Source organism: Tinamus guttatus, unplaced genomic scaffold (genome assembly GCF_059628265.1).
Source record: "Tinamus guttatus ecotype Peru unplaced genomic scaffold, ASM5962826v1 Tinamus_guttatus_pri_ptg000080l, whole genome shotgun sequence".
In the NCBI taxonomy this organism is placed as follows: Eukaryota; Metazoa; Chordata; class Aves; order Tinamiformes; family Tinamidae; genus Tinamus; species Tinamus guttatus.
Genome location: NW_028288614.1, coordinates 887,125 through 958,988, shown reverse-complemented (window position 1 = coordinate 958,988; position 71,864 = coordinate 887,125). Strand labels below are relative to the sequence as shown.

At 42.1% G+C, this 71,864-nt stretch overlaps 2 protein-coding genes across 2 annotated transcripts; one reads left to right on the top strand and one right to left on the bottom strand.

The window, feature by feature from the left end:
• Positions 1-28,853: 28,853 nt before the first annotated feature.
• On the top strand, positions 28,854-54,168 carry ADGRF5 (adhesion G protein-coupled receptor F5). The gene is made up of 20 exons (XM_088520126.1): positions 28,854-28,976; positions 31,403-31,463; positions 32,087-32,257; positions 33,632-33,811; positions 34,807-34,934; positions 35,454-35,512; positions 36,168-36,310; positions 36,938-37,150; positions 37,947-38,180; positions 39,599-39,763; positions 39,894-40,112; positions 40,369-40,587; positions 42,174-42,335; positions 43,929-44,116; positions 44,728-44,904; positions 45,735-47,087; positions 48,043-48,084; positions 48,182-48,241; positions 52,067-52,151; positions 53,160-54,168. Exons 1-20 carry the CDS (start codon positions 28,872-28,874, stop codon positions 53,237-53,239), a joined length of 4,044 nt encoding a protein of 1,347 aa, XP_088376252.1. The 5' UTR covers positions 28,854-28,871; the 3' UTR covers positions 53,240-54,168.
• A 5,213-nt stretch (positions 54,169-59,381) lies between these two features.
• MEP1A (meprin A subunit alpha) lies at positions 59,382-71,554 on the bottom strand. Its single transcript, XM_088520105.1, has 14 exons — positions 71,492-71,554; positions 71,384-71,408; positions 71,233-71,286; positions 70,371-70,411; positions 70,179-70,257; positions 69,787-69,904; positions 69,327-69,502; positions 66,965-67,186; positions 65,893-66,042; positions 63,255-63,470; positions 61,892-62,350; positions 60,757-60,930; positions 59,933-60,140; positions 59,382-59,601 (listed from the first exon to the last, which is right to left on the bottom strand). Exons 1-14 carry the CDS (start codon positions 71,552-71,554, stop codon positions 59,454-59,456), a joined length of 2,133 nt encoding a protein of 710 aa, XP_088376231.1. The 3' UTR covers positions 59,382-59,453.
• Between the last annotated feature and the right edge of the window lie 310 nt (positions 71,555-71,864).

Genomic DNA, 71,864 nt, shown 5'->3' with positions numbered 1-71,864 from the left:
CCACTGTTGATATTTCTTCTCTATTTTTGTGCTAATTATTAAGAAAAAATATTTTTGTGTTGAACTAATAAAAGGGCCAAATGTACTGGTGAATAAACAGTCCAAATGATTTCACCCATAAATGGCATTTTCATGACATGTCAATCTGATAGTTAGGAATTACCCAGTCCTCTGTTTCTCTTCTCTCACACCTCTTTCTTTTTTTTTTTCCTTTTTTTTTTTTCTTTTCCTTGGAGTGGTATCGGGATCTGAAACAAGAACTTTTCTCTAGATCTGTTCTACAGGCATTATTTCTGCAATGGGCCAGAATCCCACAGGCTTTCCCACGGGCTTTCATTTCTAGAGGCAAGATCTGAATGTCTGCTGTGAAAACAGGATTGGGAGGAATTACAAAAGGCACACACTGAGTCTTCTTCAGCTTGCTCACTAGCAGCCTGTAATGCTCAAGGGCACCTTTGGCAGACCCTTCACTGGGTAAAGTTCCACAGTGCAATAGAAAATGCACTATACACCAATGGTGCCAACTCTAGAGATGCTTCTGCTTGACCTTCATGTTTTTTCCAATGACAAATCCATACAATCCCAATGCAAATATGCCTGTGCCTAAAAATAAGCATATGCTTCAGTAATTTTGTTCCACTTAAATAAAGGAGAAAGGACATGGCCCAGATGCGTTTTTCCAACCACTGACATTACCCAGCCTCGCTGGCTCTTGAAGGTTTGAAATGTCTGAATAGTTCTTTTTTGTCTGTTTATATTCTCCTTTTGTACTTCAGCTGAAGCCTGGACCAGGAGTGTCAGTTCACCCTGAGCAGGAGATCCTGAGCACCCCTCTTTCACACACGGGTGCTTTGTACACTGCCAAATTCAGTGGCACGAAGAAAAACCTATCTACCATCTCACTTGCGGCTGTTTGGTGTATCCAACAAGCAGAGCTGCATCACACCATGAGAGCCTCCAAAACATGGTGCTCCAAACCTGCTGCTGCTATCAATGCCAGTGAAGTGGTGAGGGCCCGAAGGAGAAACATTGATCCTTGACTCACTTCTCCTTTTGTGGAACATTTGTCTCTTTGTCCACTATGTAAAAGACTCCAGCACCCACAGTAGCTGCAGGTATTTACCCACTATCAGGAATCACTATGCACATAGCAGTCATGGGTACCTGCAGGATTAGGGAACTGCTGATCAAGTGTTTTCAGGTATTTAATGATAAAGGGCACAGATAAAGGGCACATTCCTTTGGGTGACTAGTTGGCTACCGAGTTTTCTAATTTCAGAAGCAAGGGGACTCCCCAGCAAGGACAGCCAGTCATTAGACTGACACACATGCCATTTTTAAATTTCACAGATACCAAAACAATCCTGAGGCACTGCTGGGAATTGTGAATCACTTGCATGAGGCTGAACCCCAGGGTTTGCCTCACCCAAACCTTTTCAGGTTCAATTTGCGGTTGTTCAACAACATCTAAATCAGCTCTGCATGAATGGCAAAGCTGGCAAGCACAGCCCAAAGGATCAGGCTAGTAGCACTGCATACCTCTGGAGCATTTTTGGTGTTGGCAGACGACAGCACTCAAGAAGCCAAGCTGGGGAACTGACTGTGCTATGTCTTTCTCTATTAGTCTATTAGTCTGTCTCTCTCTCTCAATCTATTTTTTTTTCCTGGTGTAGAAAGCACAGCAAACTTAAGCCATTGATGCAACTTAAGTTCCCAGCTTTGGCACAAAGTGAGGAATGAGTATCTGGAGAGAAGGGACCTTGTATCTATCAAGGCACAAGAGATTTGGCACCCAAATATCACTGTTTTCTCCTGCATTTCACTCTTGGTTCAGCTGCATAGGAGCATCAAGGGGACTGATCCTTACCGCATTCCATGCTGAGTTTGGATGGTGAGCTAAGGGCAGAATATTTCAGTAGGAGCAGATGTTTAGAAGTGAAGTGCTGCCTTTTGCTTCATGTTGGTCTAAGCATCTTCGAGTTCTACTGATACAGCTTCATCTCTAGGCATCTTGATACTCTCAAAATCATCCTGCAGGGATTTTAGATGCCTCTCTCCAAGGTCAGCTCTGAAAGGATGCAACCGTGTAACCTAGGATCAGACTGCTGGGAAAACAGCTAAGCTGTGCCTGTCTATGATCCCCTTAGCTCAGAAGCCACATTTAAGCTCAGGCCTCTGCTCTTGGTCCTTTGTCAAGTTGCGCTTGCAGGTCTGCTTGTGTCCAGCCTTGTATGTTGCTGAGACCAATCTTGACTCACTGACATGAATTTGTCAATCCTTGGGAGATCTTGTAGACTTAAGGAAGCTGTGCTAGATACCTCCATGCCACTTCAAGGTTTGAGGTAAGATGTTCGCAAGCATTTGGGACTCTTCCTTGACAGTTTCCACTTGCAAGACAATTCAGTTCATTTTCCAGGTTGCCTAACCTGGTAAGCCAACCTTTAAACTAGGAACAATGTGGAAGGAGAGAATTACAGGGAACACAATTAACAAAACGAATTAAATGGGGGCACCATAAGCATTTGAATGCAGTCAAGGAAGTGTCTACAGGGCAGCAGTGTGGGCAAGCCCGTCACACCCTTTCGGGGAAATCAGCACGCTCTGGTGCTTCTCTGAAGTGCTTGTATACTAATGCGTGTGACATGGGGAATGAACAGGAAGAATTAGGTTTATAGGTGCAGCTGCTAGCCTGAGATCTCACTGGGATCATGGAAAGGTGGTGGGATCGCTTTTATGACTGCAAAAGTGCAATGGATGGAGGTAAGTTCTTTAGGAAGGTGTCATGGAACGAGTGGTGGTGGTGGGTAAGTGATGCATTACACTTCACTCATAAGACAGAAAAAGTAATATGTATGTTTTATTGATATGGATAGTAGTTTTAACTAGATTCAATGGTAAGGTTTTTTACTTCATGGAGGGCAAGCTTATGCAGAATTACCAGCAAGATTCTCCCACTGAGCCACAGAGTTCAGCCTGGATGCCCTTGCTTTCCAAACTCCTGGATGAGTTGGAGCTGGATCCAACTTTAGTCTCAGACTTGACCAAGAGTTTATTCCTAAGAGATCATGTGCACAGTCAATCCTGGATACAATTTACTAAAGCTTACAAAGTTTAGAAGTTTCAGTATGCCATATTCACTTATCATGGATCTATTGCTGATAAGGTATGCAGCCTGCTGCCTTGCAAGGAGACCTCGATGGCCTCTCAGGCCGTATCCCTGCTTATGGGATAAGTTGATTGACTAAGGGTCATTTTTGCATGTCAGCTAAATTTTGGCTGCACATGCTCAATTAGCCCTTGTCTTCCCAGAATTCATCAGAATGTTCCTCAGCAGAGCGCAGCCATCCTGACTGTTATCGATGGTTATTGTCACAGTGGGGGAAGAGATCAGGGAGGCAGCCACCACAATCAGATAACACACTGGTGGTTACCACCCTGAACAGGGCTACGTGTGAAAGATCAGGTCGGGCTGGGGAAGGAGCATCTGTCACAGAAGAACAGGCTAGGAAAGCAAGGAGGGTGAGTCACACTTTCTTTGAGGGAGCAGTGGGAATACACTGAGCTTTGCCTAAAGGGTGGTGCTGTACCTACTGCCTCAGAGTTTACGGGTACAAATTAAGAGGCAGACCAATACGAGGGTATTTTCTATAGGCCATCTGATCGGGAAGAAGCAGATGAGGTTTTCTATAGATAGCCGGAAATAACTTTACCATCATAGGCTCTGGTCCTCATAGGGGACCATGCCCCAATATATGCTGTACAAACAACACAGCAGGGAACAAGCCATCCAAAAAGTTCCTGGAGGGCATCAGTGACAAATTCATGATCACACTTGACAGTTGATCAAGGAGCCAACAAGGAGAGGCACCTCTGCTGTACCACGTGCTTACGAAGAAGGATGGACTGCTTGAGAAGGTGAAGATCACCCTTGGTTGTAGTGACCATGAGATGGTGGAGTCCAGGATTCAGGGAGGAAACATCAGCACAAAAGTAGGACTTCAGGAGACCAGCAGACTTTGGTTTCTTCAGGGATCTGCTTGGAGGATTCCCCTTAGGGTAGGCTAGATGTGTTCCTGGGCAGCCTGCACCCACTGACTTTGCTTTGAGCAAGGCAGTTGACCTACATCATATCAAAAAGGTCCTTTCCAATCGTCTCAGCCATTCTGTGATTCTATGACTATGTCCCTATATTACTCGAATGGGAAGAACCTAATGCTCCGATGAATATTACCAATCGGACACAAAGCAAAGACACTTGCTGGGAGCTACCAACTATCACAAGACCATGCTAGTTTAAACATTCTACCTGGTGATGGATAAGAAAAATCATAAGCGATGAGAAAGCTCTTGGGACATGGTGGTATTCATCAGCACCCCCGCTGCAGATTTCTTTCGTTCCACCCAGAAAACAAACAACACCCTTTCTGAATGTTATTAACAGACAGAGTTTCTCTATTTCACCGGTATTCAAGCTCAATGAACAAACAGAGGAGTCTATGTTAGGAGGTGGGAATTCCAGTCATAGCTTGAAGACACATAGCAACATCTTGTATAGGCAATTCAGGTGAAAATCCCACCTGCTTAGCACTGGTATATAAAAAGATCAAGTTATTTTGCAAGCAATAAAAGTAATCAAGTTTGTCTTCCTTCTTTCTACTCAACATCTGCTACTGCAATATCTGTCATTCTCATCATAGTCCTTAAAATACATACCATAACTACACTCGAGCCACCAAACCTTACTGCTGTACTAGTTTCCTCTGTGTCCTCTCTATGACTCACTCAGTTCCCAGCACTTTTCTCTATTTCCAACAGTCCTATCCCATACTTCACTGCTGTGCCTCCCAGTTCCTTTCTGTATAATTTTCAGACCATTTCTCTTCCCCTTCCTAACAACATCAAATCTCCTACCTGGCTTAGCTTAGCTGTTGGTTGGATGGAATGTGTCAGCAGCAGTAGAGAGAGCGTTCCTTGGCCCAAAGCCACAGGACTTACACAAAGAAGAGTCCAGTTTAGTAAGAAAATAAGACTGGGAATTGAATCTGTATCAGATACATCAGATCTGTATATGATGTCAAAGAGTCATGTCTGTAAAGGAAGATAATTAGATTTGATTCACACAGCAAAAGTACCTTTCACAGGGAGTTATACCAAAACACAAAGGTTTCTTTATGGTCAGGCGCTTTTGTTTTGCCTAGTTGTTTACTATGCAAAAGAGGAAATGACTTGCTGAATGAATAAAGCATATAATGCTCTCTGCAGGCTAGAATTCAAAAATCTTTGTTCATGTTTTAATTTGGGCTTGTTGATTTCTAATCATCCATGTGATGACTCCACGGTTCCCATGGAGGGATCCATTTTTTGCTGACTGTAGCCCACTTGAATTTTGCAGTGAGAAGACTCTCATTTGGGGCATAAGTTTGATTAAGAGGTAGCTGTATGACCAGAATACTCTTTATTAGTAATCTGCATGATGCATAAACATGTTCTGACCAGGTCATGAGATCACTTTCCACTAGAAAGGCTATGCAAATCCACAAGCTAAATACACATGTAACCTACTAATATATATAATAGCCATAACATTTCAAAGGTGATTCAGCAATGAAGCAGTTTGTATAGCCTACACTTTCTCCCTTTGGAGCATCTCACAGTCCTGAACGTGTTGTTCTCACAGCGTTGAAGGAGAGCACTCATCTCAGCAGAGCTACTGAGGTTCACAGGTAGCAGAGCCCTGCCTTTGCCCTTCCATAGGAAGTTCAGCATCAAAAACACTCTTGAGGAGCCAGGCCAAGATATTGTGCCCTAAGATCATTAATCACGTGTTGTCAGAGAAGAATTTTAAAGCCATGTCTTCCTAGACGAGTTTATTATTCTAACATCTGCATAAGTCTTCCTCTCTCTTGTAAATAAATACAGCACTTAATAATTAATTTAAAATAAAAAGGGCACGAGAACATAAGAAAGGCAGTATGTGGTCTCTCTCTTCAATACTGTGCCTATCATGGATACTAGCAGAGATGAAATGCTCCCAGAGCTCTTTCCTTACTCTCTTCCCTCTGCCCCAGGAGGAGGGCTCACCATTGTTTTGATCATAATCAAATATGTCAAAATTTCCTACAAGAGTGAATCATGTGTCACTGAGATCAGACTTGAAAATGAAACCTTTGATCCTTAAAGCACTCCTGGATGGAGTCTTCATTTGGGTCAAATTATTCCCCCATGAAAAACTGAGCACATTTGATCTTTAACTCTTCAAGTACTCCCCATTGGGGCCTGCCTAAATCCTTCAGGTTCTGCTTGCTACCATATATCCTCTGACCCGCTTGCTAATAGCAACGCTGTCATGATCATGATGGCATCATTCCCTTGCACCACTTTTGCCCACCTTATGTCTAGCCTGAACATTTTCTTATAGTTTTCTGTTTAACTTGTCTGGTTCCTCATTTCCTTACCCTTCCTCGTCTATCCCCAGTTACCTGTTGTCCTACTCATCGAGGCAGGAACTCCATGTCTGTTCACCATCAGTGCAAACGTATCCTCCTGAGTCCTGGGCCTCTGTGTTATGATACTGCATTATGTGTTATGATACTATGATGTTCTCTGTATTATGATAATACTTATATTACTAGCTCGCATAGGCAAATAATAGCAACAATAAGAGGGATTCCCACGGTGCAGTACATTGTATAGAGCCCTCTAGCTTTGAGTTACACAGGATGCAGCTTTGCAGAGATCTGTATAGCCATATATGATCATTTCTGTTTGGTATTGCACTCCCTTCATGGGTCATTATCAGGAGAAAGGACTAGAAAATAGGCTACTACCTGCAACCATCCATTTTAAACAAGGGTTTGCTAACCCAGAGGAAGCTGCTTAAAGTTTCAGAAAGGGATGGGTGGGTTGTGCTTTGTGGGTAGGGACTGAATCAAAAATCCCTTAAGGAATGACTGCCTGTTTTCTGTTTGGGGAAATCCAACAATTGCATGAATACAAAGGCTATCCAGTAACAGGCGTTTTCTACTTCCTCTATTGGTTTTCAGAAGTGCTCAATGAGTTCTCCAGGATCCTGCAAAAGTTCCCACTTTGGTCTGTGTCTCTGCAGCAGGATTTCCTATCAGCTATGAAAGCCTTTGCTTGTCTATTGTCAATACCACTTTTGGCACGTAAAGCTTTGTATAACTCTAACAAAGTACTTTATTTAAGCCACAGTCCTCTCAAGAATCCATGTCCCTAACTTAATAGTGAAAGAGCTCCAGCAAGCCTAAAGGTTAAAATGGTGGATTCTGCAGTAAGCATGCTATAAGCATCAGTAGATATACCTCTATACTGAGCCCAATAATTAAGAGAAAAGAAGGACTTCATGTAGGAAGGTGCCCAGCTGTCCTCTGATTGCATCAGTGAATCCCCTTTCAGTTTGCATGGTATTGCATTGATTGGTGGTATTATTAAAAGTGTGCACATTCCTTCTAAATTTGACCAGCCTTAGTTTCCCATATTTGCTCTTTCTATGCTTTTCTCTAGAAGATTAAAGAACCATTTAGTATTTTTTGCCTCAGTGGCCTTTTGAATAAATAAATCAATTTGGAGCTATCGCAGTCTCTCACCCTGAAGTGTATTCTCCAGCCTTCACGTGTTCTATCATGATCTTTTCTGTAGACTTTTTTTTCAAAACATGGATAGCAGAACTACACATTATTCTAGTTGCCACTCCCCTGTGATGAAACAAATCATACGAACATGGTAATTAACCTAGAAAACTGAAGTAATTTAAATTTAAAAGAAAGCCATGTAACTGGAAGGTGGCAGTGTGCACCTGAAGTCTTGCAGATATCTAAATTAATTGTTTTATCACTGCAACAAGTTCCTGGTGCTTCAGAAAAAAAAGAATATTATTCATCCAGTCTAGTTTCAGATGATCACTGGTCATAGTAAGAAAGTCTAGAAAATATCTCTCCTTTTACTGTGAAACTGTGCAGCCTTCAGCACAAATACTAGTTCTAAATATATTTGTCAAGACCAACGTATAATGAGACATTTCATTACTTCCTTCCTTCTTAGCAGATTAGAACAAGATGAATTGGGATTTGCCGTCCCAATATGAGTAAAGGTTAAATTTTTGCCATCTGCCAGGGTCACCAGGACAACTGAAATAGCCTTTTGCTGCCAAATGTATGTTGGAGCGTTGCAGCTCACTTGATGGTCATGACACTCCTTGGTGACAGAATAGACTTGTGAGATACCATCTGTGTTATCCTTCTATTGACCCATGAAAGTTCTGAGTTCTAGTGGATATAGTCATACAGAGATGTCCCAGCCAACTTCAGTCTCATAATCTTTGATGCTATACAAACTGATTAAACTTTGTCATGCAAAGACAGAACAGAGGTAGAGGAACTGGAACAGGCTGCCCAGAGAGGTTGTGGAGTCTCCTTCTCTGGAGATCTTCAAAACCCGTTTGGACGCAGTCCTGTGCCACGTGCTTTAGGTGTTCCTGCGTATGCAGGGGGGTTGGACTAGATGATCTCTAGAGGTCCCTTCCAACCCTAAGCATTCTATGATTCTATGATAAAGGAGGAAAGCACTTCAGCTGAGGTTCTGCAAGACTTTCTTTGTCTCCAACAAAAATTAATCCAAATTTAGGCATATCTAGCATTTATCCAGCTCAACAATTACCCTGCTCAACTATTCAGGCTTTTTTTTTTTTTTTTTTTGTTGCACTTACATATTTGCACGAAGTAGTTGCATACTAAGTCGTATACTTAAAATGAGTTGCATACTAATAATTGCATGCTAACGCGGCAGGGTCTTTTGTCAAAGGGTAGGATTCATCTTACTTCACTGGAAATGCCAGCAGCGTGCATACGTACTCCTAAGACAGTTTTCAAGACTCCCATTAGTCTATAAAGTGCTTAAACACCTCTAGTCTGAACACATTTAAGTACTTCAGTAGGTCTTCTAAGCCAAATACCTAGGTTGCCCATTTCTCTTCAGTTCCCATACATGACTGATAAGTCTATCACAGGTTTCCTTGAAGGCTTTAAAATGATCGTGATGTTGAATGGGAACAATTGAAATGAAACTCTGGAAACTACCGTGGGGATAGAAATCATCTTCCCACCTGCTACAGCTATATCCTAAATCAGGATAGAGCTGTAAAAAAAATTCAGGAAAACAAGAATAAAAAATAAACACACCAGAGGGTTTTATAAACACTTTCAGAACAATCACTAAACAGAACAATCACAAGAAAATAAAAACACTCTGTCACTAATCAAAGTAGACCAGGCTAATCCTCTTTTCCACCTGTTCCAACCATCATATTTTACTCATGTCAGTAAGAGGGAGGAGATGTATAGAAGAAGAAAATCCCGCTCTAGCTTGACAAAAAGAAATGAAATCATAAATCCCACTGAAATGAATCTAGAGGGAATCTGGATCAAAGCTTTAATCAAAAACACATAGTCCATGGCTCTCTCTATTTCTTTCTCTCTCCTTCTTTCCGGAAAAAAAAAAAAAAAAAGTTGTATGTGATTGAGCATGTGTGTGAAATGCCTTCACTAGAGAAAGCTCCACATGTTTATTCTTGCCCTTACAATATGATCTGAATCATGATAAAGTAATTAAAAGAAAATCCTGAGCAGAAATACCAAGATGCTAAGATAAATACTCATTGTGTCCAGAAATAAGGTTGCCATTAGCTGCAGAGAATGGAGTTCTACAGACAAGGTCTTCAGCACAGCTTTTCCCACCATGCTTTCAATAAACCTAACTTTCTACTCTGGGACATTCTCAGAAAAATGTTCCAGCTTCATCGCACACAGATGAAATAAATAAATATGAAGCATAGCTGTCCTTGTCTACTTCTACTGTCAAGGAGGAGAAGTGGACACCACCAGAAAGCAAGTTCTGCCATAGCTGAATGGCTCATGCTTCCCTCCACTGGCTGCAGAAGACAATTATGCTCCTATGGATTGACACTGAGTCACAGTGCTAGAATGTTTTGCCTTGCAAGAGCATCAGAGCACCACAGCATCCTGGTGCAAAACTAGGAGAGACAAAAGCAAGGGGGCCACCAAGTGTCCTTGATTTTCTCAGTGCATCACTGCACCAGGACTAACAGAGTTGCAACATGAGGCTGGTCTGCATTTCCCCAAGCTGCTCTGGCATTGGGCATCCCTCCCCACCTTCTCCCACCCCTTGCAGAGGCACAGCTGTTTGGTTAGTGTAACCAAATACCCCTCTGTGAACCCTGGTGTGAGGCACTAGGACTTTTACACGGGAATTGGGGCTTATCTGATGGCAATAGCCATCCTTCCCAACTGCTGAGCTGCCCAGATTTCTTATGCACCCTGACAAAGGGCCCTTTTGTTACAGATGAGTCATTGGGGTGTTGCTGAATGCCAGCTCCACGAGGTAAGACTTTCCTATATTAATCTGTAAAGCATCTCAGTGCCTCTCACATGAAAGGCATCCTACTGAATGTCTACAAAGCACCTGCAGGAGTTAGGCTCCAGATCAGCCTGGAGAGTGATGACTGAGGCTCTCAGTTAATTGGACAGTTTGTAAAAATTGCTACTATAAAAAATGATTTTTTTTTTTTTTTACTTCCATACCACTGATGGCCCCTTCAAAAGTGTTTTCTCACCTCAGAATTACACTCTCCAGCAGTTCCGTGCCTGTTCTCACTCAAGTGTCCCTTCCATCCACCTCCACCCCCCTGCACTGGCAGGAAAATGCTTGCAAAATTATAGTTCCCAGGTTCCTTCCTGGCCCGGGGTCACCTCCGTGCTTTGGAGCAGCAGGGATTACCGTGTTCTCTCACACAACAAACGGAGAAGGAAGATCTGCCCTGCCCATTTAGCAGAGTGTTTTCAGGCTCGTGTTTTTCAGCCGCAGCTCCACCCGGCACTGGTGGAGAGGGGACCCGTTCCCATTGATCACAGGAAAGGGAGGTTGCAGGGTTTGTTTGATTAAACCACTGCAAGCCAAAAGTTTCGCTCTCTCACTTTCTGAGAGCTGCTCTCAGGCTGCTTTAGCTTGTTTGAAAAAGAAAAGCAAAGAAAAACCCCAAACCCAACAACCAACAACACAGGCGAAGAAGCAGGTGTGTCCTCTTGGGAAAGCAAAGGGCAGAGGCTGAGGCAGCAGTTGGCACTGAGAGCCAGCACAGGAGGAGCAGTTTGGAAAAGGCTCAGGCTACACCAGCACTTATCCTGCAGGTAAGAACGATGCACGTGAAACGGATCACGGGTCTCCATGTACGGTTTCATGTTTTGGGATAGGCGAAGGTGGCATCAAGGAATTTTTGGGTGCAGACCAGGACGTTGCAGTGAAAGGGTTGCATGCCTAGTAAACGTGCTGCAGATTTCCACGTGGAGAATTGCAATCACACTGGGTTTTCATTTTGTGATTAGATGAATGGTCTCTGTAGGATGCTTTTGGCTTCATGAGTTAAGGATTGAAGTAGTCAAACCTCTGTCAAAGTGATAACCTCTGCTAGCCTGTCTAATGAATTCTAACTGAGGCTATGACCAATTTAGGTTAAACTTGGGGCTGCAGAGGGAGGGGAGGGAAGTGCAAGGAAATATTCTATGATTCTGCCTGCATAAGGCATGCTACATACAGTTTCAGAAAAGAAAAGAAAAGAAAAGAAAAGAAAAGAAAAGAAAAGAAAAGAAAAGAAAAGAAAAGAAAAGAAGTTCGACCATCAAAACAGCTTATATTTCTGTTTGTTGTTGTTGGTTTTGGTTTAGTGTTCTTTTTAAACTTATCTTATGCTTAATGTGGGCTCTGTGTGAATTTTGCAGTGCAAACAACAGGCACAATATTCTTTTCAGGCATGCAAGTTTGCTTCTTTTAATCTCTTGCAACTCCGTTCTGCTTCATGTTAGATGACACTTGCTGACAGGATTGAGGCTCCAGGCTGAGGTACTGCTGCCTCCTACGTTTGAGTGTGATATTTATCTCATTTCCATTATTTTCTACCTGTGTTTTGCTCTTACTTAAATCCAGTTTTGCTGTATCATGTTGGACTGCTGGAGTGCTTTTCCCAGTGATCACTGTCAAGGGGGATGCAAGGAGGCATTCAGATGCTTTTACTTCTACTGATGTAAACAGATGCAGAAGCTCATATCCATCCCCAAAACATCTCTGATGTAGCAGTATGCACCAGTTAACTAAGTGACAGGGATTCAGAGAAAAACACAGCCACTGCACAACCTTGTACAAGCCTCTTTCTCTGCTCCCTGTACCCATCAGTGGGCAATTGATGTACACCTACTTGCTCTAAAGGCTGCCAGATTTGGGGAGAAAGGTGTTATTGTTCAAATGCTGTCACTGTCTGCTTCAGTTTTATGGGAAGCATCAGGCTTGGAAGTGGCAAGGAAATAGCAAGGGAAAGGATGTTGAGCTCTGAAGGCTGGAGGCTCCGTTTCCCCCTGCACTATTACTTGCAGTTGCACAAAGAGAACTGCATTTCCTAGTTATTAGATATCACTCTCAGCCTCAAAAAATCCTCATCTGTTTCTGACACTTAGCCTGGCTTGTAAAGTCTGGTAAACTATCCTGGAGTGAAATGCTGCATAAGAAAATACAGGAATCTTCAGCCCCTGCCTCATACTGACGCTTGGCCAAGTTCAGGACTGCTCAGACAGTTCCACAGGGAATCTGGTGTGAGTCCTTGGCATTTGTCATTATTTACCTTCCCTGGATCTTCTCCTGTGAGTTTGCCTCAGTGTTCCAGGTTTAGAAAACAAACAAGAGGAGAACATGCGTAGGCTCCAGGGAGACCTCTTTGCCTCAGTCTGCTTGGTTATTTTTATTTTTTTAACACCTTAGGCAGGCTTAATAAAGCAGGTTTCCAAAGTCTGAATTGGAGACGTGGGAAATTCCTCAAACTAGGCAGAGCTTCCTCTCATTGTTAAAACACAAAAGGGCAGCACGGTCTTCACTAGAGTTCCTTTATTTAACCCATTCATAGTAATTGTCAATGCCTCCATGCTGTTGCGTTTCATGGGAGCAATTCCTGGTTTACCAGGAGTGAGGGATTGCAGCAGGACGTATGGATGTGAATTGCTTCATTTGTGCGGGCATCATTATGTTTGGTGCTATATTTGTACTCTGATAATTTGTGACATAATTTGTTGATGGAATTAACCTCAGCCTTCTGTAAGAACCATGGCTTTTTCAGACCAGATGGGATGGCTCTACAAGAAAACCAAACTTCTTTAAGAAAACCATTTGTGGTTTTGCAGGAAACAGTCTCTTAGGATTATCATCTCAAAGAGGGCTCCATACTGCCATTTATGAGCTGGTTCACAGTAACTGCATGATTGTGCAGAGTTTATTCCCAAATGATCTTGTCTAGGGAGTGGTTACCACCCTCCAGCTAGGAGAACCCGATGTCTGGTTTGCATGTAGAGAAACAGCAGCTTGTCCCCCTTCCCTGTGCTCAGCAGCATCCTGCCTAAGGACTGAGCTGGCACTGGGAGAGGACAGGAGGCAGAGAATTGAGATGGGAAGAGCAGGGACCACAGGACCCCAAGTGTTGCAATATGAAGCAAGCAGATGAGGCGGAAGGCACTTCAGGAGTTCAGGAGCTGGGGGCATGGGAAAAGGCTCGCATGAGATAACTTCCATTGGCTTGTTTCTCTGTGCAGGAGGGGTGATCTGCTTCACATCCAGTGAGGGAAAGGGCAGTTCCTGCAGAACAGCTAACCTCTTGTAGCAGGATGTGTAGTAATTTCAGTGCTGTTATTTGCATGTTTTAATGCTGGATTTTTATCAGTGGACTTTGTTAAGAATTTTTGACTACATTTGCAGCCTACTCTGCGGGCTTAAAGTGGTGACCTGTTACAGAGGTTTCACTATGATGACCATCCATGACAGGGAATGGATCATATAACCTTAATCCATCATTTTTGCATACAACCAATAACGTCTGTTCAAACTTCAGTTTACCTTTGGAAGCCTATAATGAATTCTGCCCCGAGGCCCTTCCTGACAAACATAACTGTCATATCAGCAAGGCAAAGAAGACGAGGTAACTAGACTATCTTTCAGAGCTCTAATATACCTCTTTCAAATAAGGAGAGTTTTTTTTCTCCAGCATGCAGCCAAGTTTTTCCATGTATCATCTCAATCAGCTGATTTATGTAAAGTAGCATTTGCTTTAGTAAGAGATCTATGGTCATGTAAAATTGACCACATCTGGCATTGAGCTCCTTATATCTGGCTGCAAGAGAACTCTGTTTCATTTGCCTTATGGGTATCCTGCAGATCTTGCTTCATTGGGCTATCTTAGCCCAGGTACTGATGGATTCCTGCCCTACTTCTCTTTAAACACCTTGTTAAGCAGAGAATTAATGTCATCCTTGCTTGGGAACTGAAAGACAGAGACAGTCAGAGTTTATGTGTGTGGTTAGCTGATATGACCCAAAGTTCTGCTTCAAGTCACCTCAGTGGCAGAAGAGAAGACAAGGTGGCCGGCTAGGATTGAGGAAGATTGTGTATAGCAGAGCTGTGTGGATCACCGATTTAAATCTTAATAAGAAACATTAATTTCCAAATGCCTTCCCAACAAATGTAATAGAACCTCAATCTAGTAGGCAATTTACTGTCCTCGGAAATTCCTCCAAAAAGGCAGAGCTTCCCCTCATTGTTCATGTGCTGAGGAAAAGGTCTACTAGAGTTCCTGCTTTGGCGCACTCCTGTAACTACAAACGTGGTCCTTGACAACCATCAGACTGAATGTGTAAAAATCATTTTCATTCCAAAGCCACCCGTACGTGCCTTATGACAGGCTCTTCACAGACCTTGCTCCCGAAATCATTTTACTTTTCCTTCTTGAAGGAGAAATTCCTCAAATTACTGGGTGGGGTCTCTAACCACCAGGGGTTACTGAACCCATTGACTAAGATCCTGGATGTGTCTGTGCAAACTTCAAGCCTCTTCAGCTGTAAAACAGGAATGATGACATTTCCTTCCTTCCTTTCACTATCTGTCTGATTTTGAGCCTACTGCTTAAAATATGCAGCGACTCTTTATGACCAAACAGTGGCCCTTATCTCAATTAGGACACTTGAGAGATCCCATACTATTAATGAGACTCTATCTGAAAAGGTGCCTAGGCTCTTTCTAATTGCCTTATTCCACCTTGCCTCACATTGGCAGTCTCAGAAGTTATTGTTATTGTAGTACTGAACCCAACACAGACCTAACACATCTAACAGAAGCCAAGAAATAGTGTCCATATCTCTAATTTAAGTGCACATATTCCTGAGGGTACTGAAGCAGGGGTTATTCCTCCTAAAATAAGTACTTAGACTGTCTGTATAGTCAGAGTCTATACAGACACATAGAGACACAAGTATCTCTGAAAATTTGCCCTGGGAGATGCCCCCAAAATCAGGCACCAGACTCTTCCCATTGAGGCCTAAGGATCTACATAGTCTTTGTCATCCTGATGGGAAATTTCATAAAAGGTGCATTTTACATACTAGAATTAGGAGCACAGTTCACCTTCATACACCTGAACTCTCCCCTCTGCTCCAAAACAGGGTAGCTCAGGCAGTGCTGCTGGCCCTTGGAATCCTGGGAATTTTGGGAGAGAAAACTATCTGGCTTTTCCTCTGTCAGGGGACAAGCTAACTATTGAACTCCTGGAAAAAAATCTGCCAGGAAAAGACCTCAGCAAGTCATTTACTGCAGCCCTACATCTCATGGTTATTTAACGTCTCCCAAGACATCTCTAGGGCCACAGCAATGTTATTCACCCATTTAGACCAGAGATGAACTTGTGGAAGCAAACCAACTGCCTGGTGCAAGACAGTTGTCTCTGTGTTGCCATGCTTTCATGCTATGAAAACCTGTCATAGAATCATAGAATCATAGAATGCTTAGGGTTGGAAGGGACCTCTAGAGATCATCTAGTCCAACCCCCTGCACATGCAGGGTCACCTAGAGCACGTGGCACAGGACTGCGTCCAAGCGGGTTTTGAAGATCTCCAGAGAAGGAGACTCCACAACCTCTCTGGGCAGCCTGTGCCAGTGCACTGTCACCCTCACTGGCAAGAAATTTTTCCTTAAGTTCCTATGGAATTTTTGATGTTTCAGTTTCCGACCATTTCCTCCGGTCGTGCACCATGGGGGTTGACAAACATGGGTTGGACCATCCCTGGTCTTAATTTGAAGGGATGTCATTTTGAATGCTTGAGGCCAAACATCTGGCCTAATCTAATATGCCTTGAAGGTCTTTTGAGCATAATAAAATGAACTAGTCTCATCCATGCTGATGATATTCTGTCTGACCCTCACACATGATGTCAATGACAAAGGTAGAACTGAAAGCACTGATGATTTTGAAAAGACTGTAGACAAATGTGGCTTTCCAGGAAGTTAAATGCTAGCAATATATAGTATTTCTGAGTTATGCTACATGCTGAAAGACAGACCTATGCAAAAAATAGTAAGGCCAGAAGAAGATTAGTTGAACAAGAAAGAAAAAAAAATGTTTTCTTCTCTCAAACTTGATAATTGCAGATGGGAATTATAAGCTATGGATCACAGAGACATGGCTTCACTGATCTAGAGGTTTTTCCTCTACTTGTATAAATCTGTATGCAATATGTGGGTACTATGTTATGCTTTTAGATTTTTGTTGCTAGGTATGACAGACTTGGCCATCATGCAGGAAACGCCTGCTGTCCAGGGCAGGGTTATGTAAACTCCAAATGGCTGACACCTGCACAACGTGAAGTAGCTTCCTTATGCAGCAGGCTGCACTTGCATCAATAACAGGAAAAAAATCAGGAGGTTAATAAAACGAAACGAGCAGGAAGCATAGAGTCATCAGGCTTTCTAGTACTTCACTCTATAGAAGCAGCTTGTGGCTGGCCTGAGCTAGGGACGTAGTCCAAAACTCATTGAAGGCCATGGAAATATCACTTTGACGGATGTTGTTAGACAACACTTTTCACTATATAAATAAGAGAGTGACTGCATGGAGCTTCCCACCTTCCCTGTACCCATGCACACAGCTGAGCTCCACATATCTTGCTTGCTTAATGCTAAATCTGAGATAGGGCTCAAAAAGGATGAGGAGGGGATGGGAAATTTCATGGTCGCATCACTTCTCCCATTGCAGCCCTCTGAGGCGAGCAAATGCCTGCTGACTTGTGTGTTTCCACAGCCTTTCAAAACATTCGTCTCTCAGCTATGCGCAGAACTGGAATAACACAGAGTTGAGCCCTCTGCCTATTTCCCAGCTTCTACTTTGTTAACATTTTTCTTTGTTTTTTTTGCTGTTGTTGTTGTTGTTTGTTTTATACAGTTTCCCCAAAGCAGTGCTTCAGCAGGTGCTGGAGACAGGCAAAACCTCTTGAGCAGGGGTGAGGAAGAAACGGTAGAAAGAGGGCAGTTACTGAGCAGAGCTTTCCTTTTTTCCCAAAAAACATTCTAGCTTAAATGCCCTTTGCACTTTGCTTTCAGCTACTACTTTATTTGGCCTGGCATATTAATGTGTGACATGACATGGAGTGCTTGTGCTTTTGCTCATCGAGTGCCATGGCATCAATCTATGTACGAGTAACAAAAGATAAAAATTAGCACCATAATCCTCCTGAACTGAAGTTCTGCCTAATAGAAGGGCAGAACCAGTTCAAACAATGTCCCAATAGAATGGGCATAACCAATTCAAACCCTAGCACTGTTCTAGACACAAAGCTAGAATAACACAGTCCCTTAAACGTCACAGAAGAAAGTATCTCACAGACTGTTTATTGCCTGCTTGAATCCTTATCACTAAGCAGTTGGATTTGGAGTTCTTGATTAATTTTTGTTTATTTTGTTTTTGTTCTCACTCAGATGTGTTATCTAAGGTCAGTGCAACTTCCCTTACCTCCATCCTTTCCCTTTTAGCCAACTCTCCCATGAAATATTGTTGTGCCTGGGTGTGTGTTTCTTAAAGTCATTGTGTGTTCTATGTTTGAAACAAACAATGTTTGACCATCCAACTTATTACGCAGTGCTGAAAGGTCATGTGTTATGCACAGAAGGGAAAGCTCTTCTGTTGTGCCTGAGGAAGAATAAACTAGATAGTCACAGAGAATTGCCACTGACACAAGGGCTTTAGCTCTAAAAAATCATATGCTCAGTGACTGCTTAAAAGGATAGACCAGTACCTCATCTGCAGGAATAAGCTGTGGCTCCCTGGAGCTAAAGTCTTACTCCAGTTGCCTATCTGCTCCCTTCATCCCTCCTAGTCTTCAGCTGCTCCCAGTTCCTCCCTCCGTGCATGTTTTACTGCCATAGATCAGCCTACAGCATCATAGACTTTTAGTAAGAAATGCCAGAGGCGAAGAGCTATTTATGGTGCAGGAAAATACTGGCACAGAGACAAATGAGCTTAAAATAGCCAGGAATAATATGAGATTCAAGAAAGATCTAACACAATTATAAAAGTGCAGAGAAAAACAACAAAAGTTGAAAAGATGGGATGAATTTGGGCAAGAATTACACCACAGGACATCTGCTGTAGCCCACTTCTGGTGAAAAGCTATGGGACTAGAGGGTCCTTCAATTTGACCAAGCGTATTCATGGTGTTGAATGATCACTAGGCATTAGACAGGCTGGGGAACATTCTCTCACAAAGCAGGGGAGAAAAAAATGAAAAAATGCTTTTAAACTGTGTCTTGGCAAAGCTAAAGAGCCAACCATCGTGGGGATGGTCATAGCCTCAGTAATCAAGGATGTGTCTTACAAGGCTAGAAAAAGGCAAATGGCTTAGGCTATGGACAAATATCTGCCTTTGCTGTTGAAAAAATATTCAGGCAAACTGATGTTTCATGTTATCTTCCTGCTTCTGGCAAAGGCACGTTCATCTCTACTTCTGTGTCACTATCATCACTTTCCAAGTAGAGGGTCACATTCCCAGACACAGAATATATAATTGTTTCAGCATAGAATCACAGAATGGTTAAGATTGGAAGAGACATCTAGAGCTCATCTAGTCCAATCCCCCTGCTCCACCAGGGACACCTAGAGCATGTGGCACAGGGTCACATCCAGGAGGGTCTGGAAGATCTCCAGAGAAGGAGACTCCACATCCTCTCTGGGCAGCCTGTTCGAGGGCTCTGTCATCCTCACAGGAAAGAAGTTCTTTCTCATATAGAGATGGAACTTCCTGTGTTTCACCTTGTAGCCATTGCTCCTTGTCCTGTCACTGGCCACCACCAAGAAGAGTTTGGCTCCATCCTCCCTACATTCACCCTTCAGGTACTTACACAGGTTGATTAGATCTCTTCTCAGTCTTCTCTTCTCTAGGCTCACTTAGTCTTTCCTCATATGATAGATGCTTCAGTCCCTTAATAATCTTGGTTGCTCTACCCTGGACCCTCTTGAGAAGTTCCACGTCCCTCTTGTCCTGGGGAGCCCAGAACTGCACCCAATACTCCAGGTGCGGCCTCACCAGGGCTGAGCAGAGGGGCAGGATCCCCTCCCTCGACCTGCTGGCAACGCTCCTCCTGGTGCAGCCAGGATCCCATTGGCCTTCATGGCCATGAGGGCCCATTGCTGCCTCATGGTTAACTTGTCGTTAACCAGGACTCCCAGACCCCTGTCTGTGGAGCTTCTTTCCAGCAGGTCAAGCCCTGATCAGTACCTGGGTGCCTGGGGTTATTCCTCCCCAGGTGCAGGACCCTGCACTTTTTTTTGTTGAACCTTATGAGATTCCTCTCAGCCCAACTATCCAACCAGTCAAGGTCCCTCTGAATGGCAGCACAGCCCTCTGGAGTGTCACTCCACCCAGTTGGGTATCATCCGCAAACTTGCTCAGTGTGCACTCTGTCCCCTCATCCAAGCCATTGATGAACAAGTTGAACATCACCAGGCCCATTACAGACCCCCGCAGGACACTCCTGGCCACAGGCCTCCAACTAGACTCAGCCCCCTTTATCACCATCCTCTGAGCTCTGTCATCCAGCCAGTTCTCAATCCACCTTACTGTCTACTCATCCAGTTCACATTTCCAGAGCTTTCTTATGAGGATATTATGGGATACTGTGCTGAAAGCCTTGCTGAAGTCAAGGTAGACAACATCCACGGCTTTCCCATCATCCATCCATCCAGTCATCCCATTGTAGAAGGCTATCAGATTCATCAAACATGACTTCCCCTTGGTGAATTCATGCTGGCTATGCTTGATCAGGAGGAATGCTTGATAGAGGAATGAAGAGCACTATTTCAGGAAGGCCACAAGAAGATGGATATTCCTGGGTATTTTCCACTCTGCATTGATGATCTTTCATCAAAGAATCTACTCCAGGCTGGGTCAGGGATGAAGGCATCAGAATATAACCACTGGGACTTGGCTTGGAAAGAGAAAATGGTAGGAAATATCCGCATCACTATTGTACAATGAGATTTTAGGCTGATATCTGAACTGGCTTTATTCAGAAGAGTCTCTAGATGGATTGTTAAAGAGCTGGAGAGCAGACTTGTAGGAATGACATTGCTAAGATAACCAGGTATGTAGCCCTTAAGAAATGAAGGAAACCATGGCTGGACTCTCAGTTGAGGGGGAGGGCATTGGCTGTAGTCATCCCATCTCCCATGGAATCACGGAATCACGGAATTGCTGAGGTTAGCATCCTTGGAGATCCTATAGGCCAACCCCATGCTCAGAAAAGGGTCAACAAGAGCAGGTTGCTCAGAGCCATGTCCAGTCAGACTTTAAATATCTCCAAGGATGGACATCATACAAGATCTCCAGGCAACCTCTTCCATTTCTGAACACCCTCACAGAAAACAAAAAAAAGAAGCTCTCCATTATCTTAAAACAGAATTGTCTCAAAAGAAAATTATTCCAGATTTAAACCTCATTCATTGCAAATAAATAGAAGCAACCGTAGGGAACCAGAAATTTGTAATTAAGAGAGGGTCATGAATGCTATCTTTGATGTCAGATATGTTATTGCTGGTTCCTCTAAACCTCCATGGAAGGGATCTTTGCAGCCACCCTAGGTAGCCTAATTCAGTGCTTTTCTAGATTTTACAGTTACCTATGTTCCATAAAGACAGCATATTTGTCTTTACTTCATATTGTGTGATTCCATGTCACCCTTCATTGAGAACATTTTTATCACGTCTTTGAGAGTCAATAGACCGTTACTCTGTCCTCACCTGGGCATTCTCATTTCTAAATTGAATAATCTTCAATCTGTTTGCATAGGTCACACTGTTCTCATCCCTTAGTATTCACATATCTCTCTTTTCGATGCTCTCCAATATACCAACCTTTGGGCACAGCACTGCAGACAAAGTGTTAAAATTATCAAGTAGAGCAGACTATTTATCTTCTAGGTCTGAAATTCAAAATGGTTGTTGATATATTTCAGAATGGGATTATCTTATTTGCAATAAATTATACTAACTGGATTTAGGCAGCCATGTGCTCTGACTTCCTCTAGATCCATTTTTTTCAGAAAGGCTGCAGTATTGAGGCATATATAACTATCTTATACACAAAATTACTTGAGAGGGGTAAGAAACCCAGACTTTGCCAGGTTCACCCCAAAGCTTTTTGTTTCTAAGAAAATCTGCCTATTAGTTCCAATAAGCCTCATTTTCAATCTGCTCTTATAATTGTAAAATATATCTCTCTAGAGGCTGGCCGTGCAAAATTCAGACTGAAAAATAAAAACACCATGAGAAAATTATTGTGAGAATCTGCAGTGTATCAGACCTCTGCAGTGTGGTTCGCTTCTTACATTCGTGTGAGTTGCATCCTGATTCAGCCGGGCTTTTGGTGGCTTTGGTGTTTTTTCTGAGTCTGGGATGAAAGTAGTAATGGAATATGATTGCACAAGCTGCTAACACGCTAGTTAGATCCTAGAGAAGAGGTTTACCAAGGTAGGCTTCTTAGTTACTGAGTGTTAATAGCCTTCACATGGTTGGAATGAAGGTGATGAGTTTAGAGGGCAATATCTTCTTAATTTCACTTCTAAGTTGTTTTCAAGTCTGCTTTTGCTTTGCATGGTATGTCTCAGGCTGCATGTACATTCCAGTCCTACCATTTCCTAGTTTGCTTGCACCAGGTGAAATGCGTCCCCCTGCTTTTGTAATGTCACAATGAATTAGTGAATTAGAGGCTCAGCAAAGCTCTGCCTTCTTTTGGATGGGCTGGTCCTAGTTCTGAGCAGATATCCTTCGCATGCTCTCTGACCTGTCCTGGCTCTCAAGGTGCAGGCTCGGATGTTTAAAATGCAGCTGCCCTGGGGCTGGATTCATGATAATAAACAAAGCTGATTTGTGCACTAATGGGTATAGCTGATGGCAGAAGTATTTCAGGACCATTATCAGGTGGGCTAGGTGGAACCCCTGGTAGCTGGTGTTCAGTTGTCATGCAAACCTAATGCTGGATGTGCCTTTGGCATGGTGCAGTTACCTCTAATGGGCCAGTCAACACCACCACCTGGTTCTGCATTTCACCTTGGTTGACCTCTGTAGGGCAGATTTTTTCCTTTTTGTTTTTTTTTTTTTTTTCTGTACGGCACCCAGGACATTCTGTAACCTGCTCACCTGCCACTACTTTAAAAATGTATAAACAACTACAGCTGGTTTAGAAGCAAGTTTACCTCTAGCTAAATCCACTTCCTTCAGCTGATGAGAGCTTTGTAGCTTTCTCCTTCAAAATATTTGCTAAACCAGAACTCTAATCTCTAGCTAGTTCATAGTTTCTGGTGACATGAGGGTGCCTGATGACTGAATAGATGAAAAAAACACTCACGAGATGATTAAAAGATTCAGTGATCCCTCCTTGCTCACGTGCCACATCGATTATGGTGTCTAGTGCTTTGACATTGCAGTTTTCCTGTAAAGCAAACACAGATATCTCATGCCTTTTAGGCTACGGTTTGATGATACACACAGTTTCCAGCAGAAACCCTCTTTTAAGAACTCCCTTCCTCCTGACACCATTTTCCCCCATTCCTATACCCCAAGGTGCTGACGGTTAAAATTTTTGAAAGCTACGGCACCAAAAAAAAAAAAAAAAAAAGGGATGTGTACAGGGCTGTCTACACATCAGATCACTTCTCTGTGGTAGAGCTGGTACTGTGGCAAGTATGGATCCACCACAGCTAAGCTTGTCTTGAGCCAGGCTTAGTTTTCTGCAGGGAGAGTGAGTTAAATCACCGAGGGGTCTGAAAAGCACTACATATGGTATATGGTTAGCACTAAAACTCCTCTTTAGGTACATGGGTGGTTGCATACACTGCTGTAGCCTTGGTTTTCCGCATGTTTCTACACGTTTCTGCATGCTCTGCATGCCTGCCCTGGAGCAGCTCCGGCGGGCATCAAACAAGACAACTGCCACCGCGACACTGGGTCAGGCTGCAAGCGAGGACATCAGCTGTGCCAGGTTAATCAGCTTAAGACTGTTGCTGAAGAGCAGGCTGAGCCCTGACTCGCCACCACGCAGGGCGCAGCCATCGCGCAGCTTTGCGGGAAGGAGGAACAGGCTGGTTGTGCTGCCAAAAACAACGGACCCTCAAGCTGGCTTAGCAGGAAGGTTACGGTCACACACCACGACATCCTTGCAAATGCTAGCACTTGCAAAGGCCCCAGGGGAATTTTGATAGATGCATTTTGCTTTCAATGGCTCAGGCACAGCAAAGGCGCAAATACGGTGTGACATGTCTCAGGACTCGTAGAAATTGGGCAAAAAGCCCCCTCTTCGCAAAAAGCTGATGGAGGGATGATGATCTAGTCTGAGCTCACTCTGAAATGAAAATGCAAAAGGACATGCTGACAGCCAATCCTCCTATCCCAGTTCTACTAGGGTCAAAAACATTTATCATAAACTACAAAATTCAGTTGGCAACACGATTCTAGTACCCGGGACCAGCCCTGGGGTCATGACCGCTTAGTTTGGGAAGCAGTGCAGAAGTGGGGAAACCGTGTCACCCTAACAGGTGACTTTATATTGACTTTCTTGCCATCATTATTCTGCAGTGCAACAATGAATGAGATTTATTGCTTGAATCAGTTGCCTACCTTTTGGGATGCCTTGCTGTGTCCCACCTGGCCTTCCACTGCTGCATGGTGGCCCTGGAGATCTGGGTTCATCTGCCACCCTGCAGGTATATTGCCCCCATAGCAGCCCTTCTTATGAGAAGTCAAGATCTCCAGAGGGACTGTCTCCAGTCTGTGGGGGAACAGAACTATCTGCACAGACTCATCTGCTGAAGAAATTGCTGCTTAAAAAAAAACTCATGTAAAATGAATCGCAGCTTCTTCTAGATAAATCGCTTTTGTTCAGCAAGTCACTGCCTCACATGCATCATTACAGGTACAAATTCCACTGGTAAACTGGTTTTGATCGAATACTGTAGGGACAAAAAATCCATTGTTATTTGGACGTCCTGTGTTTATGCAGAAGGCTCCCAGCTCTTGAAGGTTCAAGGTAGAAACACAGATAAGAACTCAGCGTCCCTGCCTAGTTTGGGGAATTTCCTGCTCTTCACCACCCACCACAGTAGCCTTCAGAGCCCAGGTCTGAGCCTGCGCAGCGGCTCTGCGAGCACTGGTGCATGTCCCCAGAGCCTGCCCATGCACCTGACACGTTAAACATGCTGCAAGCTCAGGTAGGAAAGACTTGAGGTTTTCCCTCCTTTGTTTTTTAAATCAGAGCCCACAAATATTTTGCCCCAGCTACACAAACATTTTTACTGCCTGTAGTTCTCAACTCCCTTTTTCCATTAGAACAAAGCAGGTGAGTAACAGCTGTGGAACAAGTTAGTCCACGTGATAAAGTAATTTGTAGATAAGACACTGAAGGACTTAGATCAGCGCAGGGGGAAATAATGCAGCTATCTGATGAATGGTATCAGGAAATATCTCCTCCTCAAATTCCTTGTGTTTTTCAGCGGCATCTCTGGTCAGCCTCACACTTGAAAATCAAGTGCAGACTCCATAGACAACATGTTCTCCAGGCAATAATAACATGCCCAGTTAATTATACAAGCTCCTATGAGTTTATTCAAAGAAACCCAGGCTGTTGTGGAAAGCAGAGGACTTTTAAGATGGCATGGATCTAATTAGAAGACCATCTCTTTTTCATCTCAAAAGGTAAATCATATTATACCTTTGTGTTTCTTTGTTTTCTAAAACTATGGATTGGCATTTTCTGTGCGAGGTGGATTTGCAAGACAATGCGTGATTTTTTTGCAACATTTGTGTAAAAGAGAAACTAAGAAAAAAAATAGAAAGACATGTAGATCATCTCTGTTCTGGGTTAAAGTGAAACTCATCTACTTAAAGCTATGGAATCTTCAGTATTTTAAAATTAACTTCAGATAATCCTTATTTTGGGGGGAGGAGGGGGCAGAATGCTGTGGAGAAGAAGAGATTTGCTATCAAGCTTTGGTTTCCTTAGTTCTCCTGCGCTTTTTAAGTCAATGGTACTTACTGCCTCCAGAAGATAGTTTATATCCAGAATGCCGAACATGTCCACATAGCTTCTGCTTTTCCTATTATGTGTACATATATAATGCAGCAATTGCTTGCTAAAAAGTGTCCATCAAGTCTTTTTTTTTTTTTTTCAAAAAGGAATTGAATGGATGAACAGCCACATTGCTTGAAAAGTAATTTAATATTTTGTCTCTTTGCAATTTGATTTTTGTTTGCTAGTTTTCTGATTGTCCCGATATTGGTTCAAGAATTTTGAACTCTTAACTAGTATTAAAACTTGAGTAACAACACAGCATTATTTACATAAGCTATTTCCATATGGTTTAGCATTTATTAAATTAATGGTCTGCTTGGTCTCGGCTACGTTGTTGCACAAAGGGTGTATTTCAGGGTAGAGAATAATCCACAATATTTGAATATGAATGCAAGGTTGTGAACTGTGGAAAAATACATGCAAAACTATAGTAGATGCAATAACTTCTCTTTTTTTAATGACCCATTTTCTTTTCTTTTACCTATTTATTTTATCAACCAGTTATCACTGAAATACAAGTTCTTTGTACAGATTAAGCTACTACAGTATACACAGTGTGTATATGGCAAACACACAAAACTATCATAAATCTTGTTCTTCTTAGTCTCTCTATTACTGAGTCATGTTGCAATCTAAAGGACTCATTTCACTGCTTCTGGCTTGTTCTGTCTTCATCCATCTTGATATAGGGATCAGCCAGATCCAAGGAAGTCGTGATATCAAAATGCTTGATGTCTTCCAAATAGCAAAATAGTCTTCTTTTTTTTCTTTGTTTTTTTCTTTTTTTTTCTTGAAATTCTGGGCATTGGTAGAGATGCCCAGGGACCTGAGGAGACACCTCCTTTTTCTCTGTATTTTTTCGCAGTTCTGTCTGATATTCATCTGATGGATAAACAGAGCCTTTAATAGCATTTGTTTTAAGGATACCTATTTTGCATACTGTGAGCTGGTGAGATCCTTCTAGGAGCATAGAAGAGTCACACTGCCTCAGCTGAAAAGTCTAGATAGCACAGTACAATGCATATGATATTTTTACTTAAAAGAATATCAAAAGCAGGGCAAGTATGTAACTTATGATATATTCTGTGATATCAGGATCATTCCTTTTTGGGTACCCTACCTTTTATTTATCAGTGTTGAACTTCATCTCTCCATTTAATGGGGTCTGTACACAGATCTTCAAACATAGTAGGTTTGTGTTAATCTATCTCAGTTGCTTAATATTTTCCATACTGTCTTTTCCTCATCATTTGAAAAGAGACGGTAAGAGGCAGATTTATGCATGTGTTCCTATGGAGCTCTGTTAATGACATCTCTCCATTGGAAAAACTGACCGCTTCTTCCAACTCTTGTCTCCTATCTTTTAACCAGGTCTATATCCAGGTGAAGTCTCACAACAGATGAATCTCTCTAAGAACCACTTTTGCTGAGGAACGGTGACAAATGTCTGTCAAGGAAATCCAAGTCTGTGACTTTGAGGGTGTTTTTTGGCTATAAGCTCATTGCTCTCCTCCCTCCCTTCCCAAGGTAAGATCACAGATCATCTTTACATTATATATACATATTTGTCACAGGGCACACTAATCAGTGAAGTACCCTGTCTGCTTGGGTGCATCAACTCTGACATGCAATGTAGTGGCATGTTTCACCCACCCATAAAACTTGAATTTCAATCAAGTTAATCTTATCCATCCAATGCTGTTCAGTGTTATTCTTAAGAATGTTTCTCCACTGCTTGTCTTTCTTAAAATGATTTTTGTAGTCTGCTTGAGTTCTGTCTTTTTCCGTGGCTCTCTATTAGCTGTTCATTCTGGAGCTCAATAACTGCTCTGCTAGGGATATTCATAAAGTACATGTTCATAGCAAAACACAAAGCTTGCAGTGTTCTTCAGCTCCTTTTCTTCATTGCTCCTTGGTAAGTGTGTCAGCACCTTCCTTAAGAGTCCATGCATGGCTTGCCTGCCCTTTATGTTTCACTATCTAATCTGCTGCATGACTAAATCAGCTTAGGTATTACTGATATGAAAAAGTGTTTTTTTTTTCTTTTTTTTTCTCTCCATGGCTGGTTTCCAGGCACAACATTATGTTCTTGCACGTTGTTAATGGAAGTGTATTCTAAAAACGTAAATTACACCCTTATTTTTTTCCCAGGAGATCAGGATGTCTTGCTGGAAGTGAATTCAGATTGTCTCTCCCTTATAGGCATTTCTGGTAGTATCAGTGTTTACTTCAAATTTCACAGAAAGATGATCTGAAAATGCTGAAATGCATTGAACTGGAAGGGATCACTTAATGCTTGGGTGTGGAAGGGATCACTTTACATGTAACTTAAGACAATGAACATAGATGATGCAAGTTTTCATTTTTTTTTTAGATGAAATCACAGAATTGGAGAACAGTTGAGGTAGGCAGGCACCTCTGGAGATCATCTAGGGCAACCCCCCTTCTCAGAACAGGGCCTACTAGGGCAAGTTATTCAGAACTACATCAGGCTGGGTTTTGAGTATCTCCAAGAATGGATATTCCACAACCTTCCTGGGCTACGTTTCCAGTGTCCAGCCACCTTCAAAGTGAATAAGAAACCGAAAAATATCAGACAGCCTTAAAGAAGAGATTTTTCTAGCCAGTTTAGATGCCTAAAGCTGTGCACTTGGGGTCTCCCTTTAAGAGACTTTGTTGACTCTACAGAGATCTTAGGAGCTTTACCTCTTATTTATTTATTTATTTATTTATTTTCCCCACAAGGTCTTTTTTTACGAGTCTGGCTGAAACCACATCTACCTTGTTGTTCCCCTTGTTGGCCAAGGGGCAACTAAAGGACAGAAATCTCTGACTGAGCCCACAGTGTTAGTGCAGCCCTCTCCACAACGCAAGGTTGTGGGAAGCAGAGCTCTCCCTGCTGCAGTGGAGCAGATCCTCAATAACAGCAACACTTTTGAGTATTTCCCTGTGTTCTGTCTGTGCATCTGCTAAGTGCTCCTGAGAGAAATATTTGCAAAGCCAAAATCAACTTTTATCATGGGAGAGGAATTTTGTCACCTCTGCTGACACTGTTAGAAATCTGCTTGGACTCTGCTTTCTCCAAGTCCTTTATTTCTCTCTCCATTTTGGGTGGGCATAGCCACATGAAAAAAAAAAAAAGTGATATGAGAGAAACACTCTGATGAGACTGGAAGGGGAATAATTATAGATCTTGTTCCATGTTATATCTTGTACAGAGCAAATAGCCTATGCATAATGAAATACTATGAAAATACAATTTTTGTAGAGTGTGCTGATGCTTCCTACTGTGTGAGTCAACTGAAAATCTCCTGATCTTTCTGCTGTATTTTGTTTTCAGGCTGTGCAGCAAAGATACTGAACAAAATGCCATCTTGGGGTACTGCAGCTCTTTGCTGCTTATTTCTACTTGTTGCAGAAAGGTGCTATACATCACAGGACTTGGACTTCGACCCATTCATCCAATATGAAGTGAGTATCTTTCTCAGCATCCCTGGTTTTTACTTGATTTCTGCTTATAATGACCATGCTGCCATAATTCTCTTATACATGAACAAAATCTTAAAGGAAGTCAGTATAAGATCAGGTAGTGAAACTGAGGTGCTAAAATTTTCCCCAAAGGTATAAATGGATAAGCCAGGGTAAGCCAAGAATTGAGCTCTTCTTCCCACTTTCCAAAGACAACTGAGCAAAATTTCTGTTTCCTCATCATGTTAATTTGCAAGGGTTTTTAATTGCTCTTCCCTGAGTTAAGCCTAGCTAAGTTATGTGGACAGCGCTCCTGAATGGGATTCACCATCCTATGACAATGACCCAGAACAGGACAAATGAATCTTGCTTAGAAGTGGGGGGGTTGATACAACCAGTGCAGGTATGGAGATGCTTACGTGAAGGTGACAGGAATCTCACTGATGTCTTGAACACGCGAGAATAAAACACTGCTCCTGACTGACCTTGTTTTTGAGATGCTGAGGTTGGACCCAGACTTGACTCCAGTTTCCTACTTTTCCAATAATCTTTCTGTGATAATGATTCATACCAGTATTCTGTATAATGGAAATCCGTTTGTGTTCAGTGCTGTAAATGGGTTTGATAGAAGACAATTTCTACACAAAAAGTCCTAACTAGAAAGGATGAAAGAGGAACAAAAGAACTGACTGGCTCAATATAATTTCATAGTCTATTAAAGAAAGTTAGTCTACAAATCTACCATTTTCTAGTCTATCACAGTTATTAGACCAGAAAATGCTTCTGCATTATAAATCCTTTCAAGTCAAAATGGTCCCCACTGCATCTGTGTTCAGGCTCTAGCAATGCAGGACCCCTAAGTCCCCTCAGTGGACTTAACAGAAGACAACTGCAAAAATAAAACATTTGTAAGCTGCATTCCTTCCCTACTGTGGTTCATGGCATCCTGCTACAGTTGTGTCAGCACATCTGGGTGGACAATGAGCTTCTTTTAGTCAGGCTGAAAACAGTCAAGGAGAAGCGATGAGGAAGATGGGAACTCCTCACATTGTGATTCCACCCTCCTTGGCAAACTAAGACTGGTTCCTGCAGCACAGCCTGTCCTACTGTGGATGGTTAATAGGGACCAAGTATCTTGTTTGTTCTGGGTTTTCAAAGTGCTTCCAACTCAGCACTTAGGCATTTTCATGAAAAAGACAATCACTTATTTCCTAGCATCACTGAGCCATGATACACCCTACAAATGAGTCATTACTTACTGGTGTGAATATGGTGTTAAGTATTTAACAACATAAAAACACTCTGCAGTTGCTTGGGAGGACAACTAGAAGAGGAAATCACCCAGACCAAACCTGGAGGAAGAAGTAGATCACAGAGGGCTTTTTATTTTTAACAATTATTTCAGCTGACCTCTGAGCAAGGTGAAAAGTAGCACCCCTGGCCATCCAAAAATGCCAACACTCCTTGGGATTTCCACTGCCAGAACAACTGTGATATGAAGTCCAACTGTAATCACACACCAGATGGTTCCTTTATGTAAAGAGATGACTTATGAGTTGCCAAGCTATTCACCCTTTCTGTAAATAAAGATTTCAGTAGGGTTGAAGAAACTGGCAAAGCTTCAAATTCCTGCCTGTGTCTGCTTGTTCTTTAGCCTTTATTTCTAACAATGGTGCCAGTTTGTTTTTAGTGTATTTCTAAAAAATAAGATGGTCTGCATCTCATTTGGCCGCATCTTACATGAACCCACTCACTCTGTGCCACCACTGCCACCAATCCCACATAATCCTGTGCTAGTAGTGGCCCAGAAAATAGTTATTTGTCCTAACGTCTGAGCTGGAGCCAAGGCATTTCAATCCTCTTCCCACTCCTCCTGCATCTGGTTTTGCTGCTTTGGAGCTGGAATTTCAGGGAAAAGAGGACAGCAAAGGGCAACATGAGTTCTCTGAGTGGAACTGAGTGGAGAAGACTGAGCAGAACTCATTTCCCCCAGATACCACAAGCAATATCTTATCTCAGGAAGAACTACACCAGGGCAGCACCATAGGGATCCCACACAGATCTTCCCAAATGGAGTGCAAAGGGGACAGAGTGGAGAGAAGGGGCAGATGCACCCAGAGTGGTTTGCAAAGGTGCCAGAGGGCTCTCCCTGCCCAGGCAGCTCTGTGGGCAGTTTGTGGCTTAGCTGCAGAGTTCCTACTAAGCTCCAGCATTTCACCTTGTGCAGATATGCAAAGAGGCAGATGCAAGCTCAGTACACTCCTTAGCTGCTGCTTAACATATCCCCACTTGGAAGATATAAATATTCTATTTAAAGAGGATGAGTGGGAGGAGAAGAGCAGAGGGAGCATTCTTATTTATGCCTGTATTTTCTTCACTGTTTCTGTCATGATAGCAAGACTAAAACTTTCTTTTGCCTTCTCCGCCAGATTGACAGTACCCTAGAAGAGGAACATTTCCACTCGGAGTGGGAAAGGCAGAAGCGAAATGGTATGTGCACAAATGGATGGTATCAGAACAGATTCTAGCAAACCTTGGATGAAATGACTACCGGGGACAGCATATCTCCAGCAGATTGTCATCAAAAAGGGGGAGGTAATAGTGGATTGTCATCAGAAAAAGGGAGTAAATAAAGGCAGAGACTACAGTGGTGGAAACATTTAGCAGGTCAGAGATTGAAATATATAAGCAGAGCTTTCTCTGCAAGATGAAATACATGGTGCAGAAAAAAAGGATTTTTGGCAAGACAAATTCACATGATAATCCCATATGGCTCCAGTCTACAGCGGACAACCTATCTGTTTGCTGAGTTGAAGGTGAGAGGGATGAGGCAGCTTTTCTCTGCATATTACCACTTATATCAATTCCCTATTGGTCTGAGTCCAAAGAAATCTTTTTTGTTTTGTTTCGTTGTCGTTTTGTTTTGTTTCTGTCAAAGAAGCAACAGATAGGACACATGTGCGGAACATCTACTGATTAGGAAATGGGAAGCAGAATATTACATTCAGCTAACACTAAACAGCAACAAAGAGCTCAAATGTTGACCTGCAAGGTATCAGCTTATGATTTACTCTAACACATAGTTTTGCAGTCTCATCCAATTTCTTTTTCAGTGATTACTTTTGACTTGCCTGCTCTGGAGTATACCATTGACATTGAAGTAAGCCTTAACGACTCATCCTTTCTGGAGCCAGTGAAAGAGTATTTCAGGAACCTTAGTCTTCCGGTTACAGCAAATGTTTCAAATGTAGAGATGACGGTTTCAAGCATCAATGTTACAACAGGTGAGTTGGTTGTTTTTCTTGCATTCTGGTAAACATGCTTGTTTGTCAGCATTTGATCTCTCCCATCTTTACCACCCACCACACTTAGATGTCAGCAAAACTGAGCTGTCTCTGCCGCCTACTGAAAGGCTCGGGACCAAAGCTTCAGCACACAGCATAGCATCAGGCTGTGTCATCTGCATCCCTGCTGCTTCTTTTTAAATAACATTGGCGTTAGGAGTAGCCTTGAGTTCTTTTTTTTAAGTACGAAACAGAGTGTGTGAGATGCTAAGCCAAAGGATTTTGCTTCAGTTTGAATAACTCATAGTCTGAGCTACTTTAAAGTTTCAGGAATCTGTAACAGCAATTATCAGACTGTTCACTGCCCTCAGACTTGCATTTGGAATGTAAATTACTATAAGAGGTTCTACTCTGTCCCCAGTAAGGACAGGCATCATGGGATGCCATCTTTTCCCAATGCAACTCTCTAACTTATTCTTACAAGTCAAGATATTGGACATATTTTATTATCCAAGCTGTCATTTTGCAACATCATATCCACATAATTAAAAAAAAATCATAGGGTACATATAAACACACCAAGTATTTACAACAGGAGAGGAGTGGATGTTTTGTGCTTTCTTATCACTGGACTGAGACCAGTGAAAGGAAATGTCTATCAGTTCTCAAAACAACATGCAAACTGCTACTTTAAGGGCCTTCAGGATCACATGCAATGTGAAAAAAAATGTTTTGTTAATATTTTATTCTGCTTCCTTGACAGTTAAATTTATTTGAGGAGCCAATAGCATATCAAGAACAGAAAAACTTACAGTGAAAAGGAGTTTATGATTAGAGAATGTTTGTTTTCAAAGAACTTCCTGAGAATGTTGCCTTATCTCATGCAGCACTCAGATGCCAATACATAATCATCACACAAGATATCAAGATACAGAATGACACAGCATCTCACCAGCCATCAAGACCACAAATACTTTTGAAGGCTGTTATTACAAACTTAAAAAGCATATATGATGTTTGCTTTTAGCCCAGGCAATAGATTAAATATCCAGCCTTGCAACTATCATATGGTGTTGGCCAATATGCAAGGGAAATTTTTAGGATCAAGCTTCACATTTTCATTCATGTAACATTTAAAGATAATTGATCAGACATATCCTTGCACAAGTCTATTTGGTTAGTGTTTCATGATTAGTATGGTAAGACTTGCAAGGCATCAGATCATCATGCTTGCATCAACTAACTCAACACACAAGAAAGGCAACAGTTACTTAAAATCACTGGCACAAAAATACAGCAAGGTAAATATATATAATGCAATATGTTATGCCGCATTTGGCATTCTCATATGTTTCTCTTTCTGTCTTATGCTAGTTTGTCATCCCACCGGGGAGAACAAGAGCTGTTGCTCCTGCGAAAGCGGATATGCTTGGCCCAGATCAGTTTGTGGTGACTTGATAACTTGCTCTGCTGCCAGTCTAGCACCCACACAGTCCTGCAGCTACATCAAGCAACTGCCTTTCTACGGGCCGTACTGTGAGCCTCTGACAGCAGGTAAGGAGAAACAGTGCTGAATAGCATCAGTGTAGAACCTACATGCTTGTTAGAAGAAATAACGTGCAAAGTCTGCAGAGATGCTCTGGAGCTCTTATTTCACATTGCGATGTGAGACCACCTTGAGCCAGGTACTAGAAATACCTAATGTCCATGCTGGAGTCCCACCTCACTCGCTTCCCTGAGACTTTCAGCTTCTGCTAAGCAAAGCAAGATTTGTGTCCTCAAACTTTCAATAGAGGAACTTAAAAATGTGACCTAATCGTGTCTTAATTCTTACAACAGACGGAACAAAACAAACAAACAACCTTATCTTTTGTTTATTTCCTGACTCTCATCCCAGGCTGCCCATGATTTTTTAGGAATTTGGCTAGTAACTGGGCATTTAGGCTTGCCAGTGCGGAGCATTCACTGCACAGACCTGTTGTCTCTTCAGTCCAGGGCAAACCCCATACTCCATTGCATGGTATGGACATGTCCTTAAATGGCTCCAGCTCAGAAAATTCTCATAGTTTTCTAAGCATTTTGCCTTCTGTTGTGCTCATTGATAAGTCTTGACTCAAAATTTCAGTGAAATCACTGAGGATTTTTTCATTCATTTCAATGGAACATAGTCTGGTCCTATAGAGGAGATTTGTCCCATCTAATTTTAGCCATGTGGAAGCTGATCATCTGGTCAGTCAGCTAAACCCTCTACAACTGGAAATCTTTAGTGACAATTCAACTATTTTAGGAAAGCTGTCTACCACCTTCTGAATGTATCACATGCTGGAAGTATCTACAGCTTTGCATCAACTAAAGGAGCACAGACATCTAGCAGACACCAGATCTCTCAGATAAAGGCAGTTGGGAGAATCCTGTCATACACTTGAATCGGAGCAAGTTGTAAGATTTGGGCTTGAATAGAAAGTGGATTATGTTAGAACAAAAAGCCAAGAAATGACTCTGAAATTATCATTTTTAATTATACATTCATTTTTATTCTTTCTTTACAGACTCTTGTGGTATGGAAGAACCCCTTGTAATAAATATTTCAGTCAAACTCGACACAGGCTTTTCAAATGATCTCATGGATTCTTCTTCTGAATTATACAAAAAATACAAGGCTGACCTTGAAAAAGCGGTAAAGATTTTTTTCCCATTCCCAAAGGCACCTACTCACCTCAGAAATATGGAATTTATCCTAAGTATCAGTGTCTTATCTGAAAAATAGTGTGTCCTGTCTGTGTCCCAGTGGGGAGCTGTGAAGCAAGTAGCAGTGGCAACTATGAAGAGGGTCAAAACTAGTCTGCGCTGGAAGACATTAACATCATTCCCATTCATTTTAATATGCCAATAGTCAGGGAAGTATTTAGGAATATTTTATATAAAAAAGCATTAAAATTTTCACTATATTGGTCCCAGTTTAAGTCCCCATGCAAGCAATATGAATATAGAATGAGACTATCAGGACAAATTTATCCCAATGAAAGGCAGAAGGCCTATTATACCAGCATTTATATGCTACATACTTTTAATTATGTCCATGTTGAATTCTATTCAGTTCTAGATTTCAATTTTAGAATTCTATTCTATTCTTATTTTAAGCAGCTTGGAGTAAGATATAGAGGACTCATGCCATATAATATATCTTTTTTTGCAGTTTAATGAGAGCTACACATGTTTACCAGGCTTTGTATCAGCAACAGTAACCAGTTTCAGGTAAGGAAGCAATTTCTTTCTTCTGGAATAGGCATCTTTTTGTCCTGTCTTCTGAATGAGACTCAGTTAGATCAACAAAAACTATATTTACTGTGTTTAGAACTGTACTGTTACATATCCAATGAATAGTAGTACAACAGAAGCAAAGGAAAACACAGATATTAGCATGAAAATGTGTTAGAAGTTACTGCTGTGCAAAAGTTCATGTAACATAATAACTCTTCAGCTGGATCAAAGACTTTCATGGGCTTTCTGAAAAGGGCAAATTCCATCCAAAAGACAAAAGGGTATAAATTATAGGAATATCTCCCAAGGCCATCAGGAAGATGAATTAGTAAATTGGCTCTGGATGTCGATACAAGAGACATTACTTAAGTCGACATACATTTAAATACATCTGCAATTTAGGATTTCTAAGGGAAGTTTACTAGAAGTAGGCATTCAGGCCAAGGAGATGGCCCTTATGAGTGTCCTGACTTGGAGTAAAGAAGTAGCACAAACTTCTTGCACACCAGAGCAAGTCTTATGTCACAGGAGGAGCCTTCATGGGCTCACATATTCCTAGTCATGCAAGACGAGTCACCACAATAAATAAATTCATTAATATACAAGTTTGTTTATTTCTGGTCCTTCTCTTATTCTCGTACCTGCTCAGGTCTGGAAGTGTTTCTGTGGACTATGAAGTAAAAGCAGCATCAGCAACCTTCAAACAGATAGAAGATTCTAACAGATATGTACCACAACTTCTAGATACATCGTACAGGCTAATCCCCAACTCCTTTACTACAGAAATAACAAGTAAGTTTAAAGCTTTCTTGATATTTCTCTTTGACATTTTCTTTGGAAGTGCTAAACTTATCCATGCAGCTGCCTTTTATACTATTGATAACTTGGTACTGATCCTTCAAAAATGGTGCGAGCTCACTTCAAGAACTGTGACAACCCTTAGCGTTATCAGACTGCCAACATTTCCCTCTTCTTTAAACAAATCAATAAATCTCTTTCACTTTACATAAGAGTGGGTTCCTCCTGGTTCCCTTGGCACATTTCCATGCTGATGTTGGAGGATCTGCCACACTTCAGTAGCTTGACCAACTGCCCTGGAAAGTGCTGTACTCTCCATGCTCTGAGCACTGGACTGTCTGTCCTAAACTTAGAGAATTACCTCAACCTGGTTATTTCTCTTCCCAGTTTTTCTACTTACAAAGTAGTGCTGGTGATACTTCTGGGATCTATGGCTGACAAAGACAGTAGAAGAATCTGTCATGGAAAAATGACATATCTCACACCAGAGATGGTCTATGTAAATGATGATGAGTATATATATAAGCTGTGAAACACCTATGATTCCCATGAGATGAAAGATGCCATAAAGACGTGAGCTGAATGACAATAATACTGAATGGTGCTTCTTCATCTTCCCAGATCAGACAAACTTCACCGTGAATCCCGTGGATATTTTTGAAGGGGATACAATAACATTGATTTGTAAGACAAATATAGCTACCGAGAATGTGACCTGGTATCATTCTGGTCAGAACATCTCAGACAGCAACCGGCATTCACTGACGATACAAGTTACGCAAAGTACCTCAGAGTCAATTCTTAAAATAACTGAAGTTACTGCGATGGACTCTGGTATGATTTTTTCTCTTGTCGAAATAGCATATGAAATCTCTAGTGTGAGTAGTTTTGTGTATATATGTTAAAAAAAATGCAGTGACTACACTTCCCTAGACTCAAATGGAAAATTATAGTGTTCCTTATGATTTTTGTATTTGTATTCTGTATATGTTCCTGAATTTGGACGATGAATTTTACATCTGACTTCAAAAAGCCTGTGTGCTACAATGCAGGATAGTCTGTGCCATTTGGGAGGTGGGAGTTTTGGGTTCAGACCTCCTCTGATGAAGGACGGTCTGAATCTTGGTTTCCCCGCTACTGTGAAGAGTGATGAAGCCAAAAAATTGTGTGCCTAAAGTGAGGAGGAAGGGCTCTGAATGCCTGTTTCAAAGGCACCCATTCTGCACTCAGGGGATAGATGCATAAAAAAGCACCAGCCTTGTTCTCTTTAACAGTACCCCCGAGGACAGTAGGCAGCTACACGCTGATTGCCAGCTCTTGTGGATTCTATCTTATGCACCTCTCTCTCACTCATTCCCTATACCTTTTGCACAGTCCTACTATTTTATTAGCATGACATGTTGCTACCACCTGGATTCAGACCCCAAATACCACATCAGCTAGATTTTAAGCAGATCTGAGAGAAAACAATGACTAGCAATAGCAGTCACTGCAGTCAGTACAGTCACATTGTGTTGCAATGTGATGGGAGTTGTGAAAACTGGAAGAGGAAATGGTTTCCAGTTCCTAACTCTACATTTAGACAGAACGATGGTAAAACATTTTCTCAGATACTGCCTATGCTTTACAGGTTCCTATATGTGTGTTTTCACAATGAGTGGTCCATTCTACAACCTGAGATATAAGGCCACAAAAGTAATAGATGTCTCTTCACTACACATCATTTCACACTTAAATGACATTGAGGTTACCTGTAACAGTCCTGAGATGGAGACAAACAGTCCTTTGCTGTTCTGCTGTATTGACAGACAAGTACCATCACTAACTGGTGACTGGAAAGTAAATGGACCTATCAATATTACAGGTAAGATTAGCAAAAGATTGCCTTTAGCCTACCTGGTTTGTTTGTTCTTCTCCTTTTATTGGGCAGCAGCTCCCCAGAAAAGACCAGGGTATACGATGAATATTGGGTATGCACTCCAAAGGGGAAGACTGTGTTTCACTCGTGCTCTCTTGATCTCAGTCTGATTTGGGGCATATTTGTGCAAATGCCGCTGCTTAAAATTGTGCCATCTTGGTTGGAAGCCTCTAACCAGACCAGCACCATACTGAGCTTTTCAAAAAAGCTTATTTTTGCACTTTCTAGTCTTGAGAGCAAAGATCAGCCTCTAGGAATAGCTCCAGAATCACCTGTGGTTTGCGAAGGCCTCTGGGTACCACGTACAAGATCTGACAACCAAAGGGGCAGGTGATACAACACACCTCCAACATAACAAAAAGAGTTTCCAGAGTCTCCAGAGTTTCCCTCTCCATGGGTAGTTGCAATCTACTACATGATTATTCAGTCAGGTTTCCCGTAAGGCCTCTTTTATAACTCATAAAGAGTTAATACAGCTCCAAGAACAATGTGCTAGAGACGATTACAAGATAGGAAGAATAGAAACCATCATAAATGCCTATAAAGCATGGTCATAAAACATCTACTGCCCTACTGGACTCCTAAACATTTTATGGCTATAGATTAACTGTTTATTATTAACTGGTATAAATGAAACTTCAGCAGAAAGTAGGATAGCAAAATGAGAGAAAATCTTCGAAGTTCATGCATGCAGTCATTTCTGCAGAGCACAGATAAGGGTTGTGCCGGAATTTTTGCTGAAAGAAAGGATTAAATCGTATAATCAGCTGTTTGGTTCTAGATTCATTGTGGCCAGGTTTTCATCCACGAATCTTGCTCTTAAACCAGATACACACTCAGTTTTAGCATGGGATAACTTTAGCAGTTCTGTCCCCTTATAGCTAAACCTGCACTCTTCAGATTTAAAGTTGAATGTCTGTGAAGATACTCACAATGTTTATTTCAAAGTAAGATGACCTTAAAATCTGCTGTATTTCCTCATATTTTACTTATCTTACTTATCCTAAATATGATAGGCAATAAGATTAGGCCTGAACCACAACATTCTCCATTTTGACATCCTGAGACATCCGAGCAATTCTGTTGTTTTCAATGAGATTGGTTTTGGCAGTAGGTGCTCCGTCCTGGGATGACTTGGGTTTCTGGCCTTTGGAGACCACTGTAAGTGTTGCCAGAGTAAAGGGGATGGATTTTAGCACGGATGTACGTGGATATCAGCACTGATGAGCTAAAAGTACCACGCTACCAAAGATTACATAGAAACCCAGAGGGTTTTTCTTAGCTACTGTGATTGCTTGTGATTTTCAGAGCCTGGGTATTTTGGGACATCCATAGCCCCTCAAGGATTGTTTATTTCACTGCAGGAGTCTCCAGTTTCACTGGAAACTGCACTGAATACCAGCTCCAAGTCAACGCGTTGCTGTGTCCACCTGAGAAGTCGGGTACAGTGACAACGTACACGTGTGAGCTGCAAACTGGACATGGTGCAAGCACCAGTCAAAATATCAGTGTGACATATTTCCGAGCAGGTAAGCATCATGTAACACCAACCATAAGCTCTGTGATGCCCAGGTGGCATCTGTGGCACATGCCATTAGCAAATGACTGCCTATAATGAGTGACTGTCAATAACATGTCATTTATTTTCTGTCATCTCAGCAAATGTAACCATAACTCCAAGCATAAAAACATTTGTTTCTGCGGGAAAATCATTTAATCTAACATGCACAAGTGACGTGAGCAATTATGACAGTGTCATCTGGGAAATCCAGCGTGGAAATTATGTGACAACCATAGACTTTGCTGCGTATATCAGCAGCAGTAAAATCCCAGCCAAATCTGTGCTCAGTGTGAATACTGCCACTGAGGACTGGAACGGTGAGTAAATACAGTTTGTGTAGACTACAAAGGCAATGAATTCCCCATACCAGATCATTTACAGTATCCTTAGTCCAGCAAATTACTGTGATGCCTAGCCACAGGAAATAAAAGAATTAAAATCAAAACTGCTGGAGGACAGCAAGGCATGATGCTGCCCACAACACTGTCCTTGTTCAGAACTGGGACTCATGACCAGGCAAAAGCTGAGATACTCTTCTGTTGTCTGAGACCGTTCTTGTGTCCTTGCTTCCAGGCACCTACATCTGCACGTTCTCCCAGAAGAACATGAACAGTTCTGCCAACACGACAGTCGTAGTTGTTCCCTTGCCTCTGAAGCAGAACATCCTGCTAGACCCCATCACGGCGTTTGTACACAGCTCTGTGTCACAGCGCCTAAACTGCTGCATAAATGCTAAAGCTAGTGAAAGTTATAATGTCACATTTGTGGTTCAACAAGATGAATTTCAAGCGGGTAAGTGACTATAAACTTGTTGCATTAACAGTTACATTGAGTGTCACAACCCTAGTCTATAGATCACTTTTTATGATCTCCACAATTACTGAGTTAATAACCGTTTTTCACATGATTGGGGTTTACACATTATTTTCCTTTTCACCCTTACTCATGTCCAGTTCCTTCCTGTTTTACTACTGTCTGTTAGCCCATTCTCCTTACTACCAATCATCAGAAAGCATCAGATTTTTACTCTGACCTATGCAGAATCAGTCAAAATATGATTTTTTAATTTAAAACAGAATGTTTTACAGATATTTTTAGAATCCTTCTTTATTCTCACCCGTGACTTTTACTCACCTTGGCATTACTTATGTATTTCTGAATAATTTATTTTAGTGTCTCAAGGTTTGTTTGTTTGCTTTCTGTGGAGTCCTGGTAGCCATTTCATACTTACTGCTATTATGATCACCTGCACGGACTCTCAAGCATATTAAAACAGAAGAAAATACTATTTCCTTAAGGGTGGCTGCAGGGCCTGGGGAGAATGGCTAACATTAACTAGAGGAATATTAAAGTCAACTGCAGTAGCGATAAATATAGATATGAGTAAATTTGATGTCCTTAACCAGGCAGTGAGAATAAGCATCCTCAGCACTGTTCAGATTAGAAATTGGTAAATTCTGTATATTTACTTTTATCTTCCATTCTCATATTTTCTGAATTCATTATGGAGAAAATGTTACCTATGAAGGAGATCAGTTCATGAAACAAATGTAGAATAATGTACTAGAAAGCAATTCAGAGAACTATCCTATATTCATCAAGGATATGGGTAACATAGAATTAACAGTGCAAAAGCCTAGGATTCTATGTTTTAAATTTGGAGCTGTTCTGCCGCTTCTTTGGCATGTCTAATATGCTGGAAGGTGTCAAGTGTCTTACAAGATAACTAGGCTAGAAAAGAGCATAGAAGAGACACCTAAACTATCTCAACCTCCCCCTACACACACACATAACAAACAAACGCACATGTAGCAGTACAAAAGCAACAAGGATGAACTATAAGGCAAGTTGAGACTTGATTTCTGGGTTTCTAAGAAAAAATGCCTGGATCCCTTTGGAAGAAGTTGTAATCAGAGATCCTCAGACACACTGTAAAGCAATGGGAGTGCAGGGCAGATCTGGAGTTTGAAAGAATCATGTATTAACAGAAGAAAAAATATATATATATCTTAGCATAAATTGAATGTCTGTGATAGAAGCAGAAGCAGCAAGACCATTCACCAGAGGTGTTTCTATGGCAAATTTTAGTTCCTGCATAATAAGATGGTTTGGGCAGGATTTGCTCATACACCAACAATGGAAAAGGACGCTGATCACACAGTGGCTGCCACAAGATTTACTGTCTAAATGAATTTTAAAACTTTTTAGTAATTTTAGTAAATCAGCAACAGACAGATCAGCATATACAGACTCTCCATAAAGAGAATCTCCTTTCCTCTAGGATACAAAGAAAAAAGAAGTTTTACAGAAGCTCTTCGCTCTCTGTCAGCTGACTGACCTCCAAGCCTGTATTAACCTATCTCATTTTTTCCATGCAGAAAAAGAGGAAGAAGGAAATTTGTTGTGCTATTACATAATGTACAATTACACAGCATCAAAAACAGACAGCAACACAGCTTCCTTCCAGGCATATTGTAAATTCGTTAATCTCGTTAGAGATGAAGTCACGAGTAACAGCATAACACTGACACCACTATCTGGTAAGAAAATGCTACCATTTAGAGGCCATAAATACATTACTCGTGATATGTAACAGGAGCAAATTTGTGTTAGCCAAGAATATTTTGTCTCTTTTTCAACAGAAGAAAATGAAATACAGAGGAAAGAAGGGGGTTTGCAGAAACTTGAAAGAATAATAATGTTTTCACTGTATTTGACAGTGGTCCAATGTGTTCCTGAGCTTTCATAGCTCGGTCATCTTCTGTTCCTACTCCCCCTGGTGCTAGCAGCTCCACTGGGTTCTGTCTCCCATGTCGGTTGGGCACCTACTCCCCTGTCCATAAACATCTCAGCTTGCACCAACAGTTTAGCAAGGGTAAAAGACTGTGGTGCCTCAGGAAGAAGTTGCCTAGCTCAGGCCAGGCTGTGGGAGAGAGTACCCACCTTAGACACAAGAGAGGCAACTAACTTCCTCAAAATGCTGCAGAGACCTGGGCAGGCCCAGGTTCAGTCCACTCTGTAGAAAACACTGGGTAATTATTATTCAACATTCTTAAATCCAGTTTTAATGGTAAGTTTTGTTCCGATCAGAGCTTCTTATTCTGAATTAAAAAAAAAAAAAAGACATGGTGCAGAAATTGTTTTTTTCCACTGTATAAACAGTGCTGCCTATCATGGATTCAAATATATTTGGCCAGATTTCACCATCTTTAACAATAAACACAGTGTGCATTAAGATCAGACTGCAAACACTTTATTTACTTCTTCAGCAGCTACTTAATGGTATGACTAACTTAACCAGAACTGATTAGATTATTTGTAAGAGTCAGAGTTCATGAAAAAGGTGCTGAGGCCTCACTAGCAAGGTCTAAATGAATTTACTGTTAGTGCTGCAGCAGCACTGAGTCCCTTAACGGGGTAAGATAACCCTTGGGTAGAGATGTCCATGTAAATAAAAAGAATTACAGTTCCCATGGTGATCAATATAATCCCATCTACAACTCCATTTTCCAATATAATCTAATAGACAAATTCTAAAAGTTTGGGCAGTTTTTTGGTCTTGGTTCAGTACTTCAAAACAAGGGGTTTGACTCAATATTCTTTTTGAATTTTATGATTCCAAAAAAAATGGACTGGGAATTTTAAAGGATTTTATTTTATTTTATTTTATTTTATTTTATTTTATTTTATTTTATTTTATTTTATTTTATTTTATTGAAGAGGTTTTGCTTCTTGCTTTTGTTTCATCTGAAAAAAAATACAGTTTCAAGTATGTTGCTTCTGGTACCTAACAGAATCAGCAGGTGTTAAGGTAAATGAGCATACATTTTGAAGTGCCCAAAGAAAAGCTTCCTAATCTTCAAGAAAGTTCATGCTCGGACTTCAGAGGAAGATTTGAGGATATAAATATGTGCACTCTTATTATGGAGAGTAGCAAAGGCTTGGTAGTTATGAAAAAAATCCAGCTTCCAGGATATACACACACTCAAAAGTCTTAGTTACCAAAGATGAAGAGCTACCAAGAGATACTAAGCTGGAGTTTCAATGCTAAAGATCTCTCAACTTTGGTTCTGATGAGAGGTATACCTTTGTTTCTCAGTTTTACATCTCTCTTTTTCTCAATACAGGAAAAGTTCAGTGCTCAGGCAGTTTGGGCGTTGGAGAAGCAGGCTCCGAAATAACGAAGCCGTGCACGGAGTTAAACAGTGCGGATGGCTTCAACCGAGGCAATGTAACATACAAGTGTATCAGCAGCTCCTGGGTGGTTGCCAGAAACGACTGCCTTTCTGTACCAATAAACAACTTGCTTCTGGGTGCTGAGGTAACATCTATGAGTCTTTCTGTCCTATCCCTCAGACAAGACGACCTTATTCATAGTGTCCACTGGGAAAAATTCCCGGCCTCTGAGCCATGCTCAGGAATTGCCAGTGTGAGTTGGCACAAGCCATGCCAGTGAGTGCACTAGCAGTGAGGCAGTATGGACAACCAGGAGCCACTGGCCAAGCCTATGGGCAGGTCCTTTTTAGCAAGTCCCCTTGGTCACTGCACTTCCCAGATACGTGCTGGGCTGAGGCTTTGGGGCTGAGGTTTATTTTAGTAAATCAGACATAGCAAAGACCCAAGCAGAGGTATAGCTACTCGATCATTTATTATCTTAACGCTTTCCTAGGCTACACCCTGGTATGGTTTGGGCCAAGGCCAACTATTTTCTCCTCAGTAATTCCCAGAAACAGCCTAGGAGATAGCACAGACAGGAGACCATTCTCAACAGGCAGTCCGGCCACCCCATGCTGGAGGGACAGTGGGCTCAATACAATCAGCATGACTAGCATGGGCCAGCTTCTGTTTATTTTACGAGTACAGATATAGCCATTATGGAGGATCAAACTCTAAATAAATTGCATATATGTAATGTGTTATCTTCTATTCCAGGCTTTGGTCAATGATCCCAATGGAAGAGCAAACCTGCCTCAATATCTTGAGGACCTTCAGAGAAATACAGCAGCAGAACAAAGTGCACTAAATCATTCTGCAAACCTAGCTGCAGTTGTTACCATCCTAGATTTGGTCTCCAACATCCCAGCATATGCAGACACAGCCACTGTTACAGTAAGGTTTTATTTAAGTCTTATCAAAACTTACCAAGCCCTTTGGACTCCATGCCACAGACAAAGAAATTCTCCTCAAATAAACTAATGGTTTAAGAGTCATGAAAAGGTGGGAACTAAGGGAATGAGATGAAATGACAGAAAGAAACAGAAGAGCATATTAAAAAAAAAAAAAAGATGAAGACCTATGCATGAGTCTATGCACGAGATAGGAGAAAAGGATTTAAGCACTGGGAGGAGAAACTACTATATACTTAGCAAATAGAAATGTTCCAGGGTTCCATAAATGTCTCTGGCACTAAACATCTGAAGAAAGGGAAAAGAATGATGGCCTAGGAGCATGAATACGAAAAAGGAAAAGGTTAAAATAAACATGAGGAGGGTTAATATCAGGGGCCACGATGAATTGAGGAAAATCAACTGAGTGTAGCAAAAAATGGAAGAACATACCTCAGAAATTCTTGAAAGCCTTAAATGTGAGGTTGAGAAGAACAGAACTGCTTTTCTGAACAGAAACGTGCCAGAAGACTTGAAGTTTTGTAGCTGCAGAACCCTAAATGAGAGACAGAGGAATCAAGGATAGAACACAGACTGAGAACTCAGACAGAATGCTGGAGAAGAGAAATAGTAAATAATATGCCAAGAAAAGCCAAGCAGCTTAATTTTTCAAAAACTTGGCTTGAAAATAGACCATGCAGAGGGATAGTGACTGAAGGTTTCCTATGGCTTGGGAAAAAGAGGAAATGATGGGGTTTTTCAAAAGGCAATTCTAGTACAACACAGAAAATATCACCAGTTTTCAATAACACCATTACTTTGCTGTCATTACAGAATTTCCTCTCTACAGTGGACACGATTGTTAACAATTCCAGAATAGGAACTTGGGAAACACTGGCTAAACAACAGCCACATAAAAGTTCTTTGTTACTGCATTCAGTAGAAAGATTTTCAGAGCAACTCCAACCCGTTAATAATACCATTCCTTCTGTAAAAACAGACACCGTTCAACTAGACGGCATAGTAGTGACAGAAAACAGCAAGGAAGACTATAGTAAGATCTTCACCAGTAAAGAAAACCTCACAGTTAATGTGCTAATAAATGAAGCTGAAGTCGAGACTCTGCCACAAAACTCAACCATTGTCAGTGTGGTCTACTCAACCCTTGGACATATTTTGCCCCAGAGTAACTCCATGTTTGTGAATGGCTTACTGCTAACAACAACTGTGAGCAGAAATAGAAGCCACAGCATCTCCATTAATATGACTTTTGCAAAGAAAGATACTTCCCTAAAGGATCCGCAGTGCGCGTTTTGGAGCTTTGGTGCCGATAGCAGTGGAGAATGGAACAGTAGTGGTTGCACACCCACGGAGACAGCAAATGATGTCATTTGCTCCTGCAGTCACTTGACATCATTTTCAATTCTGATGTCACCTGATGAACCCCATCAGGGAAGCCCTGAAGATTATATTACTTACACTGGCCTGGCCATTTCCATCTTGAGTTTGGTGGTCTGCATTATAATTGAATCCTTAGTCTGGAAATACGTGACGAACAACACGACCTCCTATATGCGCCATGTCTGTATACTCAACATAGCTATGTCACTCCTACTTGCTGATATTTGGTTTCTTGCCACCGCTTCCGCTCATTACAATAAGGGTCTCTGTATAGCGGTCACCTTTTTCGTCCATTTATTCTACCTCAGTGTCTTTTTCTGGATGCTCAGCCTGGGCCTCATTCTTTTCTACCGATTGATCTTCATCTTACACAACCCAAGCAAGACTGCTCAGAAAGCAGTGGCATTCTGCCTGGGATATGGATGCCCTTTAGTCATTGCAGTCATCACCATCGCTGTCACTCTGCCAAGGAACGATTACACCAGAAATGAAGTCTGCTGGCTCAAGTGGACAGGCAGCAAGGCTCTCTTGGCCTTTGTCATACCTGTCCTGATCATTGTGGTCATTAATCTGTTCATCACTGCGGTCGTCATAATAAAAATACTGAGGCCAACCATTGGAGACAGGACAAACAAGCAAGAGAGGAGCTCTTTGATTCAAATTGGCAAAAGCGTGGCCATCCTGACACCACTATTAGGCCTCACCTGGGGATTTGGCTTTGCCACCATCGTCAGAAGCAGCTCTCGGGCATTCCACATTCTCTTTGCTTTGCTCAATTCTTTTCAGGTGAGTTACACTTGTGCATGGTCTTGTTTTCTCTATAATCATTTAACATGTACTAACATTTCTACAGTGCTGTGCTTGGGGAGAATAAACACAGTTTGGAAAAGTTCAGGTTTGTCTTACACATTCTTATTCCCAAAGGGCTCTTTGGGAAACCCAATCTAGCAGCACTGTGTGTTCTCAGCTGCCTTCACAGATGAGTCTTACAAATAAAGCTAACACCATTTCTGACCTTGCCAGTTGCTTTGAGATGACTTGCATCCCAAAGATTAGAAAAATAACCCTACAGGTGGGCAAGCTTCAGCATTTCTGTTCTCCTTGCATCTACAAGTATCAGAGGATGCTCTTGCAGGTTAAAGTAATGAGGGAGTATAAAGAACAGGAAAGTCACCAAAACCAGTGGAACAATACTAAGAAAAAAAAAAAAAAAAGGATTACTAACTGAAATCCAGATAATTGATTGCTTTCAATCAGTAAGATTTTCATAATAGCATATTTAACTGGCCACTAGTATCCAGATATAAAAGGATTTTTTATGGATACTATGGCTATATCTACTCTGTCTCTTAAGGATGGTTTTAAAATTGCATGTTTCAGATCAAACTCACCTGCCTTTTTTATATTGTGAGCCTTCTAGCTTACCTTGGGGGCACAAGTAGATCATGAAAGTCTAGGAAAGTCCCAGGAAAGTCTATCCTACTAAGTATGCTTAGCACTAGGAAACTACCTCTGTCATTTCTGAAGTCCAGATATGTCAAAGGCTATGCCTGGAGATCTCTACCACATCAGTTGTATGTAAAGTAAGTAAGTAAGTGAGATGCAATAAGAAAAAGGTCCTCTATCAAAGACATCAGAGTTTAAATAGTCAACATGGACGATGTTTGAGATGATAGCCATGAGGAACTGCACTTAAAATGTTGATGACATCAAGGACTGAATGTAACTATCTGTCCCCCAGGGATTATTCATTTTGGTGTTTGGGACTCTCTGGGACAAGAAGGTAAGAATTCAAACTACTATTTATACTGCATGAAAGATATAATTGAAATTTGAACATAATCGCTGTATTTACTGACTGACTTTTTTTGAACAATTAGATACAAGAAGCCTTGTTGAAGAGGAATTCACTGTCCAGATGGAGTTCACAGCAAACAAAGGTTAAATCCTTTCCCTACAAATGTACTTCTTAATTACTTTTAATAGTTTAACATATTTCTAGTATCTTTATAGACAAATGCACTTTATTAATTCTTTATGAGAATTGGTCAGTGAAAGACTGGTCAGAGAAATTAACAATATAACTACAAAAATGCTATTTCTCTCCCTTTTCAAAGTTCTTTCAGCTATGGTTCAAAAATGAGAGGAGTTTGGGAGATATTCAATCACAAGCAATATATAAAATAAATGCTAAAATCCAAGAAAAAAAAGTAATTGAAAATTTTCTTAAGTTAGAAAAATCAGAAAATTTCAGTGGCACTGTTAATATTTGCAACGATACCATAAATGCAAAGAGAACTTGTTGGTAAATTGCCTTCCGTCTTACCAAGATACGGGCAGGAATGGATGCAGACTCTAACTGACGGGACTTCAAATCATGATGAAAAGAGGGGATGGGAGAAAGCAGAAATCTCATGTCAAAACTGTGTCCATCTTTCATTGTCTTTCTGCTTCTAGTAGAGACATGTTCACCTCTACTTCAGCACTGCCATCACTTCCCACAGAAGGGAGTCACATTGTCAGACACAGAATACATAAATGTTTCAGCCAAGAGGGGAAAAAATAAATAAAAAAAACACTGTCTCAAGAAGGCTACAAGAATTTGGATATTTCTGAGTATTCTACATTGCAATACATTTAACTCCATGTTTCACCATACAGCTGAAAAGTAAAAAAAAATGAAAGATGAAAGCCCTATCACATTAGCTCCCAAAGAATAATTAACATCTGTTATTCTGATAGTAGAGCAGGGATTGCAATGATTTCCTCCACCCTCATCACCTGTAAATCTATGAGCCATCTCTTGCTCATCCCTTTGCAATAAATTTGTGAGTGCTATGGTATACTCTAACTTGGCAGGGCTTTCACCTGGGAAATTATTCCACTGCCTTCTTTACTTCAGTTTTTGTGTCAGTGAATCTCCTTTAGCCTTTCTTAGTTTCATCTCATTACATCTGGGTTCACCACCCTTGCTGCCCATCAGTGTGTTCTCTTCCCTCTTTCTGGTTTCATTTTATACCTTTGCACTGATGACCCAGCACCAAAGAATCCACTCCAGGCTGGGTCAGGGATGAGGGTATCAGAATTTAACCACTGGGACTTGGCTTGGAAAGAGAAAATGGTGGGAAATATTTGCATCTGTATTGCATGATGAGAGTTTAGGCTGGTATCCGGGCTTATTTAGAAGAGCCTCTAGATGGATTACTAAAGAATTGCAAAGCTGGCTTGGAAGAATGACATTGTGAAGATAAAAAGGTATGTAGTCCCTAAGAAATGAAGGAAACCATGGCTAGACTTTTTTATTCAAAACCTTCCTGGATACGACCCTGTGCAACGTGCTCTAGGTGTCCCTGCTTGAGCAGGAGAGTTGGACTAGATGATCTCTAGAGGTCCCTTCCAATCTCAGTGATTCTGTGACTCTCAGTTGTGGGGGACAGCATTGGCTCTAGTCATCCCAGCTACCACAGATTCACAGAATTGCTGAGGTTGGTGCCTCTGGAGATCATCTAGCCCAACCTCATGCTCAGGGCAGAGTCAACAAGAGCAGGTTGCTCAGAACCATGTCCAGTCAGACTTTGAATATCTCCAAGGATGGACACTCCACAACCTCTCTGGGCAACCTCTTCCAACACCTTCACAGGAAAAATATTTTCTGTTATATTGAAGCAGAAATGCTTGTTTTGTATCCATTGCCTCTTGTTCTTTCACTAGTCACCACTGGCAAAGAGTCTTGACTTCACATTCTTTAATCCCGCATCAGGTATTTACACACACAAGACCACCAGAGCCTTCTCTCCTCTGGTCTTAACAAGTCCAGCTCTCTCATCTTCTCCTTGTATGCTCCAGATGCTCCAAGCCCTCTAAACATCCTCATGGTCCTTTGCTGGACTCAATCCAGTATGTCCATGTCTGTCTGCTACTGGTGAGCCCAGAATGGGACACATTGTACAGATGCACACAGAGCCAGGAAATCCTTTCTGTGCTAATTCCAGTATCAAATGAGAACGCATGTCCTAAAGACTCTAGAAAAGAGGTTCTGCTGGCAACACTTACCCCAGTGGAGCACAGCAGGCTGTTGGCTTGCTTTGTCTCGAGGGCTAGCTCATGGTCAACCTATTCACCAAGTGCCCCTAGGGGCTTTTCTGCCAAGCTGTTTTCCAACCAGTCAGTCCCCAGTCTGTGCTGGTACCTGGGGTTACTCCTCCCCAGGGACATGACTAGACCTGAAGGTCCCTTTGCTGACCTTCAGGACATTCCTATCAGCCCATTTCTCCCATCCATCAAGGTCGCTCTAAATGACAGTACAACTATCTGCTATATCAATCACTTCTAGCTTTGTATTATATTTGCACACCTGACGAGGGTGCACTTTTTCCCATTGTCTAAATCATTGAAGAAGATGTTAAATAGTATTGGACTCTGCACCATATGGCCCCTCAAGAGGGACCCAGAGGAGGCAGCCTTGGAACAAGGCACAGTAGCAGTGAATTTTTGGGGTGCCTCAGTGTTTTGTCACATCGAGGCTCTGTGTCAGCATGAGGCAGGGATGATAAAAACTCTGCCTCACTACACTTGGTCTGGGACCTTCCAGAATCATCCACCTATTTTTTTTTCCTATATATGTATTTTATTTTTAACTGTCACTCTAAGTATCCAGCTATTTCTGTAGGAATGTAAGTGCTGGAAATTTGGAGCTAGGAACATTTGCTAATGCATTTTAAAGTGCCGTTCTGTATCTGTGGTTTGAAAATGGCAACTGCTGGATATGGTGCTATTTGGACTGTGGGAATAAGTCCTTTTTCCCAGGAAGCTGAATTAAGTCATTCCCAACCCAGAATAAACAGTACAAGTATCAAATAAAAATAAGCATTGAAGTTCCTTTATTCCCTCCTTGAAGAATAGAGTCGAGTCACTTGTTAAGTCACAGGCTTCAATTCTGAATTTCTTTTAGCAAAATCTTCTAGGCCAGACACTTTCAACTGTTTGATGCTGTTCAGAGTGCCCCAGGCAGTGTTCTTGTTTGTCTTGGCTGTTCTGCTGATAAGGAACAAACAAAGCACGGTCAAAATCTTTCATCAAACTTTTTAAACACAGTTTATTTACATTCTTCCTCTATCACATTATGAACTGGGTGACAGTGCACAGAACTAATATTTCACACAGCATTATAACTAATGAACAGCAAAGAACTGAACAGAGGTTTGTTTTCCAAACTTTTTTTTTACACATATCTCTTTCAGGAATACCATTACATTCTCAAACCTGATGGAATCATTTCAGAACCAAAGGAGAAACTTCCTTTATTTCCAGTAGCAAAAGCCCCCTTTCTTCCTGCCCATCTGGACTGTACAAAACTGTATTCGATTGCCCTCTAGTGGATCAAGTAAAATTTGCCTCTGATTACCTCAGTTTATTGGCCTTTTATGACCACTCACAAAAGCATAAAAATTACATTTTTTTTTCCTGGATACCTTTATGGATATTCTCCCTCAGATGAGGGACTAAAATTGTGTGCTGTCTGGCAGAACAGACTCTGAAAACAAAGCCGTGCTCCCTGGTCAACAGTTAAATAAAGCCTGTTTTGTTTATTTCTTTTGTCCTGTAGTTTATCACTTTCACTGCCATCATAAACATGAGAATGTATGATGTCCCTTTTTGGGCTGCTTATAGTGCTGATCAACATTTTACTCTGCCTATTTTTCCCCTAAATGTGACTATAGAGAAAAATCCAATGTTTTTAACAAAAAGTAATTTCTCTCTTTCAGTCAACCTCTCTTATGCTGGTCACTCCAATGTTCTCTATGAGCTATCCATTTTCAAGAACTTTTAACAACTTATGCGGCAGAACAGGTAGGTGATGATGTATTTCTCCTGAAGTTGAAAAAGGGGGGTTGCCTGACTTCTAATTTCCAGGGTGTTTCTATCTCACTGTCTATCTATCTGTTCCTCCATCCATGCATCCATAAGTAGCAGTTTCATTTTCTAGTATGGAGGAATCATAATAACTCAAATCATCTCACGTGATCTCATGACACAGTGCTCGTAAGTTTTGTGTTCCTGTACTCCCTACCACCCTGGAACTATAGCTGTAGGTATTCAAAGGTTCCCTGGTAGTTATTTTATGGAGGCCACCATTACAGATATGACTTTGTTTTACAAGAAGCAGTAATAAAATATGAGTAACTTAATTCCTGAATGTATGGTCTTTGTGTTCAACTGTTGCTCAGAGTAGGCAGTAAGTTTTGTCAAAGGGTGGGATATAAAGTAGGTTAATAGGAGGTAAGCAACTGCTTTTTAAGAATCTGGCTATGAGTTAGTTACATACTGGAATGAGAAGTTAGTCCCTGACTCTGCTACTGAAAGTTTATGTGAGCACACTACCCGGGTATAAAAAGCCTCCCATGACAGGAACGAGGCTGGCTTACAACTGTCTCCCATGCTGCTGTGCCTGAAATTCCCATTCTATCACCTCGTGGACTTGCTTTGTGCATCTCACTTAAGAGCTTTGTGGTCACAGGAGGGAGGGAGCTGGGACTCATCTGAATAATATATTTTCTAAATGGTCCCCTATGCTCAAGAAGAACCATTCAGCTGTTCCATTTGTATGGGTAAATTACAACCCTATGACAGCATCCTCAGATCAAACTGACAGCTCTAGCCTGTGCTACCAGACATACGGAGTTTTTTATTCTCTGGCACTGCCGTAACCCAGAAATGGAAACTAGCATCAGGGCTGCAGGGCAAGTCAAGGCCTCTGGGGTCATCAGGATTTGTGTCTCTTAATTCTTCTTATTTGTCACCATCAACATGTCTCACACTGTTTGTCTTCATGTCTAATCACTTTGCTTTGCTTTGCAGGAAAATACAGAGTATCCTCTTCAGAGCCATCCACCTCTTCCTCTGAAAACACTTCCAAGTTATATTCTTTGCTGAACTGAGGCACTGCAAATGCTAAGCAATGAACCTATAAAAAGGCCCATGCCCTTTCTGAGTTGCAAGCAAAAAGCATTTGTGCGTCATCAGGAAGCGACTGCTTCACATTGACTAAACTGTTCCTTGGTGCATACTTCTGGAATGATCCTTTCTGGTTAATGTGTAAGGCAGGCAAGCTTTGTGAGGTGGGATTTCACATTCTGCCAATGCCAGAAGAGACTACAAGACATTTCAAACGCGGAAGGATTTGAAGGCCTTCAAGTGTCAGGAAAGACATCGAGACTGAAGAATTCTCAGCCTCTACGAGGGTGCTTAGCACTGCGCAGTACTGAGCCATAAAACGCAGTGCCGTCACAGCTGTCGTCCAGCAATTTTAGTATTTCCCTTTGCAAATTCTCTGAACAATGTCAAAAGCCTCATTAGATACACAAATACCTCAGAGCTTCTCATCCACCCGCCTATTGGGAGGCTGAAACAGCCGAAGGAGACAGTGCTCTGCATTTTCTATTTAAGACTGTGTGGAACCAAAGATTCACAGTTGAGAAGGTCCATTTTGGATTTTCTCTTTTGAGTCAGATAAAAATGAAGACCATGATGATTCCTGCATGGTTAGTTTTCATATGGGATACACCGAAAACTTCATGTGGCATGTTTTTAAGATAAGGAAGCAAACTTTATATCCGTAACTACAATCATCCCTCCCTTGATATGTAATGTGATGAAAGGTGGTTGCTGCCCTTTACCTCAGAGGGCTGTATTTATTTAGTATAACATACAAAAGGACTCTCATATATGTCTGTATTTTTAGGTCTTCTGTTACTTACCAGAACAGACTCATGCTTGGAGGGCTCAGAGAGTCAATTCTAGAGTGAAAAGAAACAATCATGTGCCAGGCAGGATGAAAGGTTCTATATAAATTATTGCTCTAATGCTACATTTGTGGAATCAGTTATTTCCAAGTCTCCATGCCTTTAAAGCAGGGTTCAGAGGTGTTAAGCAGAGTGTTATCCAAGTGCAAAGTCTTTGTAGCACAAATGCTAAGGTATGTGCAAAATGTTGAGAAATGTGCAAAATAGGATAGAAGGAATTGCGCAAATGATGATGTTTTAGAATTGGGGCCAATATCCAATATTGTTGTCGGGAGGTGCAGCCCCATTTCGGTTCCTGGGAAAACCAGGCCTGTGTTCAGCAGGGGCAAAACTCATTATCCGAACTTTGGGGGAAAATGTTGTTTTCAGTTACAGGTTAGGTATGGCATTTTGAGATGGGCAGGTGCTAATGATTGAAGACAATAAACAAGCATCAACTGTTTTATTTATAAAGAAATCCTTTTGTTGTTGATGATGTTTGAAATTGTGTAGTACTGGAATACAATTACAGATTAAGAGTTGCTTGAAAATCCAGAATCTCTGAGCTGTGTGGGTAGTGGAACCTTGAACATCAGACCTTCATCTTTTCAGAAAAGCCACTTATTATTCCACATACAATTTGACTTTGGGACAGTCATTCGGTCTAAAGAAGCAGTTTCACCTGCTGCAGAAGATCATCCCACTCTTTCAGAGGGTTAAGGCACTTAACTGTGCATTATGAGCCCCTACAGACAGCCGAGCTCCAGCACAACTTATCTTTGCAGCCATTTCATCTCTGGGGTTTCAGCGCATCTCCATCACACAAACCTGGGTCTAGACTGCAGGTGAATGCCTGGAATTCACTTTTTCTTCAGGATAAGGAGTCCTAATCCTCATCATTCCTCCCAGGCACACCTCCCTCTGTGTGCCCACTCTCTCCTTGTCCCCTTTCCCTCCTTCATTCTCCCTTCTCCCACCCCTCTGTCTCTCTCCTCTCCCTCTTTCCTTCCTTTCCCCCCTCTCTCTCCTCCTTCTTTCTCCCTGTCTCTCTCACCTCTCTCCCTCTCTCCCCTCCATCAAACCGGTCCCTTTTCGCTCCTTTTCTTCCCCGCGCCGGTGGGAAGGGCGGCCCGGGCGGCGCAGCCGGCACCCGCCTCCCGCCCTTCCCCTCAGGGCGGCGGCCAACGGCCCTCGGCGGCGCCTGGCAACGGCCGCAACGGCTCCTGCGCGGAGCCACCTGCTGGAGAAAACGGGGATCAAAACCCTTCAGATTTCACATTTCATATTTCAGCAACAACATTTAGAAGCCGAAGTTCACAGGAGCTTCATCACCTAAACTACCAGCAACAGAGGGCTCTGATGTGGTGATGGGGTTTCTTAGCAATACGGTAGTGCGAAACCCACAGGGACTCATGGATAGACTTGTCTGTTTGATTCGTGTTTAGGGGAAGTCTCCTCCAGGTGCAACAGGTCCCAGACCAGCACCCAGGAGCCTGAAACGCCATGCAGAAGAAATGGAGCAGCTCTTTGCAAGTGGAGGGCGGTGGGGAGAGTTCATCCCCGGCAGCCTTGGGCTGCATCCACCATTTAAGTGGAAGTGGATTCCCACCTTCATCCTCACCACACACTTGCCTCATGCTCTGCACTCCACCTTCAGCATGGCCATGATCTCCTGGCCTTCCCTGCCTCCCTTGCTTGGGATGAGGTCCTGAAGGTAAAGTTCCTGCTCTACACCCTGAGTTCTTGTGCAGTGAATGTGAAATAGTGGTGGGAATGAGCGGGAATCCACTCCTCAACTTGGAGGGTCCCCTCAACTTGCTTCAGGTTGAGTTTCAGCCTCTTCTTCCATAAGCTTTCAAACTCAGTTTTGTTGCACCAGTTTCTGCAGGCCTAACACCACTGAAGGTCACTTGTCCGTCAGCCTGATGAGTGAACGGCAGCAGCCGCTGTTCTGCTTTTGAGGTAGCCCCAGGTGTCCAGTCCTCTGCTTAATGGATCTGGCTCCTCGTGCATGCAGAACTAACTGTAAATCAACTGGCTTTGTGCATTTTGGGAGTAGGAATCACTCTCTGCTCCAAAGACTCCTGCCCAGGGCTTCATTTACACTGGCACCCTGGTTTTGAAGGCATCTAGCTCAGCAGGGGGCTTTATAATGGTGCCCCATCCCAGGCACTGAGCTCTCTGCTTGCCTGAAGCAGCTGCTACAGCTTCTCTGGTAGCTCCTGGGCACAGACAGGGCTGGAGAGGCTGGTCAGTGGGCCAGGTGTGCTTGCTTGTGAGAGCAGGAGGGAGCAAGGAGGTGAGGAGGCAGCCCAGGCTTCCCTTTTGTTCTGGAGCAGGAAGCCCAAGTGAGCAGACCCCAAGTGCCCAAACGAGGTGGAGAGCAGAGGGGGGCCATGGGGCCAGGACTCCGCCAATGGACAAAAAACAAAGGGTCTTAAGAGTGTGTGAGCAACACATGCTGGACATGTCTTGGAACTTTTTTGCACTGACCTAGGACTCACTCTTTGTGGCCCCCAGCCCTCTCCCTTCCTTGGCCTCGTCTGTGCTTCAGTGCCATGAAGACTTTGCAAGCTCAAGCCCGTAGGCCAACTGCCAGCATACGGTGCACTCCCTGATGGCTCTGACACAAGCAGGCTCTTTCTGTGGTGGTGCCATGGTGTCTGGACAGGCAGCAGCCTGCATGGGAGGCTTGGGAAAGTGTCTGGTTTGTGTTATGGGGACCCTCTGAGAAATGCCTTTCTTGGGTCTGGTGTCTCCTTGAAGGCAACATCCAGCATAATACTCAAGGATCCAGCAGCACGTTGGCAGCACACAACACGTCGTGCTGCCAGCTGCCTGCTGACTTGACATGCTGCCACTCTCCGGTATCCATTGGGTTGGTGTTCTAATGCCCTCGCAGCCTGCACGCTCACTGCTGTGCACGCAGCTCTGGCTGCACAGGCTCTCTCGCTGCTGGGAACCCAGCTCCTGCTCAGTCCCATGTCCCACCGTGATGCTCTATCCCAGCCGGCCATGGGTGGCTGCAGTCCAAGGAGCAGTGCCCCAAGTCATGCCCAGAAGGGAGCAGATATTGACCGGGGTGGATGCACTCTGCCTGCCACAGCATTTTCAAGTCATTTGAGAGTGGCTTCCCAATGCCAGTGACCAGTGGCTGCTTCCACATGAGGGCAGGCCCTCAGGTGCCGTGGACTTGCCTATGTGCAGCTGACTTAAGAGTTTGCTCACCTTCTGTTGTTGTGTGTAGGAGAAGGCTTCCTTGGTGCAGCATTTTGTGGTAGTGTTGGGTCCAGATGAGAAGAAGAAGCTGGCATCAGATCATCACTGGCTCCAGAGGTTTCTTCTCAGGTTGGGAGTGAGGGGGCAGGCAGGGGAGAGGCTTCCAGCAGGAATTGCCATGATTCCCAGTTGCACAGGCTGCAGGTGCAAGGCCCCAGCACAAAAAAGCCTGCATCTGCTCAGGGTGAGGACAGCAGCAAGGAGGCAGCAGGTGCCCTCTGCCAGCGCTCCTGCTTCAGCCCCACAGCCAAGAGCCAGAGCAGGGAGTGAGACCTCCAAAGAAGGAGAAGTGGGCAGTAACCTGGGTGGAGGCTGAGGGAAGGTGAAGTAAGCAAGACTGGGAGGCCAAGCAGCACCTCATGCCTGCTGATGCCTGTCAAGGACAGAGTAGATCTCTGCACAAAGGAGCGGCCGTCGAGTCAAGAGCAAGGCAAGGGCCACTGAGTAATCCTTACTACTGCTTGTCCTATGTTGTGAGCACCAGTGAGGCTGACCGGGAACCCTGGACACCCCTTTCGTGGTGTTCGTGGGGCTACTTGGAAGGAGATTAAGGGAGACTGAAATTGTAGTGGGAATAAGTGAAAGTGGCTCCCCTCAACTTGCTTCAGGTTGAGTTTGTGAATGACTGTCAGCCATTCCTCTATAAGCTCTCAAACTCTTTTTTTTTCACACCGTTTTCCTGCAGGCCCAGCACCCCAGAACTGAAGGACACTTGTCCCCATGCCTGAGCAGTAAGCAGCAGCAGCAGCTGTTTGGAGATACCCATGGGTGCCCAGCCCTCTGCTCTGTGAAGCTGTCTCCTGCATGGGGCAGCGCTTCACCTCTTGCAGTCTTGCTCAGTGTGGAGCAGACTCTCAGCAGGCTTTGCCAGAGCCTCAGTGTGCACAGCATTGCACACAAGGTCAAGCGGAGCCTGCAGGAGCTCTGCAGCCCCCGAGCTGCACTGGGCCAGAAGGTGTCTGTGCTGGTGGCAGTGGGTCAGTGTGACGGCCATGGGTGGCAGGAGGCTCCTCTGCCCAGCTCTGTGCTGAGCTCTCCCTCGGGTGGAGAGCACGAGTCCTGGGTTGCTTTGCACAAGGAGCCCTTTTGGCTCACTGTCATCTCACCCTCCTTCCCTCTGTCTCTCTGCACCCACTGCAGCGCCCAGGACAGTCGTGCCTTCCTCACCTCAAACATCGCCAGGGCTCTTGGAGGCAGTTTGACTCTCACCCGAATGTGGCCATTCCCAAATGTCCCACATGCAACAGCTGTGTCCAAGAACAGTTGTTCAGGTTGGTCAGTCGCTGTGATCCCAAAGACTGGATGGGCTGGTGAAGGTAGGAGAGTCTATGGGCAAAGGAGAAGCACAGGGAGAGGCCTTTAGCTGCTACTGCAAGTGCCCCTGCTTGTGGGCCTGATTCAAATCATCGAATCATAGAATCATTATGGTTGGAGAAGACCTTTGAGATCATAGAGTCCAACCATAAGCCCCTCAACACTTGTCCCTAAGCATGTCACCTACATGTTCCTTGAACACTGCCAGGAATGGTGACTCCACCACTTCCTTGCGCAGCCTGTTCCAGTGCTTGACTACTCTTTCCATGTAGAAATTTTTCCAGATATCTAACCTGAACCTCTCCTGGCACAACTTGAGGCCATTTCCAGAAATGAAACGGAGAGAACTTGAGGGCATACATGCTTTCAACTTTCATGAAGTGATGGCAACTCCTCTCAAAAATGTTGCAGATGGATAAAGAGCAGCAACTTGGCTTCATTTCTGTTTCTGTACCGCACACATTAATTAACAAGCAGGGCCTGCATTTTTTTTTTTTGGTCATTTGTTATATAACTCTGGACAATTTATGGGTTTGGCAACTTTCATGGGGGGCTGGAGCAGCTTGCAGAGAGTAATTGGACCCTTTGCCCATGGTCAGATCCAGACAGATAATCAGGCATGTTAAGGCATAAACTGTTAACAGATTATTTGTTTTGCTTTCAACATTCATGTCCTGACGGGGCTTTTCGAAGTTCCATTTTAGCATTTTTCAGTGCAAACTGATGTCTTTTGAACTCTTGAAAAATATGGGTCTGAGCTTTATCTTCCTGCAGCTCTTTATCTTCTAGCCATCATGGAAACGAGGACGATGGTTAGGACAATGGTTCCAGCAATTCCACCAACTGTCAGTCCCAGGATGTTTCCGTGGACCTGCATTGACTGACATCTCTCACCAGTAAAGAAGAAGGCTTGTCCTGATGGGCACCTGGGAAAATAAACCACAGATTCGGGTGTAGCAGGTGTTTTGTTCTACCCTATAGGCTTATAGGTCTCTGGGTAGTTGCCATTAGAGTGGTTCTCATCACAACGTGCCCACCTAGTGAGGAGGCATTTACATCCCCAGAAAAGCACTGCAGAGGAGGGGTTTCTGGGGCTGCTAGTAAAAAACAGTCACTGCAGTGAGGTGTTTTGTTCCTGCCGTTGTCTAAAAACCTAGTAGCTGAAACCTTCTTTGAGAACAGTAGCTCTGAATACTTAACACTGTGTTACTTAGCTCATAAAAGAATTGAGGCTGACAGAGGAGAGGTCAGTGGTACCTGCAGCTTGCTTTCCCTTTCATATTCACACAGACTCCATCATTCTGGCAAGGATTGGGGTTACATGGGTCCTGCAGGTAAGGAAGCCAGTCTTGAGCAGGCTCAATATCGTGGGCTGCTCTCTTCTGCCGTTCAAGAATGAGGCCTTCCGTGATGGCAGATTGTGCAGACTCAACAGGGACTTCAGTATTATTGAGGTGAAGCAGATCTTTCAAAGAAGGAAAGAGGAGAGAAGGACATCAGATAACAATGACTGATACTAATATGTGCACTATTCTTTATGGCAGAAGTTCATGGACTGCCTTGTGGACCAGAAGATACTCCTTGCCCATAAACCCGTTAGAGAGCTCTTGCTGTGCCACAAGAAGTGCTGCGAATTTAAAGCACAAAATAGAAAATAATACTGAATTTATGGTAGCTATTTAGGTGAATCAGAATCATTCTGTGCTTTGGAAAACTGGTAAGTGTGGCTGCTCTTTTGAAAATGGACATAGCAGGAAAGGCTTTTTAATATGTTCATATGTTCACAGAAATGTAGATGAGCAGCATCGAGGGTGCTTAAAGATGTCTAAGAAGCTAACCCTCAATAAGTCATTGCTCTTTAGATTTGTGTGAACTCACAAACACTTCAGTCAATATTGCCTGAAATAAGGCAAACAATTCCTTTTTAAATTTCTTCCTGAGAGGGCTTAGAGGGCTTCTTCCTGGTAGAAGAGGACTTAGAGAGTAGAGACAATATTGAAAAGAGACAGTTAGGAAAGAGGTAGAAAAGAGTGAATCCACTTTTTTTTTTTTTTCCTAAGAAGCAGAAAAAGCATCTTTACCATGAAATTCTGCAAAAATAATCAGATCATCATTTTTCAGGAAGTTTCTCCTTCTCAGCTGGCTGTGGGATATGAAGCTATTCCACCCCAGGTCTACACTTCTATAGCAATTGCATGAGGCATCAAAAGTTCCAACAAGAGATGGCCTCTCCCATATCGAGGTGGTGTTAGCATCTGCAAAGAGAGTAACAGACACCATAAAATCTTCCAGTCTGGAAATAGAACATGACTTTTATGTTAAAACAGGATTTATGCTGCAAAATCAAGTTGACGGCTCAGATGCCCAAACAAGTCACAGAGCACGAACTAACTATGGGTGACAGTAAGTGCTTAGAAACACTCTCATGCCCATGCGAGGGCATTTAAATTTCACAGCTCTCCTTTCATCAAGGGCTAAACTAACCGTCCTGCATAAGGATACCCCTTAAGTATGGTGGAGTGCTCACATGCAGTTTTTAAGCACCTGTGATTTGTAGTCTAATGGGTTTTGTTCATTGCTGTGGTTCTGCTAAAAAAAAAAAAAAACAAATCTGGACTACCTGTCAGAGTGAGATAAATTCCAAATGCTGCAGACTGATCTCACAGGTGTTTGCAGATACTTTGTTCCTTGAATACAGCTACAGTGTGAACCCCAGGTTTTCAGACGATGTATATTAAGGTTAACTGAGCTCCCAAAACATAGTTTTAACTTAATTAATCTTAGATTAGCATTCAAACACACCACCCTGCTGACATTGCGCTATCATGTGCTGACATAGCACTAATTGTATTGGGCACTAACATAAAGGAGCTTGGAAACTAGGAAATCCATTCTCAAACTGCAGAATGGGATTTGGCAACTCTTTGGCACAGAAGCATTGTGTCAAACTCAGATAGTCAAACTCAGATATCCTTTAAATTCTTCATAATAAACTCAGATATCCCTTAAATTCTTCATAATAACACCAACAAGCCTCTGTGCATCACTTCTCACATCAGATGGCCCTTAATAGACAGGGATTCTGAGGGAAAGGGCCCCAATCATGAAATGTAGACAAAGCTGCCCAACTTTGTGTCCTGCACTCAGGCCTGTGGCTCAGATTCCTTTAATTTTCACCATTTTTTTTTTATTTGTTTTCATGCGAACACCATTTACCTGAGAGAACCTGGCTTGTGTCTGTGGTGAAGCTCCGACTTGCAGACATCCTTTTCAGGATGTCAGGATCCTGGTCCAGCACCGTGAGGGTAGCCTGGCGGTACAGAGCTGGCCACTCCATAACCCCATCGTTCTCTCCACTGCACAAGTGAAAGGCAACGCGACTGTAGCCACTGGTTCTGGATTGGGGATACAAGCTTATGCCAAAGGCATAGCCTTCAGGGCTGTAAAACCGAGGGCTTTGAATAACACTGATCGATGTGTTTTCGAGGATTTGGCTGAAATTCCGAACAACCCACACAGCCGTGGGACAGGGTGTTTCTGCAAGTGTCACGTCATCAATAGAAACCCCACCAGATGAAGAGCTGGGGTCGCCCTTTAGTCCTTGGAAGAGATATCGGAACTTCTTTTGAGCGTTGAGGGTTACATGGCCAATTTTCCAGTTATTGTCATTATCCGCTTTGGTAAAAGAAAAATAAAACACCCGCAAGATTAGTGGTGTTATAAAGCAGCATACTCCTAACCATCCATCCATTCGTCCATCCCAGCTGCATTTTTAGACAATTGTTTTTCTTACAGAGTCCTGGAGGCTACATGCCTTAGGTTGCTATTATGATTATAACGTACTCACATTACCAGATGTTATCGTCTAAATGCCTTGGACACATTGCATTAGGAATTACACAGATGTTAGTGAGTGACAGTCTCTAATTCAAGGGGCAAGATGCTAAAGGCCAAGACAGAATAAGTGAGGAGGTATCCCAGGATGTTGGAATCAAGTGTCACCATCAGTTTTGCAGGAATTTGTCCTTCTTCCATGAAAATCCAGCAACTTTATAAGGACAGATTATCACGTCTTGGATTTCGACATGAAATAAATAGTCCCTTGGTAGCTGGATTTGTCCTGTATAGCAAAATCACCCAAAGAGGGAACTCCTGTTTCCAGAATTTCATGTATTTTTTTTTCTGGCCACATAAAAAAAACAGCCTGGGATTCTTACTGAGTAATGTGAGCACAGATAGTTACATGTCAGCAAGCCAGCATCAGATCATATCATAGCCAGTAGAAGTCCAGACTGAAAAAATACCAGCAGAGTTTGGGGTCCCCTTCGTTAGGTGGAATATAATATCAGGAAAGTAGGGACTTTTGCTGTGGGCCACATGAGCTACATTATTACAAGCCACAGTGTTCCTGGCATACACGCTTCTGCAATACCATAATCACTAGCTGGATTGCAAGATACTCTTCTGGTGGGTTAGGGAAAAGCTTCTGAAATCTGAGCTGCTTTGTCATAGCCCTGGACTCATTAATCAACCTTTTCTCCTGCAGTATTTTGTATATTCCTTATATTTTCAGAATTACCTTGGAAGGTTTGGATTTTCCTCATTTTGCGAACATTTCCAGTGCCATCGTCCTCTTTAATCCAGATGACCAGCTTGTCAGAAAGGCTTCCTGTGATCCTATAGAAGAACTGGAGGCATTGCTCAGTCCTCTTTGGATAAAGGATTCGAGACTCTAGGACAGCCACCTCTTCTGCCTGGCCAGAGCTGGTGTCGAAGTACATGAAATAGCCAGCATCTAGGAAGAAATCCAGGTGGGTTTGGAAGATCTTCAGAAAAGGAGACTCCACAGCCTCTCTGGGCAGCCTGTTCCAGGGCTCTGTCACGCTCACAGGAAAGAAGTTCTTCCTCACATGGAGGTGGAACTTCCTGGGTTTCAACCCCTGACCCCTTGTCCTGTCACTGGCCACCACTGAGAAGAATTTGACCCCATCCTCCCTACATTCACCCCTCAGGTACTTATACATATTGATCAGATCCCCTCTTAGTTTTCTCTTCTTCAGGCTAAACAGGCCCAGCTCACTAAGTCTTTCCTCATAAGATAGATGCTCCAGTCCCTTAATCATCTTTGTCACTCTGTGAATTATCTTTGTCTCTCTACTAATTCCCCACTAAAAGTCGCTTAAGTGATCTTTAGGGTTGAAGTATCTACCCTTATCCTTATGTTTACCTTTGTTTTCATTTGACATTCACTAACTCACCATTGCCCACATTTCTTATCACACACGTTCTTATCACATGACCTTGTCACTTCTTATCGATGTCGCATTGCTCTGTAGTTATTCATTATAGTCGATGATTACACTATTAAGTGAAATTCTTTTAACTATTGTGTGAAAGCTTTCCCTTCTCGGGACATGTTCCTTGGACTCTCGTGGTCCAATGCCTGGGGTGTCACCAGTCCAACCTGCAGGTGTATAATCACAGTATAGCCTCCTATACGGCCAGTGGAGCTCTCACAGCTGTTCTGTGTTTCATGTTCCTTCTAACTAGGTCTGGGAATATTCTTTGCTGCCTCCCACCTGGTATGTTGAATGCTTTAAACACATATGCTGTGGAAACTTTGTCAAGGGTGCCTGGCTGCTTTATTCACACATAAGGCACTTCACTGCTAAGAAAGTAGGATCTATGACTACTGTTGGTCTTGGGGCACTTCAGCAAGGGCCTACAGCGATCAAATCAAAAGCCCTGCTGCTAGGTCCTCTCTCTGACCATTAAGCTGTACCTACCCTCCCTCAGGTAGGCCAGGAAAAATAAAAAAATATGGGATTGGCAACTGTGTGAGCAAAATATGGTCCATCTGTATTAGAAACCTAAAATTAGTCCCTACTTTTTAGATAGCAGCAAAAGCAGTTCTCCAAAAGTATCTAAATTCCTGATGGAATTAATGAGTCTTAGAAGGCCTTGGAAAGGAGAGGCACTCCCCAACCTAACAATTCATTTAGGCCCTTGAGAGATCCTTAAAGGCACTTACCCTTCTGCATTAACTTTCAGGGAACATGATTACATATTTTATGCTGAGTCACTAGATATTAAAGCATAAGTGCAGGTTAAGTTTTTATTTTAAACAGGCTCATACTTGGTAATAATATCAAACAACTAAAGTCTTTTTCAACAACAATCATATCAAGAAAAGAAGAGGAAAGAAGAATAAATATCCCAGAGAAAGTTTAGAAACATGTTCTTGTAAAAGATGTCAGATGATTTTCTCGAGTTACTTTGCATTCTCACATCTGATTGATAACTACCAGCTTTATGGGAGGTTGAGGCTCTGTTTTATTTTCCAGTGACTGTTTCAACGTAAGGGAAATAGACTCTCATCCTGATGACAAGTCAAATTCTTCCCTCATCAAAGATTAAAAAAGCACAACTGAGTGGTTTTGTGGCTGTGATTCTTGCATTCAATACTTAGATACTTTTTTTCCACCAAAGTTTCATGAAAGCTGACTAAATAATGACAAATCATGTCCTTCCTTAATCATTACTCTCACTTGCTAACTACAACCTGTAACTGTGACTGGATTTGACGGCACCTTTTGGAGATTCTCTTCCTCTGAAAAATGTCAAATTAACATTTTAAAATAACATTATAATGAAACATGACTATCTTCAGAACAGGTACTCCTTAAGCTTAACTTATTGTTAGTTTTGCAAATGCAACATTCATCAGTGGTCTATGAGTGCATGAAATAGCACTATTTCATGCACTTCTTACCATGTAGCAACATAATTCTTACTCATACTTTGAAAGTTGCAGTAAATTCTCTTCCAGGCTATATTTAAAAGGACTCTAGTTAAAATGGTTTGTTGTTCACTTTTTTATACTGTTGGTCTGGAGAACATTCCACTATCTTCAAAAAGCTTAATGATCACACTAAAGAGATCATAAACTCAGACTGACAGTGCCAAGACACGTGAAAAGGAAACAGCGTTTTGCTTAGCTAGAAACATTACAGTTAAGTTGTCTGCTGAGTGTCTCCTGAATGTAATAATTTAATCTGCTGTGTTCAGAGTAGACAATGCTGGAATTTCTATGACAACATCTTTAACAACTTCTCTAAACCTTACCTCAAACCAAACTGCCCAACACAGGCACACAAGTGACTGTTATCCCGGCTACCCCGTTTTCTTTGGATAGGTGCTCTGTTACTTGGTTTTACCTTCACAACGCCCAGAAAGTGTGTGGTCGTCTTGCCCTGTAGCACTGCTCTGCTGATGGACCCAGTCTAGGTCATCTCTGGTACCTTGAATCATACCACAGATATTTTCCAACTCAAAAGCACACTGGTCCAAAAGAGTGTGTGTTGAAGCTGAAAAATAAATGCATACATATTTATATCCAAAGAGGTATCCCATGTAAAACAAATTTTGGATATTTCTACTCTAATTTGGGTTTTTGTTTGTATTAGTATAGATATCATGTGCAGAAGACCTGATCAATGCAGATCTAAGTCCTAAAACAAGGATTCAAGGGGAAAAAAAAAAGGTTAATTCCCAGAGGGATTCCCTGCATAAAGATACCAAGATCCCACCACACAACACAGTTGCTTTGTGAACAGTGATGTTGACTAAAGATTTTATCGTCCCATTCCTGTATTTAACTTCTGGATATTATCAGCCTCCATGGCTCACTTGTCTGCCTGAGTTTAAGAGCATGATTTAATTGACTTCAGGCAAAGTCTATCCATTTAGCTTGGGTCAATTCAGCTAAGTTTCCCTGCAAGTGGATGTTCCTGTTGGCAGAGCTGTGAGGACAATAATTTCTAGCTAAAAAGTACAGATGTGATAATATCTTTAACCATGGGAGCAAACAAACAGAAAGAGTGATAAACTATAGATTCAACTCATATCAGGTACAACATTATGTATCTGGTCTATATTTCAGTAAAAGAGAATCCCCAATTGCATTCACCTCATACCAGAGGCCAGAGAAATTGCCCACAAACAGCAAAACACAGCCACATGTCTGAGCCCCAAGGAGCAACATGGAAGAGAAGACGGGAATGAGCTGACTTTCAAACTGAGTGTTATAAAAGTCATGACAGCAAAGCCAAGGACAGGGACAAGGAAGATATGAACAGTCTAAGTCTCTGTACCACAGGTACTCTTCAGTATTGCCTCAAGAGCACCTGAGAAGATTTTTTTTTGTTTTTAGAGACTTAAGGGAAGTAAATCAAGAAGGCTAAAGTGTAAACATAGGAAGCAGTTTGCCATCTTTAAATTATGACTTACTGCAGTTATACATGCGATTGAGTCTTTCCAGGTCAATGGCACTGATGTCTAGACGCTGTCCAATGATGTTATCAAATGCTGGTATCTTCGCTGTGATTGTGGGGATGCTGTCATTTTTGTTGAATGAAAATGGTCCATAGTGCATCACTGATTCATAGTCATAGGGGGTGTTCAGATCAGTGATGAAGCTGTCATCATACTTCTCAAAATTATGTTCCCTGCCTGAAAAAAAAGAGCATGAAAGTGGTTCATCCTTAGAGCAATCAGAAAATAAATGGATTTAGCAAGGCTCTTTGGATACAATTTTCTGAGGTGGAATTGATCTACTCAAAGCAATTGCTTTTTGGTAGATAGTTCAAAATCCACGTGATTTGTTTATGAGGTAATGTGGACAACAAAGCATCTTCAGTTTGCAGTTTCCCACCCCACATGAGTTGTGTAGGTTCAAAACCAAATGTAAGGCAGCCGTAAAGACCTGTGATATCTTGGAAGTCAAATTAGGTTGTCTAATGGTCCCTGGTAATCATCCTGAAGGAACACATTTAGGGATAAATGTACTCCATGCCAGATTCTGTGGACAATGATGCAAACATTTTCCAGGCCACCCAGGGGACAGGAGCGGCAGTTCTGCAGTGTCCCCAGGCTCTGCTGTCCTTCAGTGCAAAGAACATGGTACGAATAATTGCCAAAGCAATGAGGTTTTACCCTAGATTAATTTTATTACTACAGCCACACCAACTTGCATGTTTTTGTTTTATTAACCTTTTTTTATTTTTTTTTCTGAAAAATACTTGCGTTCATTCTCTCCTAAATGACTGTACTCAGAGGACAATTACTTCTCTGTGTACAACTGCCCTTCCCTTCTTGAAAAGCCCTATACTAGGCACAAAGGTCTTCAGTCCAAGGCTCGAGATTATATAAGAGCTTGCGGATTATTTTCTTTCAGATTCTTGAAATGGACCTTTTATCAGAAAGGGTGAGAATCTTGCTAATCAAGCACTATTGCTTTTTATAACTGGGAATAAAATCGTGGCAGAACACAGCCTTGTGTAATAATGTTGTTCTTTAAGATCCTTATCAGGAAAAGAATATCTTTTAGATGTTTTTAAAAGAAATAAGCCATTCAGTGAGAAGGCAACTTCATTTCCTAGGTTTTCTTGTGTATTTTCTCCAAAGCCTAATAAGTTTATTAGCTTTTCTGTCAACAGGAACATGAATAAGAGATTTTTTTTTCTCTAACTAGCCAGCTATTTGCATTGAAGTTTATGGAGATGCATTATGGTCAAAAAACATCATCACGCTATTAAATTTGGGCTTCCAAGTCATTAATGACGAAGCAGATGGGAAAATAAATGCATGAACCAGCCTTCTAAGACTTGGTTTAAGAGGTAGGTAGTTACAGAGCACAGCGTAATGGGTCCCAGAAGTCAGGCTCTAAGGATTATCATCATCACCATCATAGTCACCATGATTCAAGTGGAGACTAAGTTGGTAAATTGGTAAATAAGGTGAATTGGTTTTAGTGCTTTTCATAACAATAAAAATCATGGCCTGCCAAAACATGGATATCCACATCCCACCTACTGCTCAGCCACCCCAAAAGAGAGTGCAGTTACAGGGCAGAGGCAAGTGTGAGTGCAAATGGCCATGTAGCTTGGCATCACAGTGCACTACTACTGGGAACAAGAGAAGAGTTGGCCTTTAAGAAATTGTTAAAGACTACCATTCACTCTGTTTCAAATATTATATTATTAAATTATAAGGGAGACAGGCCTCAGAGGCGACAGAAATGAACACTGCCTAGGGACTAGGAGGACTATAGAGAGCTTGCTGAAACTCAGAAAGCTACCAAATCTGATTAAACTAAACATGAAACCAAGGACCTACAGAGATACAGTGGGCAGGGGAGAGTGGGAGAGAACCTTATTTTATGTATCTCATCTGATCTAGTCTCTTTGAAGCTTCTTTATGTACAAAGTGAATCAAGTTTCTGGAAAACCTGAGTCTCTGATTATAAAACCATTTCAGACTTTGAGAAGACCTGACAGTAAATGTAATTTTACATTGCACAGCAAGAAAGGAAACAGTCTCTTAGAGAGAGAAAGCATTTTGTTCAAAATGGCTACAGTTCTGTAACTAAGGGGCAAAAGAGCTTCCTAACTGGAAGGGAGTGCTGCTCTGGATTTAGATTGGTCCTTGCTTTCAGTGAGATAAACTATATGGAAACCATGCTTCATCTACAGACTGATTTACAGGGAATCTCAGGTGTGCTCCCATATCACTGAATTCATATCTTTAAGAAGGCTTTAAAAACTAGGGGAAAGATACCATCAGTCTGCACTGCTTTAAGTTCAAGACCAACCTGTAAGAATTTCATCCCACCAGATTGTCACGTAATCATCCCGGTCCGTCCTTGACTGCTCATGGTAAAATCCCAAAGCGTGCAGGATCTCATGTTCTACAATTGCTTTGTGGTCACACCCTGACCCAATGGAGAGGTTCTGTCCAGTCTGCTGGTCTCCCACCATGGACCAACATCTAAAAAAAAGATTTCACTGATAAAGTATTCTTTTCTGTATTTAAGGTCCCAGTTTGATCAGTGGACTTAAAGTAATACCAAAAAAGATTTAAATACAAAGCAAGTATATGCATCATCATTTGAGTATGGACTATGTGCTTTGATCATCTGCAGAATTAAGGCAACCTAGGCCCCAAAAACTTACTATCATGTGCATGAGGCTGGCCTAGACAAAACCTTCAGACTGCAGAGGTAAGATGAGATGAATTCCAAGCTGATTCTGCAGAGCAAAATTAAACCTTACCCACTTCCTTTTATGAAGAATATGTAGTTTGTCTCTCCTTCATATGGCTTGAAATCTATGCAGGACTTCAGGCGGAACATTTCAAATGCTTCAAGAATGACTCCTTTGGCATTCAGATCTGGAAACGTATTTCAGATAAGTGCAGCACCGGATAAGTGAAAAATAGATAGACACATGCCACCAAAAGCGATTGAGTTTGACTGAATTATATGTTTTTATGACAAGTGTAGAAGAGACATATGGTTTTCAGATAAAGGCAGAATGTGGTTATTAGTGAATTTGAATGTGGGAGAGGAATCACTATAAGAAAAAAATCTATATCACTATAAGAATTCTTTTCTTACAGTGATTCCTGTGTTTGGACTTAAAATATTAATAAGTATCTGCTTTACCTAGGTTATCACCCAAAATATAGGGAACGGGGAACTTCCATCTGTACATGTCATTTCTTAGGGCATTTCGCTGTTTGTCCTGTAAAGAGAATTAACAGATGATGATGATAGTGCTGTTTTAGGAAGATGGGTTGATTTGTGCTGAAAATATAATTAGGACAGATTATAGCTACAACATTTTGCATTACTTACTGGGAGCAAGATATCCCCCTGAAAGAGGTCCAGTCCAGCAGCTGAAAAGCAGTTTAATGGAAGTTAGCTGAAATGAAGTATCAAATGTATTTCAATTCATAAAGCATTGAATCTATTTATGATGTGTATGTGCTTTATGTTCTCAGATATTTACACAGAATAAGGAAGGATCAGCCTTTATCTGCAGCTTCTACTCAATATTTACTACTCAGCAATGGCTGCGTTGTAGGGGACAGAAATTTGCTGGCCTGTGTGATAACCTCTTGCTTGTTATCAGCCAGTGGCAACAGTCACATGATGACACAATTCTGTGGAGAACATAGGAATTTGTAATAATGAATCAGAAAGCAATATGGTGTAATATTCATCAAAGGACATGTGGAAATTTGCATTAGAGAGCATAAAAAGTAGAGAAAGAAGGTACAGTGTGTTGTATCTTTTCCTCCTGATTACCTGACTACTCATATAAGCTCAACAAAACATTTAAGCTATTATCTGCTTTTTGAAACTCTATTAAAAACATATTATAGAGATAAGGAAAATGTTACACTCCAGGGCCTTTCCTACTGATACAGCATGTTACAGCCTCAAGTGGAAGACATCTGCATCCCTCATTCATGCCGAGCTACAACCCCAGTTTCACCCAAGTCTTGAAGTGCCTTGAAAACTAGGATAATTTCAAAGGTCTATGCAAAACAGTCTGAGAAAGATTATTTGGAGCCCCCTTCATTATATATGTTTATTTCTCCTGTAACAATGTTCTCTTCCTGACCATCTCCTGCCTCTCTATTTTTACAAAGCTTCGGCTTACTGCTTGCAACTTTCTGAGAGGGACTGCATGAAAATTTTGACATCAACTCACCTAGGTTTATCTCTGGAATGTCTTTGATTATCTCATCAGCATCAGCATTTTGTGCTGTAGGACAGAAAAGCATCACGCATTTAGAGGTGGTGGCACACAACAAGCAAAAGAAACGATCTTCACTACTCAGAACAGCTCAGAGAGTCCTTACCAACTTCACTGGAGAGGTGCTTGACCTGAAAAAGTAAAATACAGCCTGTATAAGGTACAATATGTCTCTGAACTGAGAAGGAACTCTAGAAAACTGATGTCTACTTACAGAGATACCATAAGCATAACATAATAGGAGAGCTAAGCAGGACAGGAAGCTGGTGGAGCCCATTTTTGCGATGGAAAAACAAACTGGTCCCTTTCATTTCTTGCAATTTATAGGGCATGCCACTGAGCTTTCCACACAACATCAGCCAACCAGCTTTAAGCTTTCCACCTTTGTAGCATTATTAAAATAGCAAGGTTTCCCTGCTAAATGACACGGGATAGCATTGTTATTATCGTTTACCTTAAAGTCCACTTTGAAGGAATGTTACAGAGGCAAATGTGATAAGTTTTGATCTTCAGTCCACGTGCTAAAAGGCCAGCCCAGGCTTCATATAAGAAGATCTCAACCTGGTCCAGAGTTGCTGACTCCCCCT

Excerpts from the sequence above, each read along its gene's own strand:
- ADGRF5 (XM_088520126.1), top strand. The coding sequence starts at position 28,872 with ATGCCATCTTGGGGTACTGCAGCTCTTTGCTGCTTATTTCTACTTGTT. Across the intron at positions 33,812-34,806 it reads CTGTGAGCCTCTGACAGCAG|ACTCTTGTGGTATGGAAGAA; the intron begins GTAAGGAGAAAC and ends CTTTCTTTACAG. Across the intron at positions 48,242-52,066 it reads GGAGTTCACAGCAAACAAAG|TCAACCTCTCTTATGCTGGT; the intron begins GTTAAATCCTTT and ends TCTCTCTTTCAG.
- MEP1A (XM_088520105.1), bottom strand. The coding sequence starts at position 71,554 with ATGGGCTCCACCAGCTTCCTGTCCTGCTTAGCTCTCCTATTATGTTAT. Across the intron at positions 67,187-69,326 it reads GTGGGATGAAATTCTTACAG|GCAGGGAACATAATTTTGAG; the intron begins GTTGGTCTTGAA and ends CTTTTTTTTCAG. Across the intron at positions 66,043-66,964 it reads CAATCGCATGTATAACTGCA|CTTCAACACACACTCTTTTG; the intron begins GTAAGTCATAAT and ends TTTATTTTTCAG.